At 37.8% G+C, this 72,089-nt stretch overlaps 1 long non-coding RNA gene across 1 annotated transcript; it reads left to right on the top strand.

Moving 5' to 3' along the window:
- Positions 1-45,840: 45,840 nt before the first annotated feature.
- Positions 45,841-50,099, top strand: LOC311435053. Its single transcript, XR_014691889.1, has 3 exons — positions 45,841-45,940; positions 46,809-46,920; positions 49,855-50,099. It is a non-coding gene; the product is annotated as an uncharacterized lncRNA (long non-coding RNA).
- The last annotated feature ends 21,990 nt before the right edge of the window (positions 50,100-72,089 follow it).

Raw genomic sequence — 72,089 nt, 5'->3', positions numbered from 1 at the left:
ACTTTTCTGTTAGTCATTTATGATTTTGCATGAAAAAATGATCCAGAGGTGACAGAAATAAATAGGAGGACTTGATCTAAGTGGTCTTCCTATCCAAATAAATTTGTTGTATCAAACTCGATTTCAATGAAAAAGGAATTAAAGTGACTAATCAAGATATTTTCTGAAATATGTCAAAGTTAGAAAAATATACATTTTTTTTCTTGTTCTTCTGTGGGAATCAGCTTCAGGCTCTACGTATTGACAATGCAGAGTCTGTACGTGTGTTGTGTGTTGAGTGTCTAAGATCCCATCCCAAGCAGTGGGAAACAGGGTTTTATTCAGCTGTCCACACCAACAGCTAATGTCTTTAGAAATATGTGGTTTACCTGAGACATATATTGGAAGATAATAAATGTGATACAGACTGTGGCAGGCCCATGCCCTTATGGAGCTGCTAAACATTAAATGAAATAATTTTGGGAGCAGGCATCTAGCCAAAGGACACTAGATGCCTGCATATGAACAAATGAATTAAGACATGTTCAGTACAACCTATGAAAGCAGAGTGTGATTGAGCTTAACATAAAATAGATCATTCAGCTGATCAGCTGAAAAGATGCAGCTTTGTCAAAAAAACTTTGTCAAAAAATTTTTGTCAATATAATTATAGCTTTTGCTTTGCCAGAAGTCCATGAATGTCTTCCTGGGCTCTGTTAGAGTGCCTAACTCTTCAGCCAGTCAGGTGTAACTCAGGAGTTTCCATTAAAAGAGTCACATATATTCTCATTTCAGAGGAATATGATGTGATATTGTGTAGTAGACCTGAGAGAGAAGATGGACAAACATCTGATAAGCTCTTTAAAAGTCTGTATAAACACTGGAAAAGAGTAGGGCCAGAACATTACTATTAGTGTTTTTAAGGATTTAAAGGCATATCAAAGCTAAAATAAAAATTGTGGACAGTGTGTTGGAGTCTCTTGTGTCTCCATCCCTAACATAATAAAAAAAGGCAAACTGTTATGGGGAGACGAAAAAAAGAGAAAAAAAAAAAAAAGGGCTTTCTATTGCCTTCTCTTGTTCTCTATAAAAGAATGAACATAATGAACATTGGTTCACAATCTTAAATATCTGTCACCACATCATCTGTCTTGCTTGAGTATCAAGACACAGTTAGTGGGTAATAAATGCCCTCTAACTGAAAGAGAAGGAATACCCCATGTACCAAACTGTCAGAGAATTTTCTGCTTCATGCAACATTTTATTATGTTAAGTTAGTCTATGTAGCTTTCACCAAAGGTTGTTTTTTTAACCTCTGCCTCATGATATATTTGTCAACTCGATTACCTTTTCCATTAATTCTGTTTCAGCCAAAAAAACATTAAAAAGGTATAAATCAAATTTTTATTTCCTCCTTTTTTTTTTTTTTTTTTAAATATTTAATTACTTGCTCTCCTTTTTTCACCTTCCCCTCAGGTTCCTTTATTTAGCTCTCACACATAGATTAGCTGATGAAGAAGGCTGGCTCCAAATCCATTTCACAGTTCCCTTGGGACATGCCAATACCAACCATTTAAACCTTTTTTTTTTTTTTTTTTTTTTTTTGAGCTAACCAACACATGGTTAATTTTCATGGTTATCCTTTGCTTGAATGTGTGAAGTCAGCTTTTTAGTACCACCCAATTGACTATATGAACAGCAGTAGCAATGCAATGACATTTCCACAATTTCATCAGGAAAAAAAATTAAAAAAAAAAAAACACATCAAGACTTTTAGGAGAAGTCAGATGAACTCTAACACTGTAATTGTGGTAGGATAAGGTTCAAACCTGGGTGAAACACTTCAGACCTATAGTAAAGCTAAGTGGTGACCTCATATGAAATAAAGAAAACCATAGTTTGTTACCCCACAAACTAATTCCACAAACATTTCGATGGCTTTTAAAAAGGAACTAATAACAGCAGCTACATTACTGCTGAGGAAGAATTAAATCTGAGGTTTTGACTGCCTTTTTTTGCATGTTTTGTGAGAATATGGATGTCATACATATGGTACTAACTCCTTTATAGCATTAAATTAGTACTGTACACTGTACTTCCTATGTGCCAACCAAACCCATCCCTCTGCCAGCTCTAGCCTACAATTACAATTTAGGAACAAGTCCTATCATAGCACAACAAAGGTCTCAGTGGTGAAGACATATTTTCTTCAGATTCTTAGGGAGCTTCAGATAGGAAAAAGCAGTATTCATTGCTTTTCATTGCCTGTTGTGCTGGACCACTCTTGTTATTCATGATATTAAACAGTGATGTTCCCCATAGCTACAGATCATGACAGCGTTTTTGAAAGGAAGAGGCCTGACCTCAGATAATGCTGGGCTTAATAAGACTGCAACTACTTTCACATTGCCAGGATGACTGGACAACTGCCTTCAAGATGTTTTGAGGCTGTCCCTGAGACTGAAAGATCTTTAAAGTTTCTTGGTTATTTTGTTTTGTTTGTTTGTTTTGCTGTTGTTCTGTTGTTGCTGTTATAGAATCATAGAATGGCCAAGGTTGGAAGAGACCTCTGAAGATCATCTAGTCCAACCCCCCTGCCAAGCAGGATCACCTAGAGCACGTTGAACAAGATGGCATCCAGATGGGTTTTGAATATCTCCAGAAAAGGAGACTTCACAACCTCTCTGGGCAACCTGTTCCAGTGCTCTGTCACACTCACAGTAAAGAAACGCCCCCTCATATTCAAGTGGAACAACCAGAAGTGTGTCTAACTCCCTTAACAACAAATCCATGCTTTTGACCTCCAAAATTTTCAATGAAGATGAACAATTTGATTGTGTGGGAAACAAACAGACAAAAATAGAAAGTATGTTTCTGTTTGTAAAACCTTTTATATAATAGTGTCATGGAATGATCTCACCTGCTTCTTATGCAAGTGTAGTTATCTCCAGTCCACTTTCCTATGTCATTCTGATTTCTAATTATCATACTGCAGTCCTCTTTTCCATCTGAAAATTCTGTGAATTAGTGTGAAATAATCTTGAAATAAGGTCATTTTGTTTATTATTCTACTTTTCTCCACTAGCAATATTCTAATATACTAAGTAGTGTTGTGATTTTTATCACTGAGATGCCAGGAAAAAATATTGATGTTTGAGTTCTTTTGTACTAAGTAAGGTAATGAAATTATTTGACATGGATTCATTACAAATTTCAAATCCAGGTGTGGTGGTTTAACCCGGCTGGCAGCTAAACACCACACAGCCGTTTGCTCACCCTCCCCCCTCCCTCTCTGGGGCGGGGTAGAGAAATGGAAAGTGAAGCCCGTGAGTTGAGATAAAGACAGTTTAATAAGACAGGAATAATAATAATAATAATAATAATAATAATAATAATAATAATAATGATAATAATAATAATAATAATACAATTGTGATAATAGTACTACTACTAATAATGTGTACAAACAAGTGATGCACAATGCAATTGCTCACCACCTGCTGACCGATGCCCGGCCTAACCCCGAGCAGTCCGGCCCCCCTCCCCCGGCTAGCCACCCCTATATATTGTTTAGCCTGATGTCAGATGGTATGGAATACCCCTTTGGCTAGTTTGGGTCACGTCACCTGTCCTGGGTCTGTCCCCTCCCAGCTCTTGCTGCACCCCCAGCCTGCCCGTTGGCAGGACAGAGCAAGAAGCTGAGATGTCCTTGGCTTAGTATAAGCACTGCTCTGCAACAATTAAAACATCAGGGTGTTATCAGCACTCTTCTCATCCTAAGCCAAAACATAGCATTCTCCCAGCTACTAGGAAGAAAATTAACTCTGTTCTAACTGAAACCAGGGCACCAGGTCATATGCCCAGTTGGAAAAATGGTGGCAGAAAGGTAGACCAAATGATCATACAAGGGAGATACTAAAAAATCCTTTTTGTGAATCAGTATTTATAAATAAGGAAAAATACACTCAACTGATACAACTAAATATGATAATTCCAGTCGTGGAATACATCTCATTAACCCAAGATGTCAACCTCCCAAGTTGCACTTACCTGGTGGTTCACAGATTCCAGAGAACTCTGTTAAATGCAGAGACTGCTCCAGAGAATGCTAAGAATTATGAAGCTGAACACAGAAAGTCATGAGTATATGAAAAGTTCCCTTTCAATATGTATGAAAACATACCTAGAAGAATCTAAACTTTTTTTCTTTTTTTTTTTTTTTTAAGAAAAAAAAAGAAATATAAAGCTTTATAGAATCAAACAGAAAAAAAAGTTTCTTGGTGTAACAAGTGCATTTTTTTTTTCCCAACAGAAATACCATGCTTATCCTTTTCCAATGAGCAAGATGGGGTATTTGGACTTTCCTAACTGTTGTGAAACAACATGATTTTGCAGCCAGAGGCTAGGAAACACAGACGTATTATTTGTTCGTTGATTTTAGCCAGCATGAGTTTTGTTAAGAAAGCCAGCATAAGAAACCACTCACACCCTCAGAAGCATAGTGACTGACATATGTGAGTTAAAGGAGAAAGTACCTGGTGCTTGTTTTTTTTTTCCAGATATTTAGATATCTGGAAATCACACATTTCTAGATATCAAACATAGATATCACACATTTCTTAATGTAAGTTCCATAAATCAGCTGAAAAATATATTGGCAAAATGGTGAAATCCAGATTAAATTATCACAGTCCAAGGCCCTTAGTTTGATGAAGAAGAATTCACAAGATATGTAGACATGAATAACTTTTGTCACATTACAATTGGGGCTGTGTTATCTTCTCGGCTGAATGGAGAGGTGGAGAGGCTGTGAGAAATGTGCAGTCTGTGAAGCAAATTCTGAAACAAGACAACTTGACTTGTTCTGCTATAGTCCAACCCCCATACATAAGCCAGACATTCAGCCTAGCTCTGCTGATTTGACAATCACTGTGGTGATGTCAGGTCATAAGGTAAAATAGAGACAATCTGGCTCCTAAAAGGTACCTCAACTGCCATTTTAACAAAAGTAATCTTTACTTACAACTTGTAACAATAGCCAAGAGAGTTAGCAGGTACTTCTGTCATATGAAAATAGTCCACTTGTTGCTATGTTCATTAGCATTAACAAGTTGCAGTTGAATGTGCAGTTAAGAGGAAATGTGAGTTACATGGATCTCTTATAGCAAGAGATGACATAGAAGGATATTTTTTTTCTGGCTGTTGCACTGTGCAATCCATTGTTTATGTTCATCTTATAGTCTTTAATTAGTTTTTTTTTTTTTTTTTTTTTTTTTTATATTATTATTATTATTACTAAGATAATTATGTCCCTAAGTGCAATAGTCTCGGAAGACAAATCCAGCAACCAGGTGGGATTCATCTGACCTAATTCCAGCTGTGAGGAATCTACACTCAATCCTGGCTAGTATTTCTCTGTAGTCAGTAGAAACAAAAACATTTCCAAAGAGAAAATCAACTCAGTTATCTTAGGATAGGATTAGTCCTCTTCTGGTGACATCTCTGTTTCTATACTGACTACCAAGTGAGCGTGGGTAACTAGCTTGGACAAGGCACCTATTTTATACAACTGAAGATCATTGCCTATCATCACCTGGCTGAGTAGTATTGCAGATTTCCATGATTGTTCACATGTTGATGGCAAGTCCATTTCTTAATTGCTGTGACCAAAGCCAAAAAAAATGATCAGACAAGCCTTAAAATTTTAGGCACCTATATGTAGATGGAATAACAATAGACTTAACTGTAATAATAAGATTTCTTGTTATTACTTGTCTACTTAACTCTAGTAACAACATTTGCTTATTATTACTTAAAACCATGTAAAAAGACATTAAAAAAAAAGCAAGTTACTATGTCATCTGTCTCCATTCAGAATTTATGGGAATTTTGTATATTTGTGAATTAAACTGATATACATCTTATAGATGTATAGTAGGTACAATTTGGTCAAAGTTATGTTAGTAGAAAGGGAATGGAAAATAATTGTATGGGCTGTAGAGTATATCTACTATAGGTAATGCCCACAGTTGGACATTCTTTTTCTGATACGCATTTGAAGATCTCTGATATTTGGTTCTAGAAATCTACCTTCAGACTTCTATCCAACATATGCATCATTTAAATCAACTATGCTGGTTTACTACTATTCTACCATATGCTGGATATTTTTGCCTTTGGTTTCAATATACTTTTTCATGTGATTTTTTTCTCTTCCCACTGCAAGCTAACCATTGTGGATTCCCTTAATAGGGTACATTTTACTACAAAGTAAAGATTTCATGTTGGTGTCTAAGAATGTGGGGTGGGCTAAAATGGAAGCAATATTTGATTAAAACATACTTAGAAATAAGTGGTAATGAACTGTTAGTAGTTTGAATTTTTCTCTAATGATGCTGTAAGTCCAGAGCTACCATAAGTTGACTTTACAGGACATATCCTAGGTACTCAGTGTAAGTAGGACACTCACCAAACAGAAGATGCTTGGCCCTTGTGCCAAGAAAATTAAACACCTATATTCCTTTTTTGAGGTGTTTAAAGCAGGTTCCTCTGAAAAAGGTTTTAAATACAAAAGAAAAAAAAAAAAAAAAGCCCTTCCATTTTAATACTGTGCAGCACCTAAATTAGGCAATCTGAATAGGTGTTTAGGTGTATGAACATATACAAAATCGGTCAAAGCTGCATACAGAATCTGTACTGGTGGCAAGAAAAGAACTTGGAGTTCCCGACTCTCCATTTAATTTCTTTTCCAAAACTCTTTTTACTAGTCAATAAACCGTGTAAATGCCATTATTTCATTATTAATAATTTAAGGCTGTATCAGGAAGTCAGTCTTTTCTAATAAATATACAATATTAACCTGATACTGCCTCACCTTTTAGACTAAAAACATGCTGGTTCTAAAGTTAGAGTCTGCCAGGAATCAATAAGCTGTCTCAAATATCTGTAAAATGATCCTGGGCACTGTGGAAGCCCTATAGTTCTGTTAAATTCATTCTGTATGTGGTAATCAAAATTAGTTTTTCTGAAATAAAATGTACCTTTTCTCATGCTGACATATGAAGAAATAATTATTTTGTTACATAGCAACGTATAATACTAAATCAGAGGATTATTTTTTCCCACTGTTGAGCATCTAGAAAGTGTTAGTGTTGATTTTTGCTGAAATATTATACAGTTGTATCCTAAGACTTTTGGAGCTTTGAACCCAGCTTTCCTGTGTCCTGCACCTGGCAGATGATTTGAAATGGTGATCTACTACCAGGCCAAGAAGTCTGCTCATTAGAACAAGTGGTACAACTGCCATGATCTAACCAAGTGGAAATGGATTAAGTAGTCAAACATTTCCAATAGAAAAATCAAGGTAAAATTAAAGAATATGTGGACAAAATTGCCAGGCTTATCAAACACTAATAATTGATAATCATATGATTAATAATCATAGACTGATTTCAAAAGTAAAAATGTGTTTTTTGCCTCTCAGTTTTTTGTTTTTTTTTTTTTGGATGATTTTGTACAATTTGAGGACAAAACGTGCCTACATTATGATAAAATTAATTTACAGATTTTGAAACACGACCATTATTACTACAGAATATAACATAAACTAAAGCATGTAATCACCCAGTAGTCTTTGCTTCAGGCCAATATCGTTTATTCAAGCACTAATCTATAATTTGTGAAACTGACTCAAATTTGATTGAGGTTTAAAGAGCACGACATATCTTTAAGCTGTCCCAATATTTTGCTATCCCTGTCTAATGTTTAATTAACTTAATTGTTGAAAAATAACCACACATTATATTTAAGTCACTTGATGTTGTTGACTCTTCTTTTTTCCCCTGTTACTGAGGAGTACAAAAATGCTAATACAAGTCTATGCTTATCTGATATGGGTGCTGGGCTTGTAAGAATTATTTTTTTAAGACTTTGACCTGGCTTAAATGGTGTCAGTCTTTGAACTTGCATGGTCTGAAGTGCAGAGTATAAAGGCTACATGGCCTGCCTTCAGCCCTAGAAGAGACAGACACTGGGACTGTGAATAGCAAGACTGTTTACGTACTCAGCACCTTTGAATGACCAAATTTATGTTAGAGTTCTAAGTTTTAACCTATGCTCCCTCTTTAAAAATAAATAAATAAATAAATAAATAAATAAATAAATATGCAATTGTATCCGTATGACTGAGTTCTTAGGATCATCAGATTCATAGGTGAAAAGCTCTTCCTATCAGCATCTTTCTTCAGAACAGGACTTGCAGGAAGATAGAGATGAAGTCCATGACAATGGTATACATATGATTTCCTACAGGGGCAAAAGAACAAAAGGGAATAAGAAACAGAAAGGGAATAAGAAGGCCAAAGTAGCTTTCTAAAAGACTCATCAAACAAAGGTGTGTAAATGAAAGTTCTCTTAGGAATGCTCACCTAAGAACAGATTACATCTTGATGCAAAAATTGTAATAAGCAGCAAGAAATCTTACATTCTGTAGGAATGTATTTCTTCAGAATTATCAGAGAAAGGCAGAGCCACGGAAGAAGTCAGTATAGAAGTGGACCCAGCAGATTTCACTAGAATATAAAACTTTTTTTCATGTGCAAAATGCATGTACAGCTCACAAAGCTTCCCAAGCACTTTGAAGATTAAATGGTTTCAAAGCATTCTGAACTGGCTGTGGCATATTGGAATTTCCACCGAGTTTTTGATCCAATAAAGCAAAATTCGTAAGTGGTTAACTCTTGCTGTTTTTATTTTTTTTTTTCTTCTTAGAACGTTAAATTTAAAACTAAAAAGAAGGTTTGTCAATTAAAACCTATGAAAATCCTATAAAAATAATTGTCAATAAAAAGAGGAAAGATATTACTGTAGGAACATTAACATATATTGAACAGTGGGAAAAGGCAAATATATGCAGAATATTAGGGAAAAATATTCCTGGCAGAGTGAGCTACAGGAATGTGGGGAAGTGTCAGAAACCTCATTTCTCATTATATTTAAATCTAGACTGAACAGAGCACTAGAAACTGTACTGTTGGGAACAATTTTATATTAACAGAAGCATTGACTGGATGATTTAATAGACCTTCTCAGGATCTGATTCCTATTAGTGTAAGATTCCCAGCTGCTTTTTCTTCCAAAGCCTCTTCAGTCTCTGGATTTTTTTCTTTAATATTAACTAATAATAGTACTTTTAACAGTGGCCTATTAACACAAAATTTAAAAAAATATTATTTTTTTTTTTAAGGTAATAATAAGTTGGCAGGTGATTAAAGCTTTCTGCTTCACATTCGTCTTTAAGAGGCTTAAGGAAAACTGTATGCAAGTGTAGCTGAAAGTTCCACCTGAGCTAATGGTAGTCGAGTTTAACACAAGTCTTCCCGCTTTGGAAGAAATGAAAGCAAATAATTCAGAAGTCTGAGATGACCGACAATTAAATATAAAACTTCTTTTAAAACCTTTTTTTTTTTTTTCCTCCCAGACTAACTAATCACTGTGAATAGGTCCTGATCAAAGCTTGTTGCTGCATGACAGCTACTTGGCTTTCTTTAAGTGCAAGAGGCTCCTCATGTTTTGTAACTGACATTCACTTAGTTGACAGTGTTTCTTGCTGTGTTTGATTCAGATCATTTTTGTCATAGAATGCTTCTATTGTCCACTCAAAATCCAGCTCAGAGAGCATAGTTATGACAACTTATTTATCAAGCCTTTAGACATCAGCAGCTCTTTTTGTATTTGTGTCTTCTCAGTGAAGAAGCATTACCACTTGGGGACAACCCATCCATATGAAATGGAAGGAGCTCATGTTCATCCTGGCTAACTTCAGGTTCTCAATTGTGTCCTAAAGCAGTGTGCAGCCCATAGTATTTGCATTTAACTTCTAAATGTGTATCCAGCTTTATGGTCATACTAGTTGACTAAGATCCAAAAGCTGGAGTCTTTGAGAGAGCACAGGTGAAATTATCCCTGAATGCCAGCCAGCCTTATTCTTGTATTCTGTCCTAGGTAACTGCATTTCATAACAGTTAGGTGAACCTACTGCTATCTAATGAATTTTTGGCCAGTAAGGTTATTTAATGTAGTAATAAGAAAATGTTTTTTTTCAGAGCTCAGGTTCTCTAGTTTTTGTTCTATCAAGAAAAGTGTCTTCCAAATACTAATATCTCAAAACCACTTTGATGAGTAATTCAGTAAATATCAGATGTTTCAGTAAGTTCTTATTTTACTGAAAACAATGCATATCTGCAAATTGGATCCCATCATCTGACTCTACCAGCTTCACAGATGGATGAATGTTTTGACTCTAAAATGAAATATATCAAGATCTGATGATTTCAGTCTCTTTAGCTTTCTGTGATGCGAAAGAGTTTCAAAGTCAAAACTCAGCTTGCAGAGCCTAAAACTGAGTGAATCACACAGTTTTACTTATCTACTCAACTAGTCACCCATTTAGGCTGGACTGATGGGCTGAGGTCAACTGTTAGCGTTAGGTCAGAGGTTGGACTCGATGATCTTGAGGTGTCTTCCAACCTAGAAATTCTGTGATTCTGTGATTCTGTGAGTTGGTAAAAAAAAAATCTGCAGTGTTCAATAGGCCTCAAAATACCTCACTTCCTAACTGTGGTTTAGTTATTGGATATTAAGCCATTATATGAACCCCCTGACTATAAAGAATTAGGAGTAAACTCCAACTGTAGGAAGTATTTTTATTTATTTATTTATTTTTTCAAAACCACATGCTAGGTTTAGCAATATAGGAAACCAAAGCAAAACTTAGGGTTAATGTCATGTTCTCCACTGTTCCCTGACTACACTCCTGCCCAGAAACAAAATCTTTCTGCTGTGATCAGAGCAGAACCTCTGTGATTTACTAGGTCTAATACATTTGTTTGTGTATGGTTTTAAAAGAAGGAAGTTATTGTTGGAGTAGTAGATTACAGGTTGCACATTGGAAGTACAAGAGGAAAGCCAGGCAATAGGCTCTGCATTAAATATTAACTTCAGTGGGAGGGTGATGTGTGCACTGATCACAAAGCTCATCTGAGAAACTATCATTAAAATGCTGTCAAGTGCTCTTCTAGCAGGTTGGGATCAGGTAGAAATGAGTAAAACCACTGATGTAAAAAGTAGAATAATGATTCTAGATTTATAATGCTGTCATCCCACAGTACAACTCTGCATTTTCTATTTTACATTTCCTTGAAGTTTAGATTCAGTGTAAATAGGTAGGTAAAATGTTTTCTGTTTCAATCAGACAACAGTCAAATAGTTATTAGATAGGAAGAGATAGGAAGAAAATCTGACATACAATATATAAATAAGCAGGAACAAATTGATGCATTCTTGGTATGACTTAGTAAGGGAATGTATGTCATAAGATGTCATATTTTCATGTCTGTTTTATTTCTCTCTCTTTTTTTTTTCTCTCTCTCTCCTTTTTTTTTTTTTTTTTTTTTCTTCTACCCCTGCCCTCTAGGGTCAAGGAAAAAACAAACAAACAAACAAACAAAACCATGCACACATGTTTATCAGTTAGATCTGAGCTAGCAATGGGAACTGCACCAGGTCCTGTCCTCTGGCCCTAAGCTACTGTGATGGTCTGGCTGCTTCCATACTTGTAAACTTTCTCACCCTCCAAAACTGGGTGGCTGCCTCAGTGGGAAGTTGGGAAGTTGGGAAGGTGGCTGCCTTCCCAATAAGCAGCCTCCAGCTGCTTATTGGGAAGGGTTTGCTCTCTTTCTGAAGCTGTGTCCAGGAATCCTCTGGAAGCGTGTTGATTAGTGCAATGCAGGCCCTATGTGCATACAAAGCACCATTTATGCTACTAAACTGGGCTGAGTTTCAGTGTGTTGAAAGGCCGTGATTTAGTTGTGAAAGTGCTCACCTGCGCTGAAATCACAACCTGCACAAGGTAGTCAAAGCTAACACAGGTATTGGTCCTGGTTCTGCAGTCACCACTTCTTGCCATGCATGGACATGCTGCCATAAGAGAAGCACAATTTGTTGCTCTGTTCCCTATCCTTTGACTCAATTTGTATACAAGGTGGGTGGGATCATCTCAGATCCAATGTGTTAACATTCCATCTATATTCCATCTAATACCATCTATACTTAATAGGGAAAAACGGACAGTATGGCTTGCTATTCTAGCCTCTCTGAGAAATCTGTGTTAGGATAAGATCAGTCACACCCAGGAAGCACCTATTTATCCCCAAAGGAAGTCTCTGGTGATCAGGTCAGATGCAAAAGTCTGTTTTTTAAACACCTCTGTCTCAGCAGCTCAGTTTGCCTTTCCTGCTTCCTTTTTAATTTGTACCGTTACCTCTATCACCCTTGAATCTCATTGCTACGACTGAGAGAATATGATTATGACCTGCATATAAAAAAACTCAGAATCATAGTTAGTGGCTAAGAAGTTATGTTTATCTACCCAATCCTGTCAAAGCTGTCTGTATGTGTTAGACTTGCAACACTGCCAATGTGAATTATAGCTTTATAGGACAATATACATGCTGTCTGCCCTTTTACATTGTTTCATCCAAACTTTATCTATAACTCTGTTACATAGATTTGGGAGTGGAAAAACAAACGTCCACCATCTGCTCCATGTTATTTATGATGATTTCTCCAATTAGGTCCAATTAACTTGCTGTCAATGATTAAATGTAATGGGTAATAATAACTTGACTTCATCATTACCACCAGTATTATTAGCTCATTGATTGCAATAATTTCAAAAATTACCCATCAGAATAAAATATGTTTAGCACCTGGTTTGTCTGTTTAGGAACATCTGCTATAAATGTGTGATATATGTGGAATTTAATGTCTCTTGATGTGAATGGGAAGCATAAAATCCATACTTTGAGAGTCAATGCTGGCACAAATTTATTGTGAGACAATGAGAAGATCAAATAAAAATCAGTCCAGAATTTATTGCTGGACTCTCAGAACTGTCAAAAAAGGAATGGAACTATTGTATATTTACTGGCCTGAATCTTCATGTCTAGCAAGAAAAGAGTTCTGTTCATATGATCTGAATTTATGTGCCTATGTCGTACTATAACCCGTGTTCATGGATGAAATAAGAGTGGGTGTGTAGATTGCTGGATACCCAGCCTTCACCAGACTGCTTGCTGCTTGCCAGAGGTAGATGTTTTTCTCCAAATCCCATGGTCTAGATCTTTTGGTCTTGCTTGGAGTCTTGCATAAAGGCTTTTCTGTGATGGCATGCAACATGAGTTATAAAGTTTTGTCTCATTTCCCTAAACATTATATGCAGCAAGTAAAAGAACTGCCTTCATCTCCCTTCCTATCTTGCACCGGTAGTTCTGTCTTACTGTTCTCTTGCTTGATTCCATGAAAACACATTTATTTGTCCATGATGAACTGCATTTACAGTCCCCTAAGTTTGCCATGTGTTTTAGGTCAAGTGTCTTACTGTCATGCAATTCTGGTTTCCCTGTAGCCATATGGAAATGCCATGGAATAAGTGCTGTCTGGAACAGCTCACAACAGACTCTGTTCAGACAGCTAATGATTCCCCAGTCTTTAAGTGTGCCAGTTAGTTCCCTTTCCTGCAAGCAATCTTTTTCTTCAGCATCATGAATTAAAGGACCTAATTCTCCTCTGATTTACATCCTTTGGTGGGGCTGAAGGGGATATTTACAACCGAAAGCTTTGGCCTCAGTTATATTTGGAATTCTCTTAACTGTCCCCCTCAGAAATGCTTAGGGTTAAGATTTTACTTTCACAAGCACCTAAAAAACAAATCTCAGTTTATGATTCCTGAAAACTGAAAAATTTGGAGAAAATCTAATAAAATGTCTGGCTGTTATTTATACACTGAAAGTCTGTTCACTGGCTTGCCAGATCTGAGAAATATTAATTCTGGTGGTGTACTTCTGTAACTACAAGGATTTGAGACACACTTTTTTTTAACCTAACGCAGTCTTGGAAAAACAAGCAAGGCTTTTGTCTGGTCTCACCCCTTTTCTAACATTTCATTGCCCATTTTCCCTCATTTTGCCATCTGGAATTTAAATTATTTATTTATTTATTTTTCTTTTAAAAAAATGTGTCATCAAATTTTCATTATTTGGCTACTTAACAAAATGCAGATTGGCAAGGTAATGATTATTTGGTGTGATTATTTCATTGTATATTTGGCACAAATTCTTCAGGAAATTTAGTAGTCTAGTCTTTAAACCTCTGATCTTTTTCCATTGTCTTTTCCTAAGTAATATTTAACTTCCAGAAGCTAAACAGTTTCATGGATATTATTTGACAGCTTGCTTTAATGTAAAAGTTTGAAGTTTCCCAACCAAAGTTCTGATTAATCTGTCTCTAAAATACTGCATGCCAGAGAGTGTAGTAGGCATTACCTTTGCTATCACATAGGTGAGGAAACCTATTGAATGGTCTTCCGGTGATTTCCCAGCTCAGTAGTTCTTGTTTTCCAGTATTTTCACAGATTGTCACTAGATTTAAACATCAGGTTATATTTTTGTTTGGAGCTTTGTTGATTTATTACAGATGAGAAGAATACCCATATCTTTTAAACATATAAAAATATTGCTGGATTGGTTCTGTTGTTGAGTGGTCTTTTCTTTGTAACAAACAAACAAACACTTTTAAAAACACTTTGTCTTGAAAACTTTGATATAAAGGGAGGCAAGAAGATCATCTCACAGTGATGCTGATAATTCTCATCCTCCACTTTTATTGTTTCATTACTACTCCTGAACCAGACCAAACTCATGTACCTCAGAAATTCACTGGGACAGAAAAGAAAACAAACAAACACAAAAAGAAATAGAAAACCCGCCACCACCTCCCAAACAATTACAAAAAAATTAGGGTGTTTTTTTTGGAACTGCAAAGAGGACCAAAATTCACCCTCAAGTGCTTCAGCTCTGATGCTGTTGTAAGGCAGAAATAATGTTATTTCAGAGAGCTGATTTCTGAGGGGAGCATAGAAAATGTGAAAGCAACCAAGTTCCTTTTTTTTTTTTTTTTTTTTTTAAATCACTAATATTTATCTGCCAAGAATATACATCTTAATTATGGTGCATTTTAAATAGATTCTATCCAGAAGGTGATCATAATAGTCTGTCTAAATTATTGTCTAAATTTTGGATTAAATATTTTATTGTTGGTGAAAAATGCTCTTTCTGTATGTGGTATTTTGGGATGTCCATTTGATCTTGATCAGATATTCCTTCAAAACCTATCTGAGACAATCACAATATTTCACTTGGATTTTTTGCTGCAGTGCTGAGTTCAGTGCATTCTAAAAGATGTAAGGTAATTCCACAGCTCCGAAGGGTTCTTCCTTCAGGATCTGATAGTGTCACATCCTTTTATTGAAGCTGGATACAATGGTACTCATTAGGAGATGTAGCTCAGCCAAGGAACCTGAACTTCCAGTCAAAACCAATAAGATATACATATATATATGCATTTTTTTTTCTGTTTTATATTTTTTTCTGAAGTATCACAACAGAACATTTGCAAGCAAAAAATGCCTCATTTTTTATTTTAAATGTAATTAGATTTTCATTTTTTGTTTTCTATGGAGGATATGGGAATTCCAGCCAGCTCTTGTCAAGCTGAAACCAATCTTCTCTGTGTTGTGAGAAAAATAACTTGTCCTGTCTGTCTTGCATAAGCTTAAGAGTCATTTTCATTGGCTGACCAGGCTTACTGTGAAAGAGCATTAGCATCCTTTTCTTTAGACACCTACATGAAAGTGCCTGAATCTGAAGCTGTATCCCACTTGTATCCTAGGGAGACCAAGAGAAAGATCAGATTCATCACATTTCATTTAGTGCACAGATCTGAGGCATGTAAATGGATTACCCAGTCACCCTAAGTTGATATGTCCAGAGACAAAATAACTACATTTAAAATCTTTGTCAGTGCATCTTTTTTTCATATTAGTAGAGCAGCTACTTTTCTATTAGCAGAATATAGGTGATGCGAGTATGCTCCCAATGCAGAAACAGCTGAAGCAAAGTAGGATGCATCTGGACCACAGTATAAGAAACTGTTTTCTCCCATGCAATGCATCACAGCTCAGATTTTTTGCTGTTAAAAATCAGTGCACTCAGCTAAAGTCAATGGAGCTATGTTAATCAATTTCAGTTGAACCTCTGACCTTGTCTCTGAATTTTACGTAAGATTTCCTTGGTCTCCCCTTAATGTTTCATGCAAAATGTTCATTGAAATTAATGTCTGGTTCTATAGACGGAACACTAATGCAAATAAAGGTTTAGTTTCAGGAAAGATTACATTTTTGTCTGAGATTGATTTATGAAATAAATATTTTTAAACATAAACATAAACATTATTTAAACATTGTTTAAAAATAATACTAATTAAAAAGAAAAAATGTACCACCATGATGTCCTCAAAAAACATCAGCTGTGTAGGTCAATAAATAACACATAGCTCAGCAATGATGAACATAAATTGGTACTTAAGGGCAAGTAAATTGGTCAGTTTGTAATTCCTCTATTAATCCCACTGTTGAACAGAGGGAAAAACATAGGGATTAGAAGGAAAAAATGTTGATAAAATCAATGCCACAAATGCAAAGATGCATTTTGGAAGACAGAATCACAGAATCACAGAATTTTCTAGGTTGGAAGAGACCTCAAGATCATCAAGTCCAACCTCTGACCTAACGCTAGCAGTCCCCACTAAACCATATCCCTAAACTCTACATCTAAACGTCTTTTGAAGACTTCCAGGGATGGTGACTCCACCACTTCCCTGGGCAGAACTTGCATTAAAAACTATGATAAAAAAGTCAATGTTTGTATTCCTTCTAGGATAAACAGAAATCATATAGTATTTAAGGCATTTCATACAGCAACCAACCAAATAAATAAATAATCTTTCTTCATTAGCAGTCTTAATGTATCTGTATCTGTTTGAGAAATCTACTTTTCAAAACAACCTTTTAGGCCTAGATTTCCTCTCCCAATGGTTCAATTGCTCTTTTAAAACTCTGTCCTTTTTCACTGCAGTATATGAAAAGAGTGACCATCTACTTATTGCAGGAAATCTGAGCTTTCATGCTATTATGAGATTTGGGCTGTGAACCCTGTCAAGTCCTGTTTCCCGATGTGCCAACTGTCACACTGGAAAGCGATGCTGGAGGAAAATTGATGAACAGCTAGAGGTGCTCTCCTGCAGGGAAAGGACCTGTTGTTAAAATGTACTGGATAAACTAGTGAATGCCAAGGACTTTGGCAGCTCAAATAGCTCAGTCAGGAAGGTTTCTCATATGAAGTTAGAGTTCTCATGTGAATTTAGAGTGACAGCTTAATTTTGTGTGACCTGCTGTTGTGACAGGTCATCCCCAGCATATCAAGTCCCTGTCTGAAAAGCAGCACAGGAAGTTAAAACTGTGGTGTATTTTCTTTTGCCCAGTCCTAGCAAAAGAATATCACTCTCAGTAATAAACTTCATGAAGGAACAACAGAAAGAGGTTAAATGCATCTGGAAACATTAACAGCCAAGTCTTGTCCAAAGGTTTATGACCTGACACATGTAGATGTACAGTAGTTCTGATTCACAGCAAATGAAGACTCCTTTGCCTAATATGCAACATATAGTTTATTCTGGATAAGAATATTTAGCACTTCTAAAGATCTTCACTTTCTATGCTTCACAAGTTTAACTCCTTCAACCTCATAAAACCTACTAGTCTTGTTATCTCTGTTTAACAGAAGAAAAACTAAAAACAGACGCAGCAGAAGAACATGCTCAATGGCACAGGGTGCCTGTATCAGAGCTGGAAACAGAGCCCAGGTCTCCTGACTTTTCAATTTTCCTCAAAGCCATCCCTAGACTCTAAGTTAGTGAGTGCAATTGCTTTTATATGCTTCCAACTGCTCAGAAAAATACTACGTACTATTGTCCCATGTACTATTGTCAGTTATTACCTTGCTGACTTTCTGTTTGAGGCTCTTGGTCCTTGTTGAAACCCAGTTGTACTCAACCTAACTGAGTATAATGACACAGGTGAGGATTATTTTTATTCCAGAAATTACACTATCTAATTCCAAAGATTAAGATGGAGAAATTCAGAATGGATGAATGGAAGACATAAAACTGAATGACTATATGTAATTGGAATTCCTCACTAGAAACAGTTTATATTTTAAAAATAAGTATAGTTGGTATAATACATAAACAAACCCAAATTTACTCTCTCAAAATTCACTTAACACTTGGGCACTCAATTTTAATATATTTTCACTGATAATATTTAACATCTATGTTATGCACAAGAGAGGACCCAATGTGATCGTTCAGTTATTCTACTTGGAACTCCTTTCTAATATAAAAAGATCCCAAACTTTCTTTCATATTCTTAAACTACATTTCTGTTCAGTGTTCTTTTTGGCTTACTGCCTGTTTTATACATTTATTCAGTGTATGACTGAGTGTTGTTATGTGCAGCCATTAGGTTCCCTTTCTCTTATCATGAGGGTGGTGTCTTCAAGCAACTCCAGCAGACCAGGTGTATTATTTATTTATTACTGACATTTATAGTTAGTTAAACACAACCTGCTTGATTCCACGCTGCTTGCACTTAACCAAACCACTTTCCCAGGTGTTCTGCCTACTGCATAGTTTAAAGTTTCCAAGATTTCCCTTCAACAGATGTTAAACTCACTGGTCTCTAGTTTCTTGGTCTTTAATCTCTTGACCCTTTTTAAACTAATGGAGTTGTATTTGCCACTTCCTAATCCTAAGGAATCTCCTTCTCATTTTTAAGAATGTCAGTTAATTTCATGCCTTTTACTAATGCTTGTGAAATCATGTTATTTGGACCTGGGGTTTTATCTACTATAAATGCACCCAGTTTTTCTTTTTTCTAATAACAGATTTTGGTTTTAAATATACATTGTCTTCTTTTTGTCTCTGGAAAATTGATCCACTGTTTAGTCAGAGCAATGTTCCACCTTCTTCTAATTCAAAAAGAGAGTAACTGTTTAATGGGTCTTTTTATTCCCTTGTGCCTCAAATGGTAATCTTTACTTGCACAGAGGAAAATGAGATTGCAGAAAGAAAGTCAGTTCCCACACATTTTGCTGTCCTCAGTGGGACTTGAGCATTTCCAACATTACTCTAGAAATGTGAATCCATATCAAAAACCCCTGAGTCTGATAAAAAAAAATTGTGAGATAGCCAACAGTTAAGAATGGTTGGGTAATGCTCGGAATAAACGGTCTTGATATTTTTCATGGGTTCCCTTTCTCCAATAAGGTAAAGAAACCACATATAACTCATAAACAAAATTAAGCATTCTGTTGTCTTGAAGCCCACATGTGCAGAACGGGAATGTGCTAGTTTATTCTCTTTGATAATTGAAATATTTTCTAGGCCACCCTCATCTTTAGACAACTATAAAAAAATCTCTGATCATTTTGAAACTGAGTTTTTCCCAAACTGTCCAAAAGGGAGTTAAAAAACACACATTAACAAGTTCCAAGAAACATAATTTGACTTTTTTTTGAGAGTTGTGAAACATTTTCCCACTGTCAGTTTTTTCTTAGTCCTTTAAATCTCTCCCTCCTCCTCCCCCCCCCCCTTTTATTTTTTTTATAGTTGTAAGGTGCTTCTGGCCTTATTCCTTGGAATCCCATCTCCTTATAAGTAATAAATTAAGAGATAGGTAACCCTAAGGGTTATATTTGCTGAAGTCCATACCCTATCTGATATTAATCATAACTTTTGGCTTCAGCTGCTAACTTCCCAATGCCTATGAAATCAAGCTCTATCAGAATTGATACATTTATTTTCTGAAGACTCAGTTCAGTGGCATTTCATTGGAGCAGGTGTGGACACCCCTACATATTCTGGACAATAAAGAGATTTGAAAATTAAGAACTAATATATACATATATATATAAATTATCATTATTATTATTTTTTCCCCACGGATGTGCTGGAAAGATTATGTGATGTAAATTGGGTAAAAATTATTTTTTATCCAAGACCAAAACTGTAGTGAAATTTTACTCATGATGAACATGTTGGATTCAGCCTTTGTTATGGGCAAAGGACCAATGTCTAAGCATAATTACAGAATCACAGAATCACAGAATTTTCTAGGTTGGAAGAGACCTCAAGATCATCAAGTCCAACCTCTGACCTAATGCTAACAATCCCCGCTAAACCATATCCCTAAGCTCTACATCTAAACATCTTTTAAAGACTTCCAGGGATGGTGACTCCACCACTTCCCTGGGCAGCCTGTCCCAGTGTCTAACAACCCTTTTGGTAAAGAAGTTCTTCCTAACATCTAACCTAAAACTCCCGACGCAACTTTAGCCCATTCCCCCTCATCCTGTCACCAGGCACGTGGGAGAACAGACCAACCCCCACCTCGCTACAGCCTCCTTTAAGGCACCTGTAGAGAGCGATAAGGTCGCCCCTGAGCCTCCTTTTCTCCAGGCTGAACAAGCCCAGCTGCCTCAGCCGCTCCTCGTAGGACTTGTTCTCCAGGCCCCTCACCAGCTTCGTCGCTCTTCTCTGGACCCGAATTGGAACTACTTACTTTCTAGAATTGCTAAACAAGAGAAACTATAAAAGGATGATGATTCAGAACTGTTGATGAGCTCTGTTCTGATCCAAACTCCCACAGAAACAAAGGTCATTTTAAGTGTAACACAAATCATGAAGTTTTTGCTTTCAAGTACTGTCACAGGAGACATCAGTGACATTGCATGTGGAAAAATAAAAGGACAAATTCATTACTAGTCAGAAATCCAGACATTTCAACTTAGATGGTGTATTTTGCATTGAAAAAGAACATTAGAAAGAAGGAAAATGCAGGAGAAAATAAAAGGGATTATTTTATACATGCTTTGTTTAGGCTGTCTACAATGACAGAAGACTTCAATTCTTCCAAGATGCATACAGTATACTTGCTAGACTGAATAAATATTAATGACAAATTTCACTGAGACAGCTAAATAATAATAAATAATAATAATAATAATAATAATAAACAATAACAATAAAGTAAATATTCAATAGCCTGAAGATTTTTTGGCCCAAAGGCTTATAATGGTTAGTGAAAGCAAGGACTGACAATCAGACGTTATCACTGTTGTCACTGTAATATTTTACCAAGTAGGAATTATTACCTTTGGAAAAATTAAGACAAGGAAGTGGAGTGTGTGTTACTTGAGGGTTTGATTTGCGAAGGATGTGTTTTGGGTTTATGAATGAAATAAAAACAGTTCTTGTAGGTAGTTCCATTGTACAGACATTAGAAGAAAAAAAAAAAAAAGGAAGCAAAAGCAAGTAAAGAAAAGCTTAAGATGTGAAGTAGAGGTAAATTGTGAAGGTATTGATAAAATTGCCACAAAAAAAAATTGATCTGAACTAGCTAAAATATTGGATGTTAATATTTTCTTACATAAAATGCAAAGAATTCAAAAATATACTTAACTAGATTTCAGATTTATTTCAAGTATGATTTCTGTGTACTACTCATTGCATGTGCCTGTATTCAGAAACAAAAGGTATATAGTACCTGCAAACAATATCTTGAGTTCCCACTTTATGGATTCTAATGTTACTCTGAATTTTCATTTTCCACAACCACAAAAATCTAGGGCAACATCATATAACATCCAGAATGGTTGTATCATCTGTATAAAAAAAATAATAATCATTTTTTTAAAAATAATATTATCAGTTTCTATTTCAATACCCTACAAGTGTAATTAACTGTGTATTTCACAGCTATAGCTTATGTATCAGGAATAAATAGTCCTTTATTTTTTCGATTAACATTATTCCACTATTTTACTTAGTATTCACATAACTAGTGGAATTATCAAGGGCTTGGTTTAAGTAATGTTAAAGATATCAGCATAAAATGTTCAAACAGTTTAAATGCCCTTACATTGAATTTCCATTTTCTGAACACATTTAGGCACTGAAATGTAGTATAAAATAGCAACTGTAATGTTCTACATCATTTTTGAAAATGGAATATAAATTCATAAATCATTTAAGCACTTTTGAATGCTTAGCTCCATAGAATCCAGTCTAGAAACCAGTTCACAATCACCTTTTCACATTTATTTTCTCTTGAAAATACTGTAAAAATGTTCTTGCTGTACTAGCTACATACTAATACACCTATGATCTTATGAAGGGCGTTGTCTGCGGTTACCCTCCCTCTTGCTTATTTCTTGTCACTTCTCTGAACCCCATAGACCATTCGGATTTAACTAACTCTCTCCAACTCCCCACAGAACACATTCCTCTGTCAGAACATATGCTTCTCATTCACCAATATTGTTATGCATTCAATTCTCCCCCCTCCCCATTTTTATTTATTTTTTTTACCTTTTTACTGCCACTACCTAGTTGGCATTGTAAAAAGAGAATACCTTTAATGGGCCCTGAACCACTGTCATTACATGCTCCAGACAGCAACCCAGGGTGCAACCGGCACCTCAGCACAAGTAGGAAATGAGAAATTCTGGTCTATAATGAGAGCTATAGAATTTTTTTACAGCAGCTTACTATAGGCTATTTGGCGCAGGTGTTTTAGTAACGGTAACGCACATGGAAAAAGCACTGCTTTATGCCCTTGAGGTTTTTCATCTTTCTCCCACCTCAACATGTGAATCCATGTAGTGGATTCTTTTTTATTTCTTTTTTTATTTCATTTTTTTCTTTTTTTTTTTTTCTTTTTCTTTTTTCTTTCCTAATAACAAAGAAGTATGTAAACACTTTCTATGTGAATATTTTTACTGTTTTAGAAAGAACTGTTGACTCGCCCTTTGGATTCTGCTTTCATATTACCTTTTGCAGCACAGCTGCAAAGCCTGAAGGACTCGAGAATGTGAGGAGAAAGCTAGTCTGGGCCCCTCTGGCTTCATCATAGCTAGGATTTCACCCCATGTGCCCTGAAACTGGAGGTCAAGGCCAATGTCTGCAATACGAGACTACAGTGAGGTCACTAATCTAATCATGACCTAAGCCTATGCTGGAATTCCTGACTTTGGAGAGACAGATGCAAAAGAAACCAGTTTTGGAGGCCCTAATAAACCTATTAAATGCATCACAGCAGTGTCCTTATTCACCAGATTTTTATATTCATTCAAACAAGCATCTCAGGAACATTTAATAAAGATGCTGGTTTCTTTCTGATTCAAAACAGTCCAGAAAAAAATATGCCTATATTCAATAAGTTTGAACTTCAGTTGAAAGTTCAAGACAACAGTTACCTCCTGCAATACAGTTACATACCTTTTGGCTGTATGGAAGTTTTCCTTATTCTAAGAAGGAAATTTAAATTAAGAAAATATTCTTTATGACAAAGGAGAACTGCCTTAATTCTAGAAAAAAAAATCAAAACTTGTTTCATAATTTAAAGACATCCAATGCAAGGACCATTTCTTCTTTCACTGAGATATGATGATATGGTCTTGTCACTATTTGTAATTCTGAGGCTACTTGCAGAATTTGAGAGGCTGTGGACACTCATTCATAGAGTAAGATTTTTACCCTAAAAATTTCTACAGATGAAAATGAAAAAAATATAAACTGTTTTGTACCAGAGGCTTTGGGTGATCTTCATCCCACTCCTACTTTGGTTGTGAAGGAGAATGAGGCATTAATGAAATCTTTGATTGTATTTCAAGTACTGCTGGAATGTACCCAAAGATGCTGTGTACAGGAAGACTGTAGGAAAACAAAGAGAACAGTATATACTCTCGTGTCAATGATGTACAGCCTGAGGAATTATTTGTAAAACTGTATGAGAGAAAAATGCTTTACTTTTTTTTTTTTTTTTTTTTTTTTTTTTTTTAGGAAAACAAAACAAAACAAACAAGCAAAAAACACCACCAACGAAAAAATCAATCTCTGGTGTACATTGAAATTCAGTTTTCCTGTAGAAAGCTCTAGCATTTGCTCTTTGCAGTATCAAAAAAAGATTAACTTTGGCATGCTTTCAAAATACACAAGAGTTGCAAGTACTATAGTGATGAGTGTCATAGAAATGCTTACAAATAAACAAAACAAATAAATAGGCAGGTACAGGCATTCTTATCTGTTGACACTGGGAAAATCATGCTTTCTGGGAAAACTTTGTGACATATACAGAAAACTATCTTTGAATTTATGTAATATTCCATTGTGATTTTTTTTTTTTTTTTGTCTTTTTACTTAAAAGTATGATATTGATGCCAAGAAAAATGTGTGCATTTTTTTCTAATGTAGCAAAGAATAATCATCCAATTAAAGCACTTCATAATCTATGTGGGGCCTGTAAGTTTTGGATGTATTCATTATTACTTAATGTCAGCAAAAGTGTCTTTAAATATAAAGGCACATATTTTTGTCCTGAGAAAGCAGATTTGTTTTAAGACCACTGAAATGCACAAACTATGAAGAGGAGAAGAAGCGATATCTCCACTGGACTTCTTATTTTCAACATCTGGTTGTGGTCCGTTGGGAGAAATGTAAGTAACAGTTTACCACATGGATTACAAATGTGCTGAATTGCAAGAATGAATATTAAATGAAAATATCCATAGCACCTGCAGCTTGTCCGGGAGAATTCCCCTTGTGTGTTGTGGGTGGGTTTTCTGAAAAACCCCTAGTGAGATGCAAACTGCAACTGCAGCTGCTTGTAGTAGCAGCTTGTCTAGTGTTACCGAAGAGTTTGCAGATTCTTTTCCCTTCAATGAATCAACATTGATCAGGGCTGCCAACATGCTAAAAAAAGAAAAGGAAGGAGAAGGAGGAGGATTGCAGGGGAAGGATTATAATCATTAGGATTATTCCCCTGAGCTGTAGATGATCAAGAAAAAAAAAAAAAAAGTGATTAAAAAACAGAAAAAAAAAAAAAAGGCAAGCGAAACACATGATGAAATATAAATATGGTTTGATGTATCTGGGTGAGAAGCAATGTTTATTCTGTCAAAAGGTCAGACTTTTTTTCACAATAGAAACTCTGCAAGTGTATGTTTTGCTGACTTCATATACATTCTGTATATACTGAGCTCTTTACACATTTGGCACTTCGCTAGGTTTCAGATGCTGTGTTTAAGTGGGATTAAACTGTGGAGAATGTTTCCCTCAGTATTAGGTCGTTTTGTTTGTTTGTTTGTTGTGTGTTTTGTTTTTTAACGAGACTGAACAAATTCTACATGAACATGCCTTAAAAAGAGTAGCTCATTAGGATGTGTCATACTCTTGGTTTTGACTTTACCGTCCAAAGAAATGGTGAGGAACAGGCTTTGCATGCTCCACACTCTGTTATCTAGTCTTTCTGAAGAGTACTTGCACATTTAGCCACAGCAAAGTAGAAATCAAAGGCATATCAATGCTGGCAGCACAAAAAGGAATTATTAATCTTTCCTTTGGGTTTTATAATGTCAAGATGATAAAAAATGTGAACATCAAGTGGTACTTTTTTTTTTCCTGTAAGAAAAAAAAAAATATATATATATATATTAGTTGTGAGAGGCTGCCAAATTACTCTATTTTGGAATTTGTACAGGATCATGCTATTATTAGAAAAAAATATATATATTTACTCACATTTTTTCCTCTCTTTTTGATACAAGATGTCTGCAAAGAAGTCCTGAATTGCATAGGGATTAAAAGAATGCTACACGGAAAACACTTGTTACCCAGAGGCATCCTGGATGGGTGACTGCCTCCAAATGGCAAGGTTTCTCTGGAGGTGATACTTTTAGATTTGGTTCTAGCAAAAAATATTTGGAGCATGTTTAAGGAAACCCAGTGAATCAAACTGCCTATATACAGTTCCAAGTTTTTCATCCCATGATTTTATATCCCTGTAAATCACAGTCCGTTGCTGACAGACAGGATATAGAAAATACCAGCTCAGTAATGGAGAGCCCAACTGGGTGCCAGTCCGTGTGTGTCCTGCCATTGCTCATGTGAATATTAAGATCCATATCCTGAAGAGGAGACATGAGGATATCAGAAGAGGGAGCTCTAACTGTGCTAATGTGACCACAGGGGGACTTGTGTTGGAGTCAATCTAAGGTAAGAAGAAAAGCGAGACTTCTTTCTCTGTTTTTCAGTGAGGAGGAGTTGCGTTCCTTTCTACCCCTCTCAAAGTCCATGTTCTTATCCTAGTTTAATAGTTCCCAACAGACTCTCCAGCAACCCATTGTGCTGTTCTTGTTTTATCCCTCATTCTTCTTTCTCCCCCAGGAAAACTGCAGGTATCTCACCAGCAAAAACAGGAGTATCTGTTGTGGAAATTTGATTTGTTTTATGTATAACATTTCCATGAGTTTGCTTTCTAAATGTATAGTGCAATATCATATTATTCTACACATGAGGGCTTGAGTCTATAAATGAGAGAAGGCAGAATTACTGAATGTCTTCTTTGCTTCAGTCTTTTCTGATAAGGCTAGCCTTCAGGAATCACAGACCTTGGAGACAAGAGAGAAAGTCTAGAGAAAATAAGGCTTTCCCTTGGTCAAGATGGATGATCATTTAGGCAAACAAGACACCCACAAATGCATGGGACCTGATGGGATGCACCCATGAGTGTTGAGGGAGCTGGCAGATATTATTGCTAGGATCCTCCCAATCATCTTTGAAAAGTCACAGAGAACAAGAAAGGTGCTTGAGAACTGGAATAAAGACAGTGTCATTCCAGTCTTCATAAAGGGCAAGAAGGAGGACCCTGGAAAATGCAGGCCAGTCAGTCTCAGCTCCATCCCTGGAAAGGTGATGGAACAGCTCATCCTGGATGAAGGGGAAATCAATGCTTAATTAATCTGATAGCCTTCTATGATGGAAGGACTGGATGGATGAGGGGAGAGCAGTGGATGTTGTCTACCTTGTCTTCAGCAAGTCTTTCAACACTGTCTCTCCACAATATCCTCACAGATAAACATAGGAAGTATTGGTTAGATAAGTGGACAGTGAAGTGGATTGAGAACTGGCTGAATGGCAGAGCTCAGAGATTTTTAATTGGTGATGCAGAGTCTAGTTGAAGGCCTGTAGCTAACATTGTTCCCCAGGGGCCCCAGTACTGGGCCCAGTCTTGTTCAACTTATTTATCAGAACAAGACTTACCTTGATATAAGGTGCCTTCAGGTGGCTGATGTTTCTCTGCGTGGTAGGGTCTTGGTAAGCTCTCCAGTGGATTCTTAACCTGGGCTTCCAAAACAAATGGGTTAGAAACTGGCTGGGTAGCTGGGCCCAAAGAGTCGTGGTGAATGGAGTTAAGTTTAGTTGGAGGCCAGTCACTAGTGGAGTCCCCCAGGGCTCAGTACTGAGGCCAGTTGTCTTTAATATCTTTATCGATGATCTGGATGAGGGGATTGAGTGCACCCTCAGTAAGTTTGCAAACAACACCAAGTTAGGTGCGTGTGTCGATCTGCTCGAGGGTAGGAAGGCTCTGCAGGATGGGATAGGCTGGATGGATGGGCTGAGGTCAACTGTATGAGGTTCAACAAGGCCAAGTGCCAGGTCCTGCACCTGGGCGCAACAACCCCAAGCAGAGCTACAGGTTGGGAGAGGAATGGTTAGAAAGCTGCCTGGCAGAGAAGGACCTGGTTGTATTGGTTGATAGTCGGCTGGATATGAGCCAGCAGTGTGCTCAAGTGGCCAAGAGGGCCAAAAGCATCCTGGCTTGTATAAGAAACAGTGTGGCCAACAGGGCTAGGGAAGTGATTGTCTCCCTGTACTCGGCTCTGGTGAGGCTGCACCTTGAGTACTGTGCTCAGTTTTGGGCCCCTTGCTACAAGAAGGACATCGAGGTGCTTGAGAGAGTCCAGAGAAGGGTAACGAAGCTGACGAGGGGTCTGGAGAAAAAGTCTTATGAAGAGTGGCTGAGGGAGTTGGGTTTGTTCAGCCTGGAGAAGAGGAGGCTCAGGGGCGGCCTTATTGCACTCTACAGGTACCTTAAAGGAAGCTGTAGCAAGGTGGGAGTTGGCCTGTTCTCCCACGTGCCTGGTGACAGGATGAGGGGGAATGGGCTAAAGTTGCGCCAGGGGAGTTTTTGGTTGGGTATTAGGAAGAACTTTACTGAAAGGGTTGATAGGCATTGGAATGGGCTGCCCAGGGAAGTGGTGGAGTCACCATCCCTGAAGGTCTTTAGAAGACGTTTAGATTTAGAGCTTAGTAATATGGTTTAGTGGAGGACTTGTTAGTATTAGGTTGGAGGTTGGACTTGGTGATCTTGGAGTTCTCTTCCAAGCTAGATTCTGTGTGAAATTAGATTTAAATAATAAATACAGCAGGCTAGTGTCTTGTTTTTCTTACTCATCAATCCAGCAAACACAGAGATTTTTTGTTTTGTTTTGTTTTTCTAAAAATACCTTTTGTGGACATCTGCATGTGAATGTGTGGTGGAGCTCATAGGACTGCACATAATGAATAGGGTAATTGGAATATTAACAATTTCTCCTTGGGGTTGGTTTCTAATATTTCACCAAGAGTTTACCGGAAGTGTAGAGCTGAGGCATATATTACCATAATGCTTACATGTGTGACTTTTAATGGACAGAAGTTGAAAGAACGTATCTTTCTGGTTAGTGAAAACCCTAATTACTCATTATTCCCTGCTCCCTACTTTAGCACATGGCTTGGAGTCTGCTGGTGAGGTTCACAGAGGTGTTTCTTTTACAAGGGTTGTTATAGAGACACCTGTTAGGATTGATATAGTTAATGCAGCATCAACATTTCCATTGATTTGGTTTATGACCCAGCTGTAAAAACTCCTTTTAGTCTGAGATTTGATGAATGATGACTGAACCAATGTGCAGAGGAAAAATAATGATTGCAGTTTATTAGAGGGCAACATCAAATTAGATGAATCAGACAAAAAGAAGTTTCAGAAGCTTATTTTACATATTTATACTATGAAAAATGTATGTTTCTGCAATGAAAGTTTGAAAGACTTTTAGAAACAAGCATTTAGTTCTTTGGAAGCAAATTGAAAAAAATAATCAAATCAGGGGATTTCAGGTGGAGAAATGGCTCACATGCAGGTTCATTAATTATTTTGCATTAGAAAATTAATTGTTATTTTAGCAGTTCACAGAATTCACAAATGATTCAGACTTAAGGCATAACGCTCTTCATATTTTGGCCAGATAGAAAAATCTTTTGAGATTTACTGGGGAAGGTGGAAGGAATATCACCAATCTTTTTTGTTCTCTATGTCATTGTAAAGAATATAGAAATATAGATAATATAGAAAACATAAAGATTCTTTGTGCTAACAGTTATTAAATGATGGCACAAAAGTCCTGCATGTTCTGCCCAGAGACAATCCACATAAACAAATGACCCATGTGAAACAAAAACTTTGTAAGGTGCTTCATGCACTCTAAATTATTTGTCTCACCTTCTGCCCCTTACCAGGGTTCAAAACCACAAAATACAAACACATGTGTGGGTAATGCTCTTGGAAAGGTGAAAAGAGGACCATTAAAGGAGAGCTGATCTGTTTTAAAACTCAAAGGAGTCAGATGTTACAGAGGTAACAGAAATGCTTCTGTTAGTGGTCCTTGTACGGATCATGTGTCCCATCCCTTCTATGGCAGAGATGGAGGCAAGTACTTAGAGACTGGGAGTGATTTTCCCCCCCTCCCCCCCTCAGAAGAAGGGCTAAGTTATGGAAAAAAAAAGAAAAAAAGAAAAAAAAAAAGACAAAGGATGGGAATCTACTGAGAACTTGGTCTAAATATCTGAGATAATCCATGTCCCTTTGAAAGCAAAGGGTGATGCATGTGTGTAACTAATGGTACTGAACTTGAGCTCATTCACTGCACCTGACTTGGGGCATGCACTGGTAATTCCATTACAGTATATTGTAACTTAATATTTACACACGGAAATATTTGAGCGAATGGCCTCAGCCTGGGTGACTTATGCTACACTCATCAAGGCAGTCAATCTCCTGGAGGGTTCCAGATTTGCTTAACTCCTGTGGGTTTGCTAAATGTGATATAAATAATGGGGCTGGCATCACTTTTGTCAACAAGAAAAGAAGACCGATTTTCATAGTAAAAATATCCATTTCTGAAGACAATGTTGTCCAAGGTAAAATGTGAGAGCTGGGACCTCAACGGATATGGAAGTTTAAGAAAATGTGAGATCTGATCCAGAGTTCACTGAAGTCATGGAAAGATTCTTCTCTGCATTAGTAGGTACTGAATAAAGCTCCTTGGATCAACAGAAGCAGTAGAATAGCCAGAAACAAGTTATCATGACAGATCAGAAAGACAGCAACAGCACTCAGAAAAATATGGAAGTGTAATAACTGTGATGTAAAAGCAAAAATTTTACTTTAATAGTTGGCATTCTGTCTCTTATTCATCTTGGTCAAAGGCCAAGGTCAAAGCATTTAATATCCATTAGGAGTTTTAGGACTGATTTTTTTGATAATTACTCACCTTCAGTAATACAGGATCATTTGGTGTGCTTTATATGGTGACTGTGGCCAGATTCTTGATGGCATATTCACTATTAGACATCAGTGGAGAATTTAGTCCACTAGTCTGTCCATGACTACATAGGTTCGATTTAGCAGATCCTCACTAATTTTAAAATGATGATCATGGCTATGTTGTGCACATTAATTATAACCAAGTTTCAGGTGAAACAGATGGTTATATACACACATATGCATATATACACAGAAAAAAAAATTAAAAAATCTCTAGAGTAAGAAAAAAAAAACTTGCAAAGACTATAACTTTGCTTTTAATGAGTTAAAATTAATTATAAATTGAGCTAGACAGTGAAGGAAGAACTTTTTTAAGACCTTTTTTTTTTTTTTTTTTTTTTTTTTTTAAACAAGAAGGTACAGTCTGCATGTGAATTACAGCAAAAGCAACATAATTTTTCAACAACATTCTTCACAGCCCACATTTTAAATGGAATTTAGATGGCTGATTTTCAGTCAATGGGTCTAGATATCTGTATCTTTGTACCTGATCTGGGAGAGTTTTGGACAGTCTTTAAATCTCTATTCTTTTACAATTCTAGCAAGGGCAGATTTCAGTTCTGTGCCGCTGTTCTGTTGTCACATGTTGAGGCAGAAGGTGCTGTCTGCAGTCTTCTGAGGAGCAGCTGATTGACCAAGTAAGTGCCTCCACCCCTGCCCCCTCCCTTACAGGGACCAGTGTAAATGAAGTATGGAAAGAATCGGAAAGAGAAATATGCTTTGGCAGAGAATAAATTCTTTATTCCTCCTTTTCTTTCTGGGTGCTCATCTACTTCAGATGCAGGCAATAAAACCATTTTGGTGAGCTTATAACCTACTCTGGAAAAGCCTGATTAAACAAGAGTAAAGAGCTATATTGAATATAAAGAGACATCCTCTGGGAATTCTTCCTTTTGGACCATCAGTCATTTTCTGTATTGCTTGGATAGAAACAAAAGACACTCATATGACAAATAAAGACTAATACTTTATTTCAAATGTTATTCAGGAGGAAGAAAATAACTTATCATGCTATATACTTTTTCTCAAATGTACCTTGATATGGTTTTCAGATATAAATTCTCAATATAAATTTTGAGGTCATTATTTTCAACTTTATAATTAAAATGGTACTTGTCATCAATAATGCTTTTTGCTTCATTTTTGCCTTCTGAAACCAATTTATGTCTCCTAAAAATAACATTTGCAAATCATTTTAGTAGAAAGTTTGTGTTCTAGATTTATCTAGTGTTTGTGATTTCTTCTTGCCTGTTTATACAAGGAAAATTTTATTTCCACTTCCGTATTTGAGGTAGAAATGGCTTTTAAGAAGAAGTTTTAAGAAATCTAAAGAGGCAACATCTGAAAACAGAACATTAAGACAATTCCTAGCACAGGAACTCTAAGATAACATATTTTACTGAATCTTTCAATACCATATATTTTTGATATCTGATATTTCGTCAACTTTCAGTTTTCAATAATGGTTACAATTTCCTGAAAAAGAAGAAAAGGTAGTTGAACTGGGTTAACATAATTTTGTTTGATGAAATCAAAGTCTGGTGTCAGATATTTAAGAACTAATGTACATCTCTTAATTAAATCCTTTCCCATGTCTTCCAGTTTGCCATGATGTGTTCTCAGATAAGAGTTATGTTTATGACTGGAGAACCTGTCATCAATTCTTTAATGCAATTTAACTTTCTGTGAATAGCTGAATGAAGTAATGCTTCAGCATCCACAAAATCAAACTGTTTTAAACTGCATCATATGAATCTTATAATACATTGTGTGAAAAATATAAGCAGTGAATATAAGTCACTGAGCACTTCTTTCCATCATACAAATGTCTGCCACCCTTCCAGAATTAAAAACTGCAACTGGGCCCCCTTTACCTAACAAGTAGAGTGATGTAGGGTGACTTCTAATAGCTGGAATACATTTCCTTCCAGCTGCGGAGCACAGACATAATCATCCTTTCAGATCAAATTATGACAATGTCAAATTATGACCAGATTAATTTTCTGTATTATACACCATAAGAATTGTGTGGTTAGTTGGACACAAATATTCATTCTCATTTCTTATTGTATTTTGAATGGAAGAGTTAACATTTCTCTTTGTTTAAAATATTAGTTTTATTTGCTGTAAATTCTCATTCATTGTCAAAGTGGCAACTGTTTGATTTTTTACTATTTATAAGGCAGTTTATGGGTATCTTGATATTATACAACAATTATACAAGAGATTATTCCATTTTCAATTGTTTAGTGACAAGAGTCAGGAAAAAGAATATGTGGCTAGATATCCTAGTCACCAAATAAAAAATGACGTAACTTGTTTTCTTGACTGAGAGGTGACTTCCTGACTTTCTTAACTGACAAGTCTTCCTAGACTGTACAGTTTTTGGTAGAGGTCAGTCTATGAGAAGAAAACAATGCACTTGCTGTTAGAATGAAATAATCTGTATGAATTGTTACAGCTACCAGTGTAGTATGCTTTTCCATGTGCACTATAGTGTCACAATGTCAATATCAAAGTACTCATTCCAAAAAGTTACAAGCTGTTTCTGTTTTGGGATGGGAACAAATTGAAAGGGGAAGGGATTTTTGACGTTTCGTCATCAAAGTCATGGTCATGACTCATGCACATGTTTAATCTGATCAATTAATATGTATATGGGTTATAATTTAGATCATGACCACTGAAGAAACAAGTCATATCCCTAAACAAAGGTGTATTTGGCTTATGTGGGAAGTTTTTGATATTGGGATGTGTGTATGTGCAGGGGTGGTCTCTGTGAGCCCAGCCCAGAAGCTGCCCTATGTCAGATCAGAGACAGCTCCAGAGGGCTCCAAAGGGGACCTGCTGCTGGCCAGAGCCAAGCCAGGGAGCAATGCTTGTTGGGCCTTTGGGAGAGCAAATTGAAGAAAATGGAAAAACAACGAGAACAACAAAACTGCCATGCAACTGCAGCTGGGAGAGAGGAGTGAGAACACGTGAGAGACCCAGCCCTGCAGACCCCAAGGTCAGTGCAGCAGGAGGGCAGGAGGAGCTCCAGGCATGCAGCAGCAGTTCCCCTGCATCCTGTTCAGAGGCCCCTGGTGGAGCAGGCTGTCCCCCTGCAGCCCAGGGATCCCACATGGAGCAGATCTCCACACTGCAGCCTGTTGAGGAGCCCCCAGTGGAGCAGATGGATGTGGCCTGGAGGAGGCTGCGGCCCATGGAGAACCCCTGCACGAGCAGGCCCTGGGCCGGAGCTGCAGCCCATGGAGAGGAGCCCACGCAGGAGCAGGGGGTCTGGGGGGAGCTGCTGCCCGTGGGGAACTCTTGTTTTGAAAACATTGGTCTTCCTGAGCAACTGCTATGCATATTGAGGCCCTGCTTCTCAGCACTTGGGTGAACGCTGCTCACTGATGGGAAGTAGAGAATAATTGCTTTCTACTTCTGCTTCCATGTGCCCCCCCTTTTTTTTTTCCCTTTAATTAAACCGTGTCTTATCCCAACCCATATTTTTTTTTTTTCATCGTGTTTTCTCCCCCTGTTCTTTTGAGGAAGAGGAGAAAGAGAGTGGTGTGGTGAAGCTTAGCTGTCTACCAGTGTGAGTCCACCACAAAAGGTTTCTAAAGTAACACTAAGTGTCCCAGAGCATCCTACCTGGCCTCCTGTGACAGAGGAATGTACCTTTCTTGTAGGTTATGGACCATTTCCTTCTGCCATATATGGATGTCTTGGACCCCTCAGGTGTCAGAAATGCCTCAGTTGTTTCTTTTTTCGGTTGTTTCATTTTTTGTACACCGAAGTTAATAGACTTTAAGTGTTCTGTGTTTTGATAGCAAGAGGTCAAATATATATAGTAAACTAATCCTATACATCAATCTCACGAGAGATCAAGTCCCCGTGTTGGAGTATATATTGTTTACAACACTTGTCTCAGTCATTCCCAGGACTGATTTTCCAGTCTTCAAATATTTGTCTTCAAAAGCTCCCAGCCCATCTTCTGAGAATGTTTTCTATGTTCTCTGAAAATTTCACCGAGTTATTATCTGAAGATTACTGACAATGAATTTTGTTTTCAGTGCAGTGGCACAGTGCTGAAATGCCCATGCTAGTGAGTTACCTCATTAGCTCAATATAATGGTGGACCAAGGAAACTAGTGTCTTCTTCAGCTGAGTCCGAATCAAGAGTTTCAGAGTGCTTGCTGGTGATGCCTCTGCTAGAAACTTCTCACCCAGCCTGTCAGGAAAAGCTGGCTTTTGCTACCATTTTCTGAAGTGCTAATCTATACATAATATTTATTGACCTTTGTAGTAAAATCTACCAGTGGCAGATACTTTGTGTTCAACCAGCTATTAATGAATTTAGCTCAAAGTTTTATTTGCACACCACTTCCTGACCTGGGTTCCTGGTGCATCATCATAAGGTGGGATAACAGATTTTACAGGTAAAGTCTCAGACTTGAAGCTAGGTTCATGATCTTTGTGTGGGGCTTTTAGTTATTTTACTGCATGTCTTGTTAATCTTTGGCAGGATTCTTCAAGGATGGAACAATGTGTGACATTTTTTGGGAGTGTATACAGCTGGTGGTATGGAACTGGACTGGAAGGAGAGATTCCAGGTTTACTATTGCTTTTTCCATAGTAGAGGTATCACACAATGTTTATTAGTCTGAGACAGCCGTAATTGCACTCAGGATTTCAAGACAGCTGAGCTGTCAATGAGATTCGGTGGCCACTTTTCTAAAGGAAGGTCAGAGACAAAACAGGCTGTGAAACTCTGTACTAAGGTGGCAATATCTTGGATACCTTGCACAAAATATACAGTACCTAGACTGCTGAATGTCTGAGCTAGGCCTGAGTGTGACTAAGGCAGAACAACAGGGGCTATGCCTCTGCAGAGAAGCCTGTTCTCATTTGGTTTTCATCTGCAATTCCAATCAACCCAAATTCTCAGACATTACATTCTAACGTGCCATGCACAGACATATTAAAAGCCCTGTGCTCTAGTCAGTTCGCCTTTGCCATACTACCAGAGCTACAATTAATTGACACATTAGGTGATGTGAACCTCAGACAAATTCAGTTTTGAAAAGCAAAAAATGCTTGGGGTTTGTTTGTTTATTTATTTAAATAAAGACCAAGGTTCGCTTGTAATTTCTTAATTATAAAAAAAAAACAAAAAAACTGACATATAGAAAAATCTGCTTTTCTGTGATGAGTACACTGCCCATGATACAGGACCCCTTTAAAGCTCAGGAAGGCCTCTCTCAGCTTCCAGTTTAGTCACTTTTTCAAAAGAATTTCCAGGAATTTGGTTGCCAGACTCTAAGTCTCCAGTGATCACTTTCTCACTGCTCTGTTTTCCAGTAGTATATCCTTTTTATGAAATTTGGCTTGGGAATGATGCTGACCTTGAAGAAAGTGAGGTGGGGGATTTTAGTGGTTTGTGTCAGGACTTTGGCTGCAATTCCTGTGTTGTAATCACCTTATCTATGAGGTTTTTGTATTAACCAATCAAGCTTAAAAAAATAAATAAATACCCCAGTATAATGCACAACATGTTATTTTACTTTGCTAATTTTTTCAAGGATTTTTGGCTGCAGTTAGTCAGTGTGTACTTCTTTTTTTTTCCTTTTTTTTTTTTTTCTTCTTTCCTGATATAATTTCTTAGGTATATTAAATATCATTTTTTATCTGGCTGAAGCATGTATAAGAATACATGACTTAAAGAGAAACCCACAAGTCTCCAAAATATTAGAATGATTCTATGAATGTTTATTAGGTCAGCCTCATGGAGGCACTGCATTTCTGTTTAGCATTTAAACTGTTCTTCCTAAAAAGCATATTTCAGGCTTAACCCAATTTCATACTTTGTTGAATTAAGTTTGCCTTCAGTTCTTCAGTTGTATTCCATACAGACTGTGACATAAACACCATCCATATATGTTATGTCCCACCATAACCCAGGTCACAAAATGCTCTGAAAGAATAAATAGCAGACAATTTTCAGTTACAGGACTATGTATCCGAATAGGTTAATTCTGCTTCATTTACAATTACAAATGGGATGGTTTGTTTATCACAGCAAGCAGAATCTGATAACAAAATTTAAGCCTGTTCACTCAAAATACTTTTATTATTTTTGTCACTTGGCTTCATAAAGGACCAGGTTGTTATAATCTTATTTATTGTGAGCAGGACCTTATTCTACATATAGTTTATGGAGATCTTCTCAGTGACAGCTACTTGGCAGGTAACCATGTTATTAGACACGTTGCAATTATAGAGTAGTTTGCTCTAAACAGGATAGATCAGCATTGCTACAGGTACATGCCTGTGAAAGCTACTGATATCACATGAAAACTGCTGTACAGGAAAGGATTTATGAACTCTGTATGGTAAACGAAACATACTCTGTTAAGTTTCTGTGTGTCAGTCTTCAGAATTTTATTTTACTGAGCAGTTTTGTGGTGGTTCATATTTTTTCATGTCAGATGCTCTAGCAGAAGGCAAAATGAGCCTTCAGGAAGGGATAAGACAACTCCACAACAGTGCCTTTCAGCTTTCCAAGTGCCTTGCAGGTGAGTGGAAGGCACAACCACAGCTTTGCTACATGGGCTTCACCTTGTGAGGCATAGAGACAATAGAAGCTTCAGAAAACAGAACACTAAGCATAAATCTGCCCAATCTAGTGGAAGTGTTGAGGAGAGAGAGGGTGGGAGCAGAGTCTGTGACTTAAGCCCTACCTCTCCACTGCTCAGAAATGCTTATAGCCAGATTCAACACAATGAAGCATCTTCAAGAGGTAAGTAACAATCCCCTTTCAAATGAAGTACTAACAGTCTTCCTGAAGAAAAATCACTTTTATATTTGTTGTCAAGAGCATCACTTCTGAAGTTAGAGACCCTCACTTAACTCTACTACCCCCAAAATATTGATGCCTACCAATATTTTCTTGCTAGAAGAATTGGTGGACTGTATTTTATTATTAAGTGCTAATGGCTTTAGTGGGGGGAAAACAAATAAACAAACAAACAAAAAAAAACAGAAAAAAAACAAACAGTTCTATAACTGAATTGCTTCTGACAATACCTTTCTGTGTAGCATATGCTTTTGTACAATTCCAATACTTTCAGTTTGAGAAGAGTCAAGAATTAAGTACATGAGCCTCATGAATATGTTTCATATGACCAAAAAAATGCTCTGTGACTATATTCCTAAGATAAAATGCAGTTACCTCATTGCAGTTTTGGGGCATGAGAAAATGAACAAAACTAAGCTCTTTTACTACATTATTAATTGTTGTCTAATCTGTAAGAGAAATTGCTGTTTCTCTTTGATGAAATACATGTATTTCAGACAAAATGCATAGCAAGGAACATTTTTTTAGGAAATCATTTGGAGCATCTTCAGTTTTGCAACACGTATTTTACATGGCCAGAAGTATTGCATCTTATGTTCCCTAAAGTTTTGCTTCTGCCTGGAAAGGAAATAAACAGTGTTTTAAGAATTTCAACATATTTCTGAGGAAGTTCATGCCGGTAAGTTTGTAATGAAACATTTTAGTTTCTGAGAAGTGTATTTGATTATGTGCATCTGCACAAACTTTCTATCTGTACCACTACTGAATCTTGCATTAACTACTGAGTCTTGCATTATATGGGAAATGGACATTTCATATAAAACCCTTTGACTATAACTATATTGCTAAATAAAATGACCAGAAACCATTGTCTAACCCTGGTGTATATTTTATGTTATGTTATTTAAACTCTCTTCACACCTTTGCCTCCAAACCAGCATACTTTGATAATATGTAGCCCATGTAGAGAGTGGGCCTATGCTGACCATGTTCCGACTAGAGACTGTAGAGAGTGGGTCAGTGTTAGCCAGTCTGGATGAAAAATGTGTCAAGATACAATCAAGCCATACTTGGTCCTGGTTTGTTTTCTGCTTTAGATATAACCTAATAACTGAGTTGCTATAGATAAATGATTTATTGAAAATCCTACACAAACAAGTAGGGAGAACAATAACTAACAAATTAAGCAAATTAAGGTTCACACTGGCTTTAGGATGAAGACAGGGTAGTATAGATGACCCACCCATGATCTTCTCTATCACTGCTTCCCTCTGAATAAAGGAATAAATCTTTGAAGGAGGAAAAAGAGGAGTGTGTGTTCTTTCACTCATATTTGTCCATCCTGATGCTGCTTCCGTTGAGATCAGTATTGTGGAAGTCTTTATTTGTGACACTGTAATCAGTTTTCACTGAAAAAAGGGTCACCAAGAAATTCCTCCTTGTTTTAGTTCCTGGTAAATGTGAGAGCCTGGAAGCTACAATCTGGCCTACCAAGAATACATGGTGACCCAGTTTTGCTTCCTTCCTCCCACTCAGTGGAAGAGGCAAAAGGCTGCACAGAGCTTGCTGGGTTAACACTCTAAACACTGGGGTCTAAGTAATTCTGGAGTTTTCCCAGTTTCATTCCAGAGCAGGGTACTTGGACAGAAGAGATCAGAACATCTATAGCAAAACTGATGTAGCTGTTGTACTGCTTGTACCTTAGAGGTTGAAATAGTGAAAGAATGGATCTAAATGTTCTCAGTGGTTAAAAAAAAAATATGTGCAGGAGGGTTGATTTGTTATTGTTCTTGTTGTTGTTTTTAATGTAAAAAGATAAAACAAAAACACCTGCACAAATATATTCCATACAGTATACAATACATGCAATTTATCATCACTGTGAACAGGCTGGAGTGAGCCAAGCTTTCCAAACACTGTTCTTGCTGTGGAATGCAGCCATTCTTCATGACAGTCTTCAGGGCATAAGTATTTCTAAACCCAAAGTGTTTCACAGCATATTTTAAATAATCGGTCATCATATTAAATGTTCTCAGTGACTCCAGTGTTTCTGCATGTGAGCTACTTCTTATTACAGAAAAATTACAGACAACAGTAGGGAAAATAACTATTTCACCCCCAATGTTAGCTAATAAAAAACATAAGTATTTTCTCTCTTAATTAATTTCCAGGGTAGATTTCTGAAAACACATAAATAGATTGTACATAAGAAAAGCCTTAAAGGAGACTGTTACCCAGAATAGTCCTGGAAACAGTAGAACTAGATAAAATAAAGTGTTGGATACCAAGATACATTTAGGTTACAGGGAAAACTGTAAATGGGGATATTTAGATTTGAAACATCTATGTCGTATGTCAGTTAGTTGTTGTGACTCCCTCTGATATCAGTGAGAAGGGAGACACACACAGTGTGTGTGCATGGGACAATGAATGCCTCATATTTTGGACATATTTTAGGACGAAATGAGTTGCACAGTTGCACTCTGGAAAAAGAAAAGTTATTATTTTTTTAATGTTTATCCCTCACTGTTGACATAAGATAAACCATAAATTATAAGCTTATCAAGCTGTGCTTCCTTTACACCTCACAGTGTTTTGGAGAAGTGCGCTAGATGCTTATCAGAAGATACGCATGGCATTGCCTAAATGCTCAACAGTAAAATTATGTGGATGGCAAAGAAGTGACTATCTGCTACAAGAAAAAAAGTGTACCTTACTCATAACAGGTAACTATGATAAATGTAAATAAATATATCCTCTAAGTACTTTTAAGATACAGTAACTGAAGGATCTACACGCAAGAGATGAAAAAAGAAAAAAGAAAAAAAAAAAAGAAAACTTTTCTGTTGTTGTTGATCTATTTGTTTTTCTTAAATATTCCAGTTAGAGAGATGGAGCTTCTAGAGGGATTTGGAATCAGTCAAAAGATTCTCCCTCTGTTCTGCTGTCCCAGTGAATCCAACTCTGAAGCTGATACTTAGGATTTAATCAAATTATCACTGAGTTCTGTGGAATTTTGTGTTCAGTCTGGAAAACACAAATGAGACCAATTGTCAGATAAAATGATGAATGAGGTATTACAATGAAGTTTATGGAACCAAAAGGAACATATTCTATGTTACTCCAAACTATGTAAAACTCACGTGATTTCATGTTTAATAAAAATATTAGACTTTCTGAGTGAACCTTAAGCCCAGTTTTGAGTGAACCTTGGCTGATTTATGCCTTGCATTCTCACATGATTTTGACAAGGAGCCAGATAAAATTTGGCAGTTTTGACTGTGTTTCATTTTGAGATTTTGAGTTTGTTTGGACCTAAAACCCAAGCAAAATGTGTAGTTGTGAACCCACCCAGAGAGAAACAGAAGAACACTGCATCCCAGCTCTCCATGAAATTAAGTGATGGAGTTTCATGTAATTCTGATATACAGATGTTAAAATCAGGTGAGATGAATCCTGTGCTCGAGGAAAATCGCTGTTGGTGACCAGAAGCATGACAAGAGAGAGAAATAGCTTCCAGCTCTAGCCTACATGAGCACCAGGAGACATGTTTCCATCTTCTTCTGCTGTTTGCCTCTTACTCTCAGTTGAAATGGTAGAGCTTTAACACACCGAGAACCCAGATGTACCTCTACACCACTCTCTTCATATGCCTACCATGTACCACCAACTGCACTCACCCAAACAGTCTCCTAATGCACCTAATGTATACTTCACCTTGGAAATCTTTACTTCCAAGAAGCTTTTTGCCTCTTGAACCTGCTCCCACATCTTAGGCAGGAACACAGATCTTGAAAATAGCTAGGTTCTAGCTAAAGCTGGAGAGCCAAGATGTTTCTGCACTCAAGTACTTAGCTGAAGGATCTGTCTGCAGCTCGACTAAATGCCTCTACCTAGACAGAGCTGGCAGCTACTGCTGTTATGTATCACTTTACCAGTCTGGAAACTTCTGCACCATGCTAAGCAAAGCTGTGTATCAGTATGTCATTTAACTTTGTATTTGTTTCTGATAATCCTTCTCTTTTAATGGAGTTCAGAAGCTTGAGATGGTATAGCCTTCAGTATCAAAACAGTAAAAATATATAAATAAAAAATATATATAAATAAAAAATGCATAGTGAAAAAAAAAATGCAATCTGACTGATTTTTCTTCAGTAGATTTCCTCCCAAGCTGTCAGATTTGTAAAGGCATTGAAGAACACTGGTCAGAAGTCATTCAACAAAGCATAACTTTTGGTAATGGTTAGTAGCAGTTTCACAGGATTTAATTGTATTTTCTGGTGTATGTTATTCATATGTAAGATTTAAGGATTTTTTTTTGGTGTTTTTTTTTTTTTTTTTTTTTCAGAATTTATCTTCTGTCATCAGAATCTCAAGGCACAAGCTTAAACTTGACAGTTTAAGCACCGCAGACATCATGAAGATACAGGTTATAAGTAGCCAAAAGGGTTAATCATGTCCTGATGTGCCTCAGGCAGAGCTTTGATAGCTGATAGAGGGAAATGATTGTCCCACTCTACTCTAATCTGGTGTGGCCTCACCTCAAGCACTGTGAGCAGTTTTGGGTGCTACAATATAAGAAAGACATAAAAGTATTAGAGTCCAAAGGAGGGCTATGAAGATAGTGGAGGGTCTGGAGGACAAGACATATGAGAAGCAGCTGAGGTCACTCGTTCAGCCTAAAGAAGAGGAGAGTGAGTGTAGGCTTCATGGTGGGCTGCAGCCTCCTCATAAGAGGAATGGAGGGACAGGTGCTGCTTTCTGCTCTCTGGTGACAGCAACAGGACCTGAGGGAACAGCAGAGAGCTGTGAAGGGAAAGACCAGGCTGGATGTTAGGAAAAGATTCTTCACCAAGAGGGTGTTTGGAAAGTGGAACAGGCTCCCCAGGGAGGTGGTCATGGCCCCAAGCTTTAAGAAATGTTTGGAGAACACTCTTGGACATATAATCTGATTTTTTGGGTAGTCCTGTGTGAATCCAGAAGCTGGACTTAATGATCCTTTTGGGTCACTTCCAATTCAGGATATTCTATGATTCTATGATTTAAACAGCAGTTTTATCAGCTTAAATGGTTCTTTGTATGAACTGAGGAATAAGAAGGTCAAGAATCTCCTTATGGTTTGGCCAGTGAAACAGTGGCAGGAGAGAATGAGTAACAGATCTTTTGCTGCATTCTCTCACTGTGATGAACAGTATTGCTTATTAAATGACATGAAAGTGACTATTTTCATTGGTGCACAGTGCCAGGACAAGAGGCAATGGGCACAAGCTGGAACACAAGAGGTTCCATGTAGACATCAGGAAGCACTTCTTTACCATGTGGGTGATAGAGTCCCAGGACAGGTTTCCCCAAGAGGTTGTGGAGTATCTTTCCATGGAAATCTTCAAAACACATGTGGATGTGGTCCTTGGCAACCTGCTCTAGGTGTCCCTGTTTGAGCAGGGGGGTTGGATGACCTCCAGAGGCCCCTTCCAACCTTAACTGTTCTGTGAGTCAGTAATTCTGTGAAAAGGGAAAGATTTTGCAACTGAAGAAAACACACTCCTGACCTTTCGCAGGATTCATCTGACCCCTCTAGGTTGGTGAACTGATACTCACATAAAGAAATACACTAATGTAAAAGAGACAATTCAGATGGTCAGTTTCCCAGTACAGTTAGCTACTCAAAAGTGATAGGCACTGGTTGTGAAAGAGAACATTTAACTGATGGGGAGAAAAATGGACTACCTCCTTCTTCTTTCCTATTTCATTCCCTTTTCTTTCTTTAGTTTATCTCATTTCAATATTTATGATTGAGAGGAGATGGCTTAGCTAGCATATTTCCTCAAAGACATGAAGAAGAGAAGGGACAGAGTGACAGAATGTTCTAACAAGAGAAACCATAATTTCATTTTTTTTATTTTAGTTGATGAAGATCTCAAAATGAACCAAAAAAAAAAAAAAAAAAAAAAAAAAAAAAAAAAAAGCACATGTACAGTGGATGGTTTCAGTTTGATGCAGGACTTATAAAATATCAGGACAACCCTAAAATGTTGTCACAGAAAGAATATTTGTGAATTCAGAAGAAATAAAATACTCAAGAATCAAAACAGGCAGGTATTCTTGATAAAGCTCCAAGTGGTAGGGGAAGAATCTATTTCAAACATTTACATTTAATGCTGGTATGCACCAGAATAAAACCAGAAGAGTGAGAAGGAGCAGGCTGTGTCTGAAACTACAGAGAAAGACAAAATGTAAGCTCTGCAAGCTTTCCAAGGTGAGGCCAGCCTTTGAAGAAAAAAGAGCGAGAAATAAAGGAAGAGAGAGGGAAAGAGGTTATACTGCCAGACCTTTGCAGTCATCATAGCCAAGATACTGGAAGAGCTAAAAAGGAACTTTGGAATCAGATATATTTTAAGTTTCTGTTTTCATATTTCATTTTTTTGTTTCCAATTTTGCAGTCAGGAATTCATCTGCTTGCGAGGACACATTTGTTTCCTTCTTTAGGCTTGTCTTGTGTTAAGAATGGACTTCTTTGGCAAGAAGCAAGCTATGGAGAAATAACCTGTGATTCGTGATTCTGGATTAACTCATGCTGCACATTGTCTTTTGCCATGCAATGAAGAAAACAAGGGAATTAGGACACAGAATGTCTTGTGAAGTTCTTGCTAGACATAGCCCCCGCACTCTCTCAGAAAAGCAAGCTTCTCAGAAACCTAGTTGAGCCAACAAGGAACTGTGTAAACTTCTAAATGTATGAGTGCAAATGAGGTAGAGTGGATATCAGACATTAAACAAGCCTTTTTTTTTTTTTTTTTTTTTTTTTTTAACTCTCCCAAATCCTTCCAGATGTTAAAATAAATTATCAGCACTGGACAATTGTGTTTTATTACTAATCCTAGTATTAGGGTTAACTTTCACCTGTTTTTCTGCCTTGTCTTCTGATTTCAACTGTTGCTTGAAGTTCAAAATATGTTAATTTTATCTTTTTATTGATGGTAAAAATGTGCATCAGGTCACTCATGCTATAGAGTAAGCTGGATAAACTTTAAATGTAGCCCTGACCATTTATTGCTGGGAAATTTAATATTTTAACAAAAAAAGATGTTGTTCCTCTTTGTGTTGGCATCAATGAGAGTTCTTGTGTGTAAGACAATTAGTACTGGTAGCTGAAGTTCCCTGCAAGGAAATGATTCAAGACAGATGATAATAAAAAGTGAAAAAAATAGAAAGTGGGATGCGGTTAGAGCAGCGAAACTCTCACTTATTAAGGCTATGTCTTCACTGCTGAGTTACTCAGCTGGTGCCACCAGTTTGGCACACACAAAGAGCTCTGAATCAAATACAGCAATGCCTTGATGTAAGCAAGATGAATTGCAGAGCTACAGGTTACAGTCTGTGCTTTAATTCTTCTTAGTCTCGTAAATATATCATCTGCAGAGACAATTCAGACACCCCTCTGGTGTCTTACCACAGTTCCCTCTTTGCTTCACTCAGATTGTGAGGAAAAATCTCATGGTTCCTTCAGGAATAGAGAATGTTCCCATGTTTTCTTGCCCTTTACTCAGATCTAGTTATTGTTCTGTGCAACATAATAACACTATCAAGTAGCTAAAGTTAATGATGAAAAAAAATATGAAACTGATATTACATTAGCAAGGACCATTAATCTTCTTTCTGTTCAGATGTCTGTGGTGTAGAGTATTGTATCTATTTCAATTTTCTACGTGAAAATGCATTAAAGACAACCTTACAAACATCTATTCATTGTCTATAAAAAGAGGCTAGCTGAGATGTACATATTTATACCAGTTGAAATGAATCCCAGTCCAAATGACTTAATCTCAGCTGGGAAAGTGATCACTCTTTCTTTCTCTCTTTCTCTCTTTCTTTCCCTCTTTCTCTCTTTCTTTCTCTCTTTCTTTCTCTCTTTCTCTCTTTCTTTCTTATTGACTTAAGCTAAGATCATTGCCTGTCAGAGTGAGGGCTCAGCTGCAGTCTTAAGTCAAACAGATTAGCTGAGGTCATAGGAGATGCAGAGCAGGGTGGAGCACAAACACTTAAGAGAGTCAGGCCCTGGTTACCTGCTCTTCCCCAGCTGCTAGGTCACTGCTAGGGTGGGTGCCCCTTCCTTTCTCTTTTCTGTGTGCGGGTTACAACAGTCTGCTCATTAATGAACATCTGTCTTAGCTGAAATATTGTGATACTCCTAAGATTAATGTTTGCCATTAGGTTGAAGGTTAGATCAGAGCCAGAAGAATAAAAGATGAGCACAGTACTGGGAAGCACCATTAGAAAAGGTCACCACTTGCAGCTGAGACTGCTGCAGACACCCACCCCTTTTTCCCCCACAACGTTGAAGTTAATCAACTTGAATTCATGCTGAATTGAGCAACAAAGAAACAATTTGTATCACAAATAGTGTGGCCAGCAGCACCAGGGATGTGATTGTCCTTCTGTATTCAGCTCTGGTGAGGCTGCGCCTCAAGTACTGTGTTCAGTTTTGGGCCCCTCACTACAAGAAGGACATCGAGGTGCTGGAGTGTATCCAAAGAAGGGCAGTGAAGCTGATGAAGGGTCTAGAGAGCAACTCTTATGAGGAGCAGCTGAGAGAGTTGGGGCTGTTTTCACTTGGAGAAAAGGAGGTTTGGGGGAGACTTTATTTTGCTCTACAACTACCAAAAAGTAGGCTATAATAAGGTGGGGATTGATCTCCCAAGCACCAAGTAATAAGACAAGAGGGAATGACCTTAAGTTGCTCCAGGGGAGGTTTCATCTGGATGTTATGAAAAAATTTCTTCACTGAAAGGGTTGCTGGAGGTATTCAAAAGACACGTAGAACTTAGTGACATGGTTTAGTGGTGGACTTGGTGATGCTAAATTAAAGGTTGGACTTGATGATCCTGGAGGTCTTTTGCAACTCTATGATGCTGTGAATTTTTACGGGTAGGGATCTATCTGAGCCAAGAAACAGTAAACTTGTGGACTTAACTTAAGAGATTTTAGCTAAGAGTAAACAAATTGTTAACAATGCTGAGTGCTGGAGTTTCTGAAGATCCCACCAGCCACATCAGCCAAATAAAATATCTAAAGAGTTTGCAGACAGAACTGTTTTCTCAGTGGAGGAGCCTTGGAAAATGATAAGATTCTAACATTTTGAAAGTTAAGGACATAACTGATCTTGAAGGCTGATATATGGATATGTGCTTGGTTAAGGTGAAGTGAAGAGAGAAAGAAGACATACAGTGTCATGATACATATAATCACTGAGCTCTAATGAGAAGAATATATCGGTGTGGCTAGTACAGGATCGCTATTTCAAATGTAAATTACCTTGTGTTTGTTTAACCTAAAGGTTTCAGCAATGCAAGTTAGGTCTACCCTGAAGACTGAACTCTTAAACCATAAAATTTGATTAGTCCTGGAATCAGTCAGTCAGCTTTTAAATCAGTCTTTCACTGTGTCCTCTTATTTTCAAGAAAACAAACAAACAAACAAAAATGGTTGTTGTAGCTAACCATGATTACTCACCTGAACACCAATCCACTGGGACAGAGGAATGGCTTGTTCCTGAGTGAGGAATTGTTAAGTTGCCTTCCTTCAGATTTCATCTTGGTGCTGTCAGGTAAATCCAGAGAGCTTGATTTGTGTTGCTTTGTTTATATTCTCCATTACATATATGGATGTGTAAACTGATCCATTTCACATACCTGTTCATTGGATCTAACTATCTTGTTTGTGAAATTCGCTAATGACTTGACAAGGCATAAAGTTTAGTAATATAACTTCAAAATCCAAGCAATTCTAAAGACAAATTCATTATACAGTACCTTATCTCACATTTCAGCAGACAAAAGCAAGGCTATATTACTTCCCATTTTATGTGTGAGTGGACCCCAGGCCATAAAAATCAAATAAGACTCAACTAGGAAAAAATCTGGGCTAATGAAAAACTTATGTTAGAAATGAAGAAACTCTGTAGGGCCAAGTACGCATTGATTTCATAATTCAAATGCTGTAAGCTGCTTTTCCATTAGTTGGCAAAGCATTTCTCCAAGCTTTGCCTTGACTAGAAAGTGCTGTTTTTAACAAGATAATGAGCTTAGCATCAGTTTTTAAATCTTTGTCACAAATAGGTTTATAGCTGAAGTTATCAGAACAATATATCCAAAATTTATTTGTAGCTTCCCTGATCAGTTAGGAAAAATCAAGGCAGTGTCATCTAAATCAGATATTTTAACACATACAAGGTTTATGTTATGACATTGCCTGGAAACTTTTATCAGCAAAGTGGGACAACACGTTTCCCCATAGATTCCCTCAAGACTGATGAGAATGATTTAGTCCTTAATTCTGTTCACAGGTTTGCATGCCTTTTCTCTGAGTATGATGCATATCAAAAAAAAAAAAAAAAAAAAGGTGTGTGGGGGAGAGGGGGCATGATAAGAAGATCTATAAGGCAACTATTTTCCTGTTCCTGAGGAGTTTGCTTAAACCTCTGCAACTGACATGAAAACCTTTGGGGTTCATATGCTTGAGGAATTTCAGACCATCTCCATTGTGACCCTAGTCTTTGTGAATCTTTGTGAAAGTTAATAGTTGACGTTTAGTTACATTGCATCTGCAACAAAACATAGTAATAGACAATATTTGCAAATGCCTTTTGCCGTGATTTGTTGATGGGCTAAACAACTTTATTTCCAGTGTAAAGAAAAGCATGTTAAGTATAAAAAGTAAGTCTCATCCATGGTTTATTGGTTTTAAAGCTGTAAGCACTATCATGGCCAAATCTGAGCTTCTCCATCACCAATGAGCTGTAGATTCTCACCAGTCTTCTCACATCAAGCCCATAGGTACAGGTTGACCAAGACCTGGTGTTTGTTTACTTGGTTGGTTGGTTGGTTTTAATCTTATAAGAAGAAAGCAGATTTCATTTATTTATTTATTTTACCTAGGTAAAGTGAGACCTGGAGTGATGAAGAGGCTTTGACAAAACCAAGGGATATGTCTGTGGAAGAACTAGATCAGTACACAGGCTTGTAGTTTATCAGACTTCCAGTCAGACATCTCAGTGCTTTAGAGAGTAGGTGAATATCACCAACTCGTGTGATCATTTCAGAAGCTAGGCAAATGCACAAGACCTGAGACATAACTGAGGTCATTCAATAGATTAAGGAAACCAGCAAATCAGTTCAATGCAGCAGCATGAACAAGTGATGAGGCAGACGATAAAACAAGCTTTGATTTAATGAATTAAAATGTATGATTTAGATACAGCTTTGCCCAATGCTCTTCTGGAAACCATGTGTTGCCTAATGATGGGTTTCCTCTTAGTATGGGCTCCTTTCCAACTCTGAAGGGACACATTTCTGGCACTAGAGGAAAACTATGAACGTATTATTTTCTTTGAGTTTCTCAATTACAGAATAAGGATTCCAGTGTTACTGTACTTGGTGTTTCTGTCATCGAAGCAGATACTCTTAACCTCCTGCAAGGTAAAGGCCTCTCCAGAACCTTTCCTAGCCACCTGCTGAAGTGCTGAACTGGGCTTTTACAACTAAGAGAAGGAACTGGCAAGACAGCAGTATTACTGACCATGCTTCTTTTCTTTGTGGCCTGACCACAGAGGCAGAGCATGCTGTCTTCTGCTGTCAGAGGTGGCGATGCTCTGAGGATGGTTCTCAAGGTCCTCATTGATGTTATTCACCATCACATGCTGTCAATCCATGAAATCAACTTTAAAAAGAACTAAGATTAGTCACCTAAATAAGGATATGTGGTGGTAGTAAAGCTGGGTGGCTTTTTCAAGACATTTTCCACAAGTCTAAAAACCTGGATTGCATCTGTGTGTGTTCCTATCTTTCTGCCTTTGCTTTGCCTGGATGTTGGCAGCGCTTCTCACACTGTGGGTCATGACCGCTCAAGGGGTCACAGGAGAGTTCAGGAAGAATCAGTGACTGGTGGAAAAGGCTTGAGTAAAATTTTCTAACAACAACAACAAGAAAAGAATTTAAAAAAAAATAATAAAATTGATCAACACAAAAGCAAATTAAGCTGATTTAATCTTTGAAAGAAAGAAGCAATCCTTCATTCAAGACCCAAACCATCTGGGGGGCCTTCAGGAAGATAGGGGAATGAAAGGGCTCACAATTTTAATGAGTTAGAATTTCAATTCAACTAATTAGCTCCTCAAATGGGGATAGGGTTTAGTTTAACAGTGAAGACAATTTATAGAATACATTTGAAGAAAGGGAAAATCCTGCTCTGTGGCTTAAGCTTTTCCAGTCAGGGAACATCCTGTGATCCCATGTGATCACGTGAGATTTCAAAATGGAATTTGTGCCTCTTCAGCATCATGTTTTTCATGGTAAAATAAGATTATAGCATTTTTCTGACAAGTCACTGATAATGAACTTTGTGAACTGATTACAACAAGAAAAATTATAGATTTAAATTTGATGTACTACATAAAATTAAAGGAGAAGGTAGGAATAGTTGGATGTGAGCAGAAACAGAATTTGATTGTTTGCTACAGCCTCTGCTGCTTTTTTTGTTGCAGGCCCAGTGCAGTGGAGTGAGCAGGATGGTGGGGCAGAAGGGCAAGAGGAACCTCTTAGGTAAAGGGTCCAGCAAACCAGAATTTCTGCGTGGAAGGATGGGTCACTGCTTGACAGACCTTTCAGTGTGGATGCCTTTGCAAGCTCGTTTTGATTGTAGATTTAGGTTTAATGAAAGGTGAAAGTCAGAGGTTACCAGAACAGTCAGTGAACCTTCTGCCAATTAAAGGTTTTGCCCCAAAGACCACACCTTGTGATGGCTGAATTTCACTACCACCCCTTCCAGAGTGTTTTCCCTCTACTACCTTGTTATTGTAGTGATGGTGGCATTGTAAATTATAGTCCCAGCTGGATGAAGAGCCCTAGTGCTGCTCCCTGTAGTATTGCTAATGATTACACAGCTGCCTACTAGGCATTCTAGAGAGTAGGCTCGTGGGTCTGCCTCCAGCACAAGTTGCAATAAAGTTTGTTTTCATTCAAAACAAAATATATTGGGATTATTGTCAGAGCAGCCCCAGAGGCTTGCACAGGGGGTCTAGTAAGCATTGGTAAGAAAATTAGAAGCCTTAAGGTTATTAATGTTGCTAGAACAGCCAGCTTAGTGGCCAGCAGAAGTGTAATTTACCTACACTACCATCACACGGTGGAGCAAGGCAATCAAGTAAGAGGTCAAGGGACTTTAACATAACATGAGATAGATATATAGCCCCAAGTTTTTGGGGCCAGATTCTCTGCTGCTGTAAATCAACTTACCTTCATGAGAATCAGTGGACCTATGCGGTTTTCAATGTGCTAAGAATCTGGCCTATACCCTTTATGGAAGTTATCCTGAAATGAATGCAGCAGCAAAACTCAATTTTCATTTTTGCTTTGTTTTAAAGCCAGCACATGACATTTTTAGCTCAGCTGTACATTGGTTTAGAGAGCAAGAATGTAGTTTAACACTTTTGGCAAGCACACATCTCAAAATGGTCATGAAAAAGCTGATGAGATTCCATCAATACACATTAGCTAATAGAGAGAAAACTTAAGTAAATGCAGAAGGAGCAAATATCTATTTTTAACTGATTAGTAACCAAAGTTCAGGTAGCATGCAGTCTTTTGCCTGCAGCTGTGGTTTTTAGTCTATAAAACAGCAGTTCATGTTCCTATTTATAAAAATGATTTAGTGCGCACTTGACCAAAAAAGTCATATCAGCTTTCGGTGATTTAAGTGACACGAGAGTGTGCTGTGCATTCATGCCAGGGGATAGAGTTAGGAAGCTGACAGAGATAGCAGAGAGTATGAGGAGGACACAGACAAGTAAAATGAATACACTGTTCATGTACTGATACACAAGGTTCAGTCCTTCTCTTAGGTACATACAGATATAGGTCCAAGCCACAACTTTTATTTCTGGGTTGCAGTCCAAGTCTATGTCTCAGGGCAATCCCAAAGCTGATGAAGTTTCAGGGAGCACTGAGGGGATTGAATCTAGTGTTTTTATGCAGAATAATTTGTGGCAAATCATAAATATAAATCTTGTGGTAACACTTGAATCTCTACCAGACACTTTAGCCTCCAGTAATACCGCTTACTGTTTTCAAGAAGTCCTTGCATTTACCGATTTATCACAGTTATGCATAGTACCTGACACAGGAAGAACCTGTTATTACCTTTCTCAGATGAAAAATATAAGATTGAATACAAAGAAACTCAAGAAACATAAATATTTTTATTTTTGCTTAGGGTCATGAATCTGCTATTCAATCAATTTAGTTTTCCTACATATTTGTAGGGCCTAAGCTACTTAAGAATTTGTGTTCTGCTTTTTTATGCTCTGTAGCTGTTCTTGTCCTTTGTTTAGAAAAAGACCTGGCTCCAATTGTCTCATGAGATGAAACTTAGCTCTGTAGTTTGCATTAATACATCAGTATTTGAAATATCTTTTGTGTATTTATTGAAAGTCTGACTTTCAAAACTGATCTGACATTACAAAGTCAGGTTGTTTATTAGGAGAAATTCCTTCTCAGAAAGAGTAGTCAGGCATTGGAATGGGTTTCCCAAGGAGGTGGTAGAGTCACTGTTCCTGGGGTTTTTAAGAAACAGTTGGATGTGGTACTTAAGGACATGATTTAGTGGGTAATATTGATGGTAGGGGGGTAGTTGGACCAGATGATCTCGAAGGTCTTTTCCAACCTTCTTAATGATTCTTTGATTCTGTGAAATGGAGCAGACCCTTTAACAGTTTTTTTCAATAAATGTGTTCTTTCTTGTCCTTGGAGATTAATCAAGTCACATTTTCCAGGTCACTAAGGAATTAAAAATTGGAGATATTAATTTGCTTTCATCTCAGGACAAGTACAAAACTGGATCCAGTAGGGATTTTGCAGGTCAGAACTGAAGGTATACATAGCTTTTTGTTCATTTCAGAGATCCTGACAATACCAGGACACAGGAAGAGACAGAGAGGGAGAGAGAGAGAAAGAGAGGGAGAGAGAAAGAGAGAGAGGGGAAGGGAGGAAGGAAGTAAGAGAAAAAGTTCTGAGGTAGCATAAACTGAAAGGCTTTAATATACCATGTACTGAGATCAGACAAATGAACAACAGGTGACAGTTTTCTCTTCAACATCCCCTGACTGGTGGCTGTCCTTTACTCTGTGCTTCTGTACAACCATTCTGGCCAGCACAGTTGGGAGCATGCACTCACACAACTCTCTTTTGTTTCCTGTTTGTTTGTTCTCAAAAAAATACAATCAAGCAAAATCCTGATGGAGCTTGAAGGAACTACATCCCTTCCAGCAAGTTGGGCTAGAGTGAGCAAAAGCCTTCCCTCTCCCACCTGCCCACCTCCAGCACTGCCAGTGGCTGCTCCTTCCCCAGCAGCTGCAGCAGAACAGCCAGCTCCTCAGCTTGCAGAATTCACAGATCATCATGCTCATTAACACAAACTGAACTCGACTGTGACTTAAATTGATATACCAGACAGTCAACTGCAGTTGCCAGGGAACCAAACACACTAACCATTCTGTTGCCACCACTGCTGCTGGGATGGAAACCTCCAGCAGAGAGCTGGGGGCAGAGAGCTGAAGAGGACTTCTTAGGTTACACCAAACTAGACCACCACAGTGCCTTTGGAAGCTCCTTCTGTCACAGTCTGAGTTGCCCTGGAACTAGGTTGTAAAGCGTGTGCAGGGCCAAGGAAATCTGTTTTGCCATGCTCCTTTGCACGGATAAGTGAAAACCCACAGCCTTAGTCAACCCATCTCCTCTGAGGGTTTGTGCTCTCTGGAAGGAGTTCTGCCTTTCAGAAGCCAGAGCTGGTCACAGGAGACCAGCTGGCATGCTTGTAACCCTTTGCTTTAATGAGGGCAGCCTGCCAGGCTGATCAGAATCTAAATTTAACTTTATTGCTTCAGGTATTGTGAAAACATTGTGTTTCTGGATCACGAGGGATGCTGGGCAGTGAGCCATATTGAGGACCAGGAGCCAGATGGTTGTCTACTGGCATGTTCTATGGAAAGCATATAGCTGATTCTTTTTTGGCTGTTTATCTCTCATCCCAAGCAAGGGGCAGACATTTGAAGAGTTAACCCTTCCAGATATGTACAAGGAGGTGCCATAGGCATTTAATGACTATTGCAAAACAAGCAGGTTGGCCCACAGCTCCTGTCTAAGGATGGAAACTTCATTGGTCAGGATGCAATCCTTATCTACGTGACACACAAGTGTTTGTTTTCACTGATCTCAGTAGTATTTTATCCATCTATACTTACACAGAACCTGACCCACAGTTCTCCAAAGCTGTGAGTATGGGATCAGATCCCATACACTATGTTAAAAGAATCTCTTGGTGATTCCCCAAGCACTTGCAAACACAAGAGAGGATAAAATATATGAGATGAATGGGAAGCCTGAATGAATGAGGAACTGTAAGCCTTCAGGCAGCATTTCTCTCTGGAGAGTATAGTGTCTCCTCTTACTAATAGGTCAAGATCACATGGCCAGTGGAGGATCACAGGCAACACCACAGCAAAATCAAAACATAAACATGATTCCTGTGTTATTTTAGCTAAACCAGGAACAAATCTGGCACCATTTGTCTCTGGCCTTTCAGCTCTGAGACAGGGCAATAACGGTGTTCATGCCAGCTGGATATTTGCTCTGCAAGAGTCAACAAGTTTCTTGACATGCAATGTCCTTATATCTCATTTGTTCATTGGAGCAGTGAAATATTTATGAACTGCCATCACCATCCAGCTTTTGAGTTTTGACCCAGTAAAGGATAAATATGGGACAACTTGCTTTTGGCCTTTCACTTTGGCCAGTGACCAGCTTTCTGTCTGTTTGTGGTTTGAACTGGATGGGGAAACAACTGTCCCCTAGGTAAAACCCTTTCCATATCTATGACTTACTCCAGAAATAAATAATTTTAAAACCAAACACATCAAGTGAGAAACAAATCCCATACAGTTGTCCAATGGCCTTCAACCTCTAGATGGCTCAATGCCATCTGGCTGCCCACTGGCTACTTTGCTACACTAGGAAATAAGTTTCTCACAGACAACACTCCTGTACATTTTTAGTCCTACCAAAAAAGAAAAAGTAAACACACTTTGCTATAACAACCTTTCAATCCAAAAAAAGGGAGAAAAGTGACACAGGTGGCTGTTGAACTTTCAACTCTGAGTGGCAAACTACCAAACAGCTACTGCTCGGCTTTCACACACCCACAGCAAAACAAAAATTTGCTCAGGAAAACCTTTGTGTCTTGCCTGCTTAAAAGAGCTATTCAAATACAGATAAATATTATAGATATGTACATATATATAATTTACTGGGACAAATTGCAAACCATCTGTAAGTCTTAAGCAGTGGGTAGAGATGTGTACTTTTTCACAGATATACAAGGATACATAGATATACATACTCGATACATAGGACCTGTGCAAAAAGGACTTTGCACAAAGACAGAGGGGATGGGAGGGATCTTTACCCTGCTGTGGAGTTTTTCAGTTTGATTCTGCAGATGTCTGCCTAGTTTCTGAAACTAGAGAAAATGTGTGCTTTCAGTAGTGGGTATGCAACCTTTCTGACCCTCCCAGCTGCCTACCAAAATCTTCATACTGCCAGGACCCACAAGATGCACAGAAATGCCTTGGAGAGTTGGCTCTGGGAACAGCTCTCAGAAAGGTGATGACAGAGGCTCCCAGGAGCTCCAGCGCTCTATTGCAGGATGAGGCTGGGCATACAGCTGGATTTGAGGGTGACCTACTGCTGTGGCTCATTTCCTTCCACAGCTGGGTATTACAATCATGACAGTCTCCACATCAACATGCACACTCACATGAAACAGGTCCAGCATGGGAAATGCATCTATATTGCTCAAGAGCAATTGAACATCTATATGTTAGTCATACAAGAATAAGACTTTATATAGATTATCTACTACTTATTTTTTTTCCTCATTGGTGCAGAAGGTCAGAAATGTTTAATCAGCATTAGCTGTTACTGTTCAAACCACGTTTTAATCTCATTGTGTCCCTAGGATTTCCCCCTACCCAAGACTCCATTTCTCTTTTTCATTCTTTGGGCCCTATAATACATGATGTCTACAGACAACGGGTATCTTCCCATTTTCTCTGCTCTCTGCCCATGAACACTACAAGCATTGCAGGAGACATGATTCTCCCACTCTGTTTTTCCCATGACAGATTCTCTTCCATCCTGTCATTTACATTTATAGCCTGATTCCAAGCCTGTTCATAGCCAGAAAAGTCTTTTCATTGACTTCTGTGGGCTTTGGATCAAGCCTTTATAAACCACACATCTACCCAACAGGTATTTATTAACACAAGCTGGCCATGTACTGTATGCCATGAGTGTGGAAAAAACTAACAATAACTTTACAATTACCCACCTAAGCCCTCTAACAGGCTCCAAAAGCATGTGTCTTTGCCAAGCAAGCATTGAATCAAGTTTGACATTTCTAGGGTAAATCATTTTTGTGTTCTAAAAACCAAAAAAAGGGCTAGGAAAATGTCCAATGAGTGAGAACATCCCCATTTTTGGACAATAATATCATCCAAATGTCCTATCCAAATGGCTTCAAATGTTCCAGAAACAAATGTGCATTCTGGGATTAGACTGCTGACTGCTAGGTAAAATTTCAGGTGGGTCTGCTTGAGGTTAGCAAGATTAAGCAGGGGTTAAAATGGAATTAAGAGTCTTACTTATTTTATTTTTTTTTTCTCCCTAAATTAGCCATGGAGATATTAGTGTTATTCACAGTCTTTCCAGAGTGCTTAGACAGCTCCAAATAGCAACCTCTTTATGTATTGACTTCACATTCTGATATTTCTGTTCTTTCACAGACTTTGCCTAAACTTATCTTACTTCTCAGTTGTAAAACACAAAATCAAATGCTGTTTTTTGGTCTCTGCTAGAATTGAATAGGTGGAGTTTGTACTGTCAGAGAGAATGGGCCAACAGACTTGGAAAGCTCAGAATCAACTGTGTGGGTGAGGTCTCACAAAGGACTTTCCACAATTTTATCAAACGGTAGCTTTAAGCCAAAAAGTTTGGATCCAAATCTAGATAAAAAGTTCCTCCAAGGACAAGTGTGATGAGCTCAATGCTTTCCATCTGGGCCAGTTACTAGCTGTGACGCAAGACGAGGATACATGTATTTCCCTTAACGTATAAGTTTTGCATCATCCATTCTCTCTTGCTTTTATTTTTCACTTTCTGCAGAAAATCAATTGCTATTACACTAGCAAAATTTTTGTTTTGTCTTGTACATATTATAGCTTATCTGGGCTTGGGCATTGTTTAATATATGTCTGAGAGAGCGTTTTGGAGACAGGTGTCTGATAAGAGGTAGTTTTATCTTGTTCACAAAGGCCAAGATTTTTTTTTAAATTAGGTGTCAAAAGTGAAGTTTTCTGAGTCCCAAACAAGCGTTTATATGAGTGTCTTGATTTTTTTTAAAAAAAGTTTAGTTTCCCAGAGCCTGTCTTTAGCAGTCCCTTTCGAAAGTCATGGCTGAAAATAACAGATATTATTTTCATAATACTGTCTGTAGATCTTGGTCACCTTCTTCATTCACTGTCCTCTGAAAACACACATACCTTAGTCATTTCTTCTTCTGTTGCTTTAAAACACAGTATCTGCAAGGGTTAAACATAGTACCATACACAGATGTGAAAATACATATTTTTGGCAGTGCAAATGCACTAGGCAACTTCTGCATGTTTGAGCTTTTAGTAAGGAGGCCACCTGCTTCTAATGTTACAGTGATATGTTGGCTAGTGGAAAGGCAGACACGATTTTTGACTAATTGAATAATCTGTGTATCTTATCCAAATGCCAGAAGATTGCTCTTATCCCGTGATTAGGTGGAAGTTTTGATGACATATCTTTTAAATATATGTATGCATTCCAAAATCAGTTTCCTGTTTGGTCCAAATCATTATATTCCTAGTGCAGAGTGATGGGAAAATGGGTATTGGATGAAAGAAATGGTAAATAGGTGACAAGCATTTGCTTGGATTAGCCAGTTTCTAGGTAGGGTACTGTTTGGTAGGTAGGCATATTCAACTGTTTGGCAGTAGTGCATGGAATAGCAAACACATGTAACCACTAAAATCAAGCTTGCATTAATGATTTCATTGCCTGAGCTAAATTTATAATGTAAATCATTCAGAGGTGCTCTAAGGCATTTCTATTCTTAGAAGAAAAGTCACAAACTGGAAAGTACGTCACCTTTGCAATCAGCACCCCCTTTAGCCTGTAATGTGGAACACATGGTGGTTGAAGAGGTTACAGTGCTACAGAAATGTCATTACAGAATTTCTCTGTGTTAACATGTATCATCTGTCACATAATTGTTTGTTTTACAACCCATACCTATAATGGGCTAAGTGGGGACTATTTATATCAGTTAACAATGAGTGCCTTTAATTAGTATTTCATGCAACTGGAACATGTTAAAGATTGTGACACAAATCTGGCTTGAGTTGTTAAATTCCATATGAATTTAATTAAGAAATTGCTCAGACATTACAGTTGCACAGGTATTGAGGTTTTTAAGTGCACTTCATCTGTTACAAAATGAGAGTAAGTCATACATATGTTAAAGAAAAATCTTCCAAACAACAGCTTAATATCTGACACAGTTGAATGAGTTTAAAGCAGGAAAAAAATGAAAACCTTTTAGAATTTGAAATGTTTCTTTATTTGTTCTAAAACTGCAAAATTACTAGCAGTTGTACAGCTTCAGAATTATATAGACTGGACAAAATTGAAGAAATGGAAAATCATATTGTACACAGAAAATGATAATGAAAACTTATTAAAAATGCATTAATCAACTCATAAGCTGCTGCTAGAACATAGAATGAGAAGATGGTCTTTTTCTCATAGTCGACAGAGTGGCTACAAACATGTGACTGGAGATCTGTCCTATGGTTTCTGAGGAAACTTAAGCAAAATATTTAGGCCAAGATCCTCATTTCCAGCCCAACTTATTTTCAGTGGGTAACAAATGCCAAAGTGATCAACAGGACATTTTCCTTCAGTTCAGACTGGAGGAGACCTCCAGCCCCAGTGAGGCTTTCCTTCATGGGCACTCATGAATTTGCAGTGTGAAGCACATGCCAGGAAGCAGTATAAAATTCAGGGAGTGATGTGAGAGGAAAATGTGCTTGAAGTTACTGTATGAAAATTTTTGGTAGTATTATCATCCTTAAGAGTTTGTTCATTGAAAGAACATGCTAGAATCAGGCTTATGTCAAAATGTGAATGGTTCAGGACATTAAGAGTGGGAGAGCAAAGTGTGACAGGAAATCCCCAAAGCTTCATGTCTCCATGTTATTCTTCTCAGATGTATGGACAGAGGCTCCATCCCTCTGTGTGCCCCAGTACCTGAACTTAACAATATTTTTTCTTCTATGCTTTTTACTAGAATTGTTAATTTACACATTAGTGCCATACTTATTTACCAACCATCTCCACATACTCTCTCAGAACTTTCTTTAAGATTTTGAAATGCTGAATTAGGAAAGGAAAGAAGCTCAGTGTGTCTTGTTTTTCTTTCTTTATCTTTTCCCCAGCCTAGATCAACTTTAGTGTGCTTACAAACCTCTGTCTAAACCAGGCAGCTATGTTATCTGGAAATTACCATACAGATACCTTTAAACAGAACATCTTGGGTTATTTTGTCTCTATTAATTAGTATACACTAGTTAGAGATTCACTCTAACTCCTTGTGAAATTACTAATTCAGACTCCAGTGACAGATACAACACTATAGCTGTTTATCCATCCTCTGTTATGATAGGAAAAAAAATAATAAAAAAAATATTTTTCCCACATGTAGCTTGCTTGCTATCCTGTCCCACTGGAGCAGAATTGGAGGTAATAAAGATTATGGTTTGTTGCCTTTGTTAAAAGAAAAGATACAATCTCTGAAATACATTACCAGTATTTCAGATGGCAGTGAAGTAGACTGTCCAATAACATTTCTGATTTTTTATTTATTTATTTATTTATTTTTCCCCATTCTTTGTTAATCATAGATAAGAGTTATGTTTGTTTTCAATTCTGAGTTCTAAAACTGGAAGAGCAGCTATTAATTTGTTATCATATTCTCCTCATCCTTCTATTCACTTGATTCCTTATGAAAAGTTTTGAATATTTCTATTGCTGTTATTATTAGCAGTTGGGTTAGACAGAAAATATTTTAAATGGGAAATTGTAAATGATGAAAAAAAGAAAAGGGATTTCAGAACACTCATGTGATTGCCTTTAGCTAATCCTTAGCTAATTTATGTTTTTCATTAAGATCTATAATGAAGTATCTTACCAGAATCCTCAGGAATAAGACATAATAGGAAGCAGTATCCAGACTGAGTGTTCAGTATATAGAATTGAATATCAATAAATATTAAAGTGAATTGAGAATTGAAGAACATCAGCTGCAATGAAAGAACATATCAAAATATCACAAATAAATTATTCAGAAATCCCCTGGGGAACTCACACATCATAATAAAAGGAAAATTTTGAGGAAATGGCAGGAACAGGCAATTTCAAAAGTTAAATACAAATATATCTATACATATGTGTGCCCAATCTGTGTAGTGCTTTTAAAAGCTTATGAATGAAGAGATATTAACTGATACTGATTAGCTGATTTTGGTTACTGGAAAAAAAAGAAAAACATAGATGGAAAATTTTGGTTCAGCATGTTTAATGAACAGTGATCATAAAAGTAAACGGTGAGCAATCAAGTAGCTGACATGCAAGAAAAAGTTACAGACCAACAGCAAAGCTTGCTCCCTCATGACCTGTTGAAGGCTATGAGTGAGGAGGAACAAGCTTGTTCAACAGGCATTTCAGTGTAAGCCTTGAAAAGAGTTCTACTGGCAAAGGAAAATTCTGGACCACTGAGGGTTCTTCAATTTTCCCGCTGGTCACAGAAAAGCATTTGTGCCCCAAAGAAAAGCTTCAAGGTATGATTCACCACCACACACTATTGTGCTTTCACACTGCTTCCTAGGAACATCAGTATTTATCCTGGCAAACAAGCTGGAATTATGCAAAGGTATCCAGGTTGGCACTCTCAAGGAGTGTCATCCAGATTTTGCTATGCCCTTGTGAGTGGTGGTATGCATTCAAAATATTATAGCACAAAGCTGTAATATATCCTCCTATATCATTGATGCTCTAATACTTTTTTTTTTTTTTTTTTTTTTCTCTTTTTTTCTTTGTGTGGTTGCTTATGTTTTTATACCTCTGATTTGAACACACACCCTTCCACACATTTCAAAAGCCACTGGAAATATAATATGCACAGTAGTTTGTAAATTAAATATGCTTAAGTAGCAGAAAACTGCAGTAACTAAGGCTGATATATGGACTTGGAAGACTAAATCCAACTTTGTGGATTCAATTATAATTACAGCTGTAGGAGCTGGCGCATTGGCAAGATGAACCTGCCAAGACGGGTTTACTAGAAACCATAGCAAGGCTGACCACATCATCAAAGAATAGCTCTCTGATGACATAGTACCTGCAGCTCTCCAGCTGACAGCCCACAGATCCAGCTGAAGACACTAGCTGATTTGGTGGGAGGCAAGCAGAGAGAAAGGATGAAGCTTTGCTGCCAGGGTCAAGGGTAAGAGGGATGTTTCCTTTGAGAAAGTTCAGGGAGAAAACATAAGACTCCAGAACAAAGAAGGGGAAATTACAAAAATATATTGGATTTTGGAGGAATTTGGATAGCTGAGGTGTGTCAGAGCCAGGTTACCGTTACTTATTGGGCAGAAAAGGTTCAGAAACACAGCACTTAACACTCTCTCCAGCTCTGTTAAACTATTTATGAAAAGCTAACTATAATTAGAAATCCAAATTTAAAAAATAGTAAACCAAAAATTTACTTTAAAAAGTGGGCAGATGGCCAACTACTTTTACTGGGTAGCACTGGAATGTTAATGTGGAACATATGCAAAGCTGTTATGAAAAAAAATGCACCTCTTTAATACTAAAATCCAAATAGAATAAATGATAATTTCATTAAATACCACTTGGGAGTCAGCACAGCCCTCTGAGAACTGAAACCCACTGTGTGTTACTGGATAAATTGTTGCTGACAAAGCTAGTTTGAGGTATTTTTCTACAAGGGAACAAATTATATATATATTTATTTATATATATACATGCATATATATATATGAAAAGGAGGAGGAAACACAATCTCTTGAAGAATGAATGAAACTGTCCTGCCAGTTAGTAGTAACCAGAATGATATCTGTCCAATTATATGTTTTTTAAAGTGTATTTGATCTGAATTGAATAGGATATGTACAACCTCATACCAAGCAATGGAAGTTGTGAATAATCTACAAAACTCTTTGCCCAGTCTGGTTGTTCCATTTGGTTAAGATTTTAAAAAAATAATCACCTTAACCAGCAGCCTGATTTTGGCCTTTAACACATACCCACATGGAATCACAGGGAGAATTTATGGTGGGTGGAATGTAATTATCTGACCTGGAATTTGCTCAGAACACATGAGATTAATAATGCAAGGCTTTCCAGGCACATATTTCAATTACCAATCACTATTTCTCTGTGGTGGTCTTGATGATGGATAAGCCAAAATCACTAAGGTGAGAATTAATGTAAAATGCTTCAAAACCTGAATGCAAAGCTTACTGCTATATTTTGGCCGCAGCTGCATCAGAGCAACTATACAGAATCATGCTTCTTGGGTAGTGGCTCCTCTTAAGTGAAAGGAATCTCATTACAAAGAGGTGTGACACAGAATCCAGAAGGAAAAGGTCTGCTGAATTTGCATTACTTCTCTCCAGGATCAGCCTGAGCATCTGCACCCTCCTCCTAGAAAGGAATACTGATGACCACTTAGTGTCAACCTGATCCAGACAGTGCATGTAGTACTTGTCTCAGCACTGATGTTATCAAAGCTGGCTTTGGCAAGGACAAAGAGAATTGTATAATTCTCTATATGAGGAAAGCAGAAAATGGAGAGGATGTGCTCTTCAGCTGATTGAGGAGAATGTGCCTGGTGACAGGACGAGGGGGAATGGGCTTAAGTTTCACCAGGGGAGTTTTAGGTTAGATCTTAGGAAAAACTTCTTTACCAAAAGGATTGTTAGACATTGGAACAGGCTGCCCAGGGAAGTGGTGGAGTCACCATCCCTGGAAGTCTTTAAAAGATGTTTAGATGTAGAGCTTAGGGATATAGTTTAGTGGGGACTGTTAGTGTTAGGTCAGAGGTTGGACTCGATGATCCTCTTCCAACCTAGAAATTCTGTGATTCTGTAACATCAAGTCAAGAGCTAAAGGGAGAGATGATCAACTTGCAGGTTATTAAAAATGAACTTGTGACACTCGGAATAAAAGTAATGGAACCAAAACACTGAACTTCACTATGACACTGAATAAATGCATAGTGCCTTCCCATCTTGAATTGTATTTATGTCTGGTCTTTCATCCCCCCAAAGTCATGGGAAAACTAAGTAAAACACAAACAACAGAAGTGATTAGACATATGGAATAGCAATCTTATGATGAAAAGTTTAACCTAGAAAAAAATCAGTGAGAGAGGACATAACATAATGGTCTGTGTAAAATGTAGGGGTATAAAATGATGACTGCTGTAGAAAAGGAATTATTTTTCATATTTCAGGTTACAAGAGATAAAGGTATCAGATTAAACCATCAGGTAGGAAAGTCAAGATATAATGAAACATTTTTTTCATGCAACTTAAAATGTAGCAGTGGAACTCATAGTAACAGGATGCTAGGCACACCAAAGACTGATGAGGGTCATCCATTGAAGATAATAGCCACAAGGACTATTAGCACAAAGATATTACTTTTATTCTGGGAAGTTCCTAATGCTTCAGTGGCTTGAACTGGAGGAGGCTTACCAAGGAAAGAGCACTTCATGTTGCTGTGTACTTCCTCTGTTCTTTAGACATTCCTTATTATCAGAAGCAATTACTGGGTTGAAGATACTTTGTTACAATTAAAAATTGCCTTTCATAATGTTTTCACTTTGGTAGTTCAGGACAATGTGCTCTCAGGATGCTTAGGAAGGACAGATACTTTCTGGAGGCATTGTATTTACTGTGTTGTTTTAAAGTGACTATGGAGCCATTAAGCCTCATGATTCCTATAAATGAAGGCACAGTTAGCTATTCCACCCTGCATATATTTCTGGTTGCACAGCAACTGAATTTGAGGTGTCCAGTTAGTTAGGGTTACCAGACATAGAGAAATCCCAGACAAATTTATTACCCAACCAAACTGACTATGCCCAAGACAGCTTCCTACCTTCACATCACCCACAAGTTCTTCTCTGTTCATAAGCAAAAGGTCCAGTGGGTCACCTTCCCTAGCTGACTCACTCATGAGCTGTGTTAGGAAGTTATCTTCCACACACTCCAGGAACCTCCTAGACTGTTTCCTCTCTGCTGTATTGAATTTCCAGTAGACATCTGGTAAATTGAATTTCCCTGTGATAACAAGGGTTAGCAATTGTGAAGCTTCTCCCAGCTGCTTATAGAATATTTGATATGCCTTGCCAGCCTGGTTGTGAGGTCTATAACAGACTCCCACTATGACATCTGCCTCATTGGCTTTCCTCCTGAATCTTACCCATAAACACCGAACCTTTTAATTACTATTATTAAACTCAAGACAATCAAAACACTCCTTAACATAAAGGGCTACCCCACAGCCTCTCCTTCATAGCCTATCCTTTCTGAAGAGTTTATAGCCATCCATTGCATCCATCACTCCAGTAGTGTGAGTCATCCCACCATATTTCTATGAAGTTAACTACATCATAGTTTTCCTGCTGCACAATGGCTTCCAGCTTCTGTGTGTGGCCATACTGTGTGCATTGGTGTAGATGCAATTCAGTTGGGCTAGTGATCCTGTCGCCTTTTTCAGGGGAGAAACTCTAATTCCAGTGTGGCCATCAATAGAAACCTTGTATCATTAATATCCCTTGTGTCTTTGTTGTTGCATGGCTCTCCATCCCTTACCTCCACTGGGATTATTAAAGAGCTTGCTAGCACACCATCACATGAACATTAGTGTGGCACCCCCAAGCTTATCTCTAGTGAGCCTGATTTTATCCTTTTCCTTCTTCAAATCTAGTTTATACCTCTTTAAATGACCCCTGCTAACTCCTGTGCAAAAATCTTTCTCCTACTTTGAGAGAGGTGTACTCTGTCGGTTGCCAGCAGGCCTCATGTTGCGTAAAATTACCCATGATCAAAAAAAAAAAAAAGAAAAAAAAAAAACAAACACAAAGTTCTGATGGTGACACCAGGCTCATAGCCAGATGTTTATGTGCTGGCTCTTCCTGTTTTTCCCTTAATTGTTCCTTGCAACTGGAAGGATAGACGATAACACTACTTGTGCTTCTGATCCCTGAACCAATTGTCCCAAGGCCCAGAAGTCTCTCTTGATTGTCTTTGAACTTTCTGGAACATTGTTGCTGCCTACCTGAAAATAAATAAATAAATAAATAAAGGATAATAAATGTAGGGTCTCGCCAGGGTAGGAAGCTTTCTCTTCACATCTCAGCAGACTTAAGTGGATCCAATCTACATATTGGGCCTTCTGTTCACCATTGCATTGGAAGGGACCTTAAAGATCATCTAGTTCCAACCCACGTTCCATGGACAAGAATACCCTTCAACAGACCAGGTTACTCAAAACCCAACCAACCTGCTCTCAAACATTCCCAGGGTCAGTGCATCAACAACTTGTCTGGGCAACTTGTTCTAACCTCACTACCCTCAGAGTAAGGAATTTCTTCCTAATAGCTAAGCTAAATCTACCATGTTTTAGTTTAAAAACATTACTTGTCCTATTACTACACTCCCTGACAAAAAGTCCATTTCCATATTTTTTCTAAGCCCCCTTTAAGTATTGAAAAGTTGCAATTAAGTTCCCCCAGAGCTTTCTCTTCTCCAAGCTAAACAACCCCAGGTCTCTCAGCCTGTCTTCGTAAGAGAAGCCCTTTTTTCAGCCCTTTTTTCATCCTCGTGGCCCTCCTCGGTACTCACTGTAATAGGTCCATGTCCTTGTGCTGTGGTCCCCAGAGCTGAACACAGTGCTCCAGGTGGGGTCTCATGAGAGCAGAGGGAGAGAATCACCTCCCTCGACCTGCCAGTCACACTTGTTTTGATGCAGCCCAGGATGTGGTTGGCTTTCTGGGCTGCAAGCACACATTGTCAGCACATGTTCCCTTCACAAGAGAATCTCCTATGACAATGACCTGTCTTTTTTAATTTGTGGAAGCAATTTTGATGAAGGGTGTAGGCCGACTTAACCTTGACAAAACCTCCAGTGCAGATGTACTCTCATTCTCATTACTGTTAGGTTCCACTTGAAGAGCCTTATACCTATTATGAAACTTCTTGGGAAGGTGGGGTAGTCACTGAGGAGACACGCCTGCTGCACAGGGCAGGAACTTGTCGTCATTGCCCCTTATCATTTGAGGCAGTGTGATCTGCCAGGTAGAGAGAGGATAGGGAATCTATCTTAGGGAAGGTAGGGAGAGATTCCAGCATTCTGTCTCACTGTCACACTCCCTGTTACTCCTCAATCTGCTCACCTCTTCACAGAGCTCTGTCAGTAAGCAGAGGAGTTCCTCTGTGCATACTTCCCAGTGGTGTGCTCACTACTGGCACCCTGTGCTGGCGTCAGAGTTGGTCACACTTTGCAACTTGACAGGTACCACTGTATTCCCCCCAGAGATCTCTCTGTCTGGGAAGCTGCATTGGTTGTGGTGGGTGCAGAGCTCAGAGGCTATGGCCTTCTGCCAGGTGGATACCATTGTTCCCTGGTTGAGCTTGCAGAGCTTTAGCGCCCTCCCTGTGTCCCCTACATGTATCTTACGAACTGCTGGGCAAACTTCTGGGCCCCTGCACAAACTGCCGAACACTAGTGTTGGACAAGATGACCTCCCAGGGTCCCTACCAATCTCAGCCATGCTGTGATTCTCTAATTCTCTAGGGTGTCTGACTTGGCATTTTCTTTTACTTTGGTTAAGAAACATATATGTTGCAGATTCAGAATACTACTCAATTAAGTGAAGCACTGGTTAAGGAGTCATATGGAACTATGAACAAGGAATCACTTGAAAAATGGGAAATTGCTCAGCAACCACTGTTCTCCTCAGGCTGTAGCAACTGATCCTATCTGTCAGTCCTCTGCCACCTCCGGGTCCCTTCCATACTTTTAATATTAGAATTATTTTCATAGAACTTCAGTGGGCTGAGGAAAAAGTGTTCAGCTTTTAATTTCCCTGAAGAAACATGTCAGACACAACCCTAAGGAACAATAGGAGGCAATGATGCTACAGGAAGCACTTGTTGCCACAGCTGGTTTTTGTTGTTGTTCTTTTATGTGCCTGTGGCCTTTCAGTCACTTAGATGCTTATACGTATGATTGGTTGGTTTAAACTAGCCTGTCCCATTCAATATTCAGCATTATATCTGGTAACATCAGAGGGAAAAATAAGCTCCTGCACCTGCTGCCCCACACGTAATTTTGGGAGACACCTGCCTCCTCCCCAAACTATCATTGGCACACTCTCTTGCTGAGCTCTGTGGAACTGCTCGGTTCCTACTATAGAGGTGAAATTTGAGGAAAGATTCCACTTCCAGCCACTGCATTACATCAGATAGGTTGGACAACTTGTCAATAGCATCTTAGCAGAGAAAAGATGGGTTCAAAACTAGGGCTTGACTCTCTTCATTGAGTTCTGGAGGTAGCAGTCAGGCAAAGCCTGTCCATTTCCACTCCCCTCCAAATCTGGTAATGACATTAACATGTTAATTTTTAATTTGAGGTAATGGTTTTGCCCTGAGAATAAGAAGATAATTTCTCCTGTGAACTGCTCCACAGATATGATAGCAGTGGTAGGTAAAGAAGGATCCACCCACTCGGTGGGTAAGGAATTGGCTGGATAGTTGCACTCAAAGAGTTGTGGTCAGTGGCTTAATGTCCAAGTGGAGATCAGTAACAAGTGATGTTGCTCTTGTCCTCGTCTTGTCTTGTTCCTCATTTGCAGTCAGATTTACAAATATGCCTGAGAATGCAGGCACATAAATCACTTCAATAGGAAAAGTGAATAGTTAATCAAGTCCAGGGAAGGTGAGGTTGTACATAGAGGGCAGCAAGCAGATAGGAGAGGAGAGAAATAGAAAGGGATATTTTACCCTATCTTTGCCACGAAAGACTTCATATGATGAGCTCTCTGCACTGTGATTATTTCTCTCTTTCTCTGACATACAGATATATGTACATACATACTCTTCTAAAAAGCATTCAGTGAAGCCTTCCTCCAAGATTGTTCAAATTCCTTAGTGGCCTTGGGTGTGCCTTTGTTTTAGTTTGAATACAGCTATCACATCATAAATGAGACTGTTTCTACTATCTTAAATGAAGAGTGACGGTCACACCCAGCTTTTCCAACTAGATTTAACCCAGCCTACACAGTATTAATCATAGATCACAACCATAAGTTTCTGCATATGTTTCAAATAAGGGAAACTAGCGTAAACCCAGCACAGTTTTACAAGACGTTGTTCTAGTTCACGAGTGGATAAACTGCAGTTTCAAAAGCTATTTTAGCTTGAACAGGAAACCAAATTATAATAAAAATGACATGCAAATCCTGTTTTCACTACAATACTTAAAGCAATAAAAGAATAAGCTGAGTTTATCAAAGCACCCTGCAGTTAGCCCCCTTGATGGCAATGTCAGCCCCCCTTCACACCAAGACCAGGTACAGAAGTTGAACAATCCTTCACCAGACAAAAAGTAGTTTTTTTTTGCAAAGGAGGAGCTTTCTCAGGAGGAGTGTAAAAAATGCACCTACACAGCAGTTCCATGGATAAATAATTTCTTGGTCAAGCAGAGACCTCTGCATCTGCCACTCTTCATTTTCCTTGTGGCTAAAATGAGTTAACTGACGGTACCAGTAATTTAATAAAACTTTATGTGATTGTTTTTAAAATAGATTTCAGTGTCAGTGTACTTTAAGTAAAATAGAGTAGAGACTATATTTTATGTATATATTTTCTAGAGTATACACTATATAAAACAATAGTAAAGACAACAGGATATAGACATCAAGATACCTGCAACACATAGGCAAATGAAAAGTATATTCTTACATTTCTCAGATACTTTATCAAATATTCCCCTTATTTTTGAATATGGAAGGGGTTTTTTGTTTGTTTGTTTGTTTGTTTTTAATTATTATTCATAAGTTTTGAAAGACTGTTTATATCCCTGAAAAGAACCTAAAAAAAAAAAAAAAAAAAGGCAAAGACTACATATGTTGCAATGAGTTTTTGAGACAGTTTAAATTTGTGTTTGGTGGAAATCTGTTTGTTTTTATGTCCTTATGCATTTAAGAGGGATAAAATCCATAGGAAGATACTATTGGAAACTGACATAAACACAAAAATGAGATTAGGTACAATTTGCAAGAAGCTATCAAAGAGCTGGGCAAGGTGAAGTGATGACTATTGATTCTACAATTTTTACCTTTCTTTAATGCTGATGATCAACAAATTCATGTATTTTTGCTTATCTATATTTATTGTCTAAACCTATGATTTTAGACATCTCATGATACTTTAGATAGGTTGGTTGCTGAAGAATTTGAATTTCTGCCAACACCCCAGATCTTTGTTCTTTTGTTTCATCTTTCAGAATTGCGGACAAAATGTGGAAGAAAAGTACCAGTACAATGATTATAATGTAATCCCCCTTCTTAGTCTTTTCTGAAGGATACAGTTGACAGTTTAGATGCCTACACTTGCAACTTTTTCACTGCTGACTCATTTAGCAGCAGTGACCTGCTAGTACAGCAATGCCACACTTCACACCATAATTCCCTGATCCTCAGCAGCCCACATGTTCTCCCAGATCTCATGTTCCCACTTCAGTGATGAACTTGTTCTCTTATGAATTGAAAATAGTGAGCACATTCCACACGGAAATCACAGAAGAATAATAACATTAAATTAAGTATCAGAATAAATAACACAAAGGCTGTATTACAAACTACATCATTCATTTTATATTGTCTTGAAATCTTCCATTATTCAATTTAAGTGAGTATGACACAAAATTTCCATTCCCCTGCTCCAGAACACTAGAGAATCCAAGCACTTTATTTCAGAACTTAGGTCCAGCTTCCCATTGAACATTCAGGTCCTAAGACCTCGGGCAACTTGTTGATGCTGTGGTAGCAGATACAGTCAGCCAAGAGGTTTTTATTATTTTTTTTTTCCTTTTCCATCTGTGTTTGGCAAGAAGAACGCAACCTTTCCTGTCACATGTGGTCTCTGCTCAAGTTATCCATACTTTTCTTACCAGAAGTTTACATTACTCTAATGCACTCCGTGTGAGGCTACATCTTGAGTCCATTTGGTATCTGAATCTAGTGTGCACAATTCAACCACCTGTTTATTAAGTGGAGCATCATGCAGAGAGGACATTAAAAACAAAACAAAACAAAACAAAACAAAAAACCCACCCCAGTTTCCAAAATCTGCAATAGCTGCCAATACAGTTCTGGGCTGTATTAAAGGTGTTGTTTTAACCTGTAAAGACCTAAGCAGTTTGGGAGTTGATTACCTGAGAGACTAACTTTCTTTCCCCACGAAGTAGTGCTTTAAAAGTTGATATGAGGGGAGGAATCTGAAATGGAACTCCCAGGTATGATATAGGACCTGACAGGATTTTTATGTGGAAGGCCCTCTACAGTGCATGTGCATTATAAATTTATCTATTGTGAAGTGTGTCTCTCACAATTCAAGGAATAATTAGAAATTAGCATGACAGTCTGGTCTGAACCAAGGCTAGAAACACTTGTACAGAGGCCTATTTCTATGCTTTGATTTTTCCTTGTCTAGCTACATTTACTATTTGTATTGCTGAACCTTGGAAATATAATCTGGTAATCTAAATTAAACCTGATGTTAACAGCTGCTAACCCAACTACAGCTCCAACTTGGCATGGCAGTTCAGCACTCCTTTATGAAACATCCCTCTCTAGACTCAGTACGTAGGATGGTACAGAACCTAAAAATTGCCTGAATGCTACAAAAGCCCAGACATTTTTCTTGGTTAATTTGGTGGTGTCCCTGTCTTGGAATCAAGCTAGATTACTTCTGGCCTTCAGATCTGTGACTATATCTCTACTTGTAAATCAAATGATGCAGTGCACATTCTCCAGCATTTAATTATCCTGGTAAAATTTTCATCCATAAATCTGAATTTCCCAAATTGAGTGGTTTCATACATGCAGTTAAAAGTAGCTCCTGTCTGATGAAATCTCCTTATAAGGCATGTGGGCACTGTGTGGGCAAATACTTCTGAGTGTGGGCCAGAACCATGCCAGGGAACATGCCAGCCATTAAGCTGTTTGTATGGTCATGGCAAAATGCTTGAGTTTATGCTTGAGTTTAGTTTACTAGTATGGAAATACCCTGGAAATCCTTTAAATCATTGGCCCAAAACAGCCTCCTGTATGACCAAAGAGCCAGGCTCTTGTACAACAAATAATCTCAAATGTTGGTATTCCTGGCACTGTCCTGGCCTGATGAACAATGGGAAGATTGAGTTTACAGGAGAAGTCTTAGGATGTTATTGGAAATTTGGCAACAATGGGTAAATCTCCTTGAAGCATTTCTATTAAACTGAATCGACATTTTTTCCTGAACAACTCTAGCAGAAGCTTACTTTTCAAACTTCCTTTCTTTTGTTCCCTCAGATTCTGACTCTCTCAACCTTCTGAGAAAGTTACAAAGTCCAAAACCAAGCACAAGGTAAAACATGGAAGATTAACTCTAAGGAAAGATGGATAATAGTTAAAGGTTTCTTGACAAAATGGGGTTTTAGGTCCTGGAGAAGAAGGAGAGGGCTTCCTGGAGAAGTGTGTCTCCTAACTTCCAGGAGGCACAGGGAGGTCTGACTTAACTATGAGGGAAAAAAAAAACAACAACAACAAACAAACAAACAAACAAAAACACACTGTAGAAATAAAGAGAGTTAACCAAAGTCATGGTGTGCTTTCTTTGTTGAAACACCCAAAGGGGGTCTGAGCCATCAAATACAATTTTGCATCCTAAGTTCCAGACATGGAACATAATCCATGTTGATCCTTCCAATAACTTAAAGGTCACAAAAGAATAGGATGCATCTGCCTTTTCAAACCTTAAAAAACAAACATGACAATATTTACAGTCTTACGTCAGTAAATGAGAAATATTGGCTGTCTTGGTGTTTCTTTCCCAGAGAAGGTTGTGAAACTCTCCAGGACCCCACTTTCATGACAGCATCTCTTACACTTGGTTGATATCAAGGATCAGAAGCATCCATATGCTTCTAAGCAGACTAAGATTTTTCCTCCTTGCTAATTTTAATCTTCTAGAAAATGCTGATTTATTAAAATTAAAGCTTTTGTTCATTGACATAGCCATTTTCAAGAACATTTATTTGATTTTATTTTTTTCATGTCAAGAAATTTCTTTTCCTTAGGATCCTAGCTATTCAACTGAAGTAAATAGCCCTTTCATGAGGAGTCTGATGGGTATGGAGAAATCCATGTTCCACCCCATTTGCTTAGTAAATTTTAGTCTACTAGAAACTGGGGGAAAATTCTCATAATTACACAAATATGTCTTCT

Source organism: Aythya ferina (genome assembly GCF_964211825.1).
Source record: "Aythya ferina genome assembly, chromosome: 3".
Taxonomy (NCBI): domain Eukaryota; kingdom Metazoa; phylum Chordata; class Aves; order Anseriformes; family Anatidae; genus Aythya; species Aythya ferina.
The sequence above is the reverse complement of the archived record's forward strand: the minus strand, read 5'-3'. Positions and strand labels throughout refer to the sequence as shown.